The sequence below is a fragment of the Capricornis sumatraensis genome, chromosome X (assembly GCF_032405125.1).
Source record: "Capricornis sumatraensis isolate serow.1 chromosome X, serow.2, whole genome shotgun sequence".
Classification (NCBI taxonomy): domain Eukaryota; kingdom Metazoa; phylum Chordata; class Mammalia; order Artiodactyla; family Bovidae; genus Capricornis; species Capricornis sumatraensis.
The window spans coordinates 69,103,026-69,175,114 of NC_091092.1; the positions used below are offsets into that span (position 1 = coordinate 69,103,026).

Here is a 72,089-nt window from a genome sequence, read left to right on the forward strand (position 1 = left end):
GAACAATCACAAGCACCAAAATCAAAACTTAAAAAAAAAAATCTTACAACAACCAAAAGCCCAGAGCCAGATGGCTTCACTGGTAAATTCTATAAAATGTGTAGAGAAGAACCTAGACCTATCTTACTCAAACTCTTCCAAAAACTTGCAGTGGGAGGAACACTCTCAAATTTATTCTATGAGGCCACCATCACCCTGATACCAAAAAGAGACAAAAATATCATATAAAGCCAAATTATAGGCCAATATCACTGATAAACATAGATGCAAAAATCTTCAACAAAATTCTAACAAACTGAATTCAGTAAAACATTAAAAGGATCATATACTAGGTAGGTTTTATCCCACGGATGCAAGGAGTCCTCAATATATGCAAATCAATCAATCTGATACACCATATAAACAAATTGAAAGATATAAACTCTTCAGAAAGTAGGCATAGAAGGAAACCATCTCAACAAAATAAAGATCATAAATGAAAAACACAGAGTAAACATTATTTTCAATGGTGTAAAACTGAATGCATTTCCCCTAAAATCAGGAACAAGTCAAGGGTGCCCAGACTGTCCACTATAACTCAACATAACTTTAAAAATCCTAATCATAGCAATCAGAGAAGAAAAGGAAATGAATGGAATCCAGATTGTAAATGAAATAAAAATGCCATTATTTGCAGATGACATGATACTATACATAGAAAACCCTAAACACACCACCAGAAAATCCCTAGAGTTAATCAATGAATTTGTAAAGTTTCAGGATACAAAATTAATACATAGAAATCCCTTGTGTTCCTATACACCAAAAATTTATATATATATATAAATATATATATATAAAGGAAACAATCCCATTCACCATTGCAAATAAATGAACAATATACCTAGGAATTAACCTACCTAAGGAGAAAAAAAAAGATCTGTATACAAAAAGCTATAAGACACTGATGAAATAAATTCAAGATGATATGAATGGAGAGATGTATCATGTTCTTTGATTGGAAGAATAAATATTCTGAAAATGATGATACTACCCAAACAGTCTGACAGATTCAATGCAATCCCTATCAAATTACCAATGACGTTTTTCACAGAACTAGACAAAACATTTCACAACTTGTATGGAAGAACAAAAGACCCCAAATACTCAAAGCCATCTTGAATAAAAAAAAAAAAATGGAGCTAGAAGAATCAACCTTCCTGAATTAAGACTATACTACAAAGCCAGAGTCATGAAGATAGTATGGTACTGGTACAAGAAGAGAAATATAGCTCAGTGGAAGGAAATAGAAAACCCATAGATAAACACACCTATAGGAAACTTAATCTTTGACAAAATAGACAAGAATATATAGTAGAGAAAAGACAACCTCTTCAATAAGTGGTGCTGGGACAGTTATATGTAAAAGAATAAAATTATAACACTTTCCAACCCCATACATGAAAATGAAATAAAAATGTATTAAAGACCTAAGTGTAAGGCCAAAATGTATAAAGCTCTTAGAGGAAAAAATAAGTAAACCACTTGATATAAATAACCATGATATCCTCTTTGACCCAACTCTTAGAGTAATGGAAACAAAAATAAAAATAATCAAGTTAAGCCTAATTAAACTTATAAGCTTATACACAGCAAAAGAAACTGTAAGCAAGATGAAAAGACAATCCTCAGTGGGAGAAAATTGTTGCAAATGAAACAACTGGCAAAGGATTAATCTCTAAAATATACAAGCAACACATGTAGTTCTATACCAGAAAAACAGACAGCCCAACGAAAAATGGGCAGAAAACCTAAACACACATTTCTCAAAAGAACACAGAGATGGCCAACAAACACATGAAAAGATGCTCAATATTGCTCATTAGTATAGAATGTCCAATCAAACCACAATGAGGTTATCACCTCACACTGGTCAGAATGGCCACCATCAAAAAATCTACAAACAATAAATGCTGGAGAGAAAAGAAATTGGAGAAAAGGGAACACTCCTACCATGTTGCTAAGAATGTAAATTGATACAGCCACTATGGTGAACAGTATTTGTCGTTGTTGTTCAATCATGTCCTACTCTTTGTGACCCTGTGGACTTAAACTAGGAATAAAATTGACATATGACCCAGCAATCCCACCACTGGAAATACACCCTGAGAAAACCATAATTGAATAAACACATGTAGCCTATTATTCATTGCAGCACTGTTTACAATAGCTAGGACATGGAAGCAACTTAGATGTCCATCAATAGAAGAATGGATAAAGACATTGTTGTACATATATAAAATAGAATATTACTCTGCCATATAAAGGAATGCATCTGAGTCAGTTCTAATGAGGTGGATGAACTTAGAGCCTATTACACAGAGTGAAATAAGTCAGAAAGGGAAAGACATGTACTGTATATTAATGCCTATATATGGAATCTAGAAAAATGGTACTGATAAGCCTATTTGCAGGGCAGCAATGGAGATGCAGACATAGAGAACAGACTTTGCATACAATAATGGAAGGAGTGGATGGAGTGAATTGAGAGAGTAGTGTTGAAACATACACATTACCATATGTAAAATAGCTCATGGGGAATTGCTGTATAATACAGAGAGCTCAACATGGTATTCTGTGATAACCTAGAGGAGTGGAATGGAGTGGGGGGTTTGGGGGCAGGATTAAGAAGGTGGGAACATATTTATACTTATGCCTGATTCATGGTAATGTATGGCAGAAGCCAACACAACTTTATAAAACAATTGTCCTCCAACTAAAAATTGGAAACATGAAAAAAAGGATCTTATACCACAATGGATGCAAGAATTCTTTATTATATTCAAATCAGTCAAGGTGATATACCATATTAATTACTTGAAATAAAATCCATTTTATCATTTTAATAGATGTAGAAAAAAAAAACTTTCAACAATGTTCAAAATCATCTAAGATAAAAACTATCTAGAAACTGGGCATAGAGGGAAGCTATCTCAACATAAGAAAGGCCATATATCACAAATCCACACACACACAAAGCATTCTCAATGGTGAAAAACTGAAATAATTTCTGCTAAGATCAGGAAAAAAAGAATGTTCACCCTCACTATTACTATCTACATAATTTTGGAAATCCTAGCCATGACAATCAAAGAAAAAAAGAAAAAAAATAAGGAATCCAAATTAGAAAAGAAGTAAAACTTTCATTATTTTCAGGTGACATGAAAGTATACATTCAAAATCCTAAAGATTCTAATGGAAAATTGCTTTAGTTAATCAATGAATTTGGTAAATTCTCAGGATACAAAATTAATGCACAGAAATTTCTTGCATTCCTATATACTACAATGAAATTTCAATGAGAGAAATTTAGGAAACAAATCCCATTTACCACTGCAACAACAAAAAAAGAATAAAATACCTTGGCATAAACCTACCTAAGGAAGCAAAAGACCTTTAGGCAGGAAACTAATAGATACTGATGAGTTCAGTTACGTCCTGTTAATTTATTTTTTGTTTTTATTATCATTATTCTAGAAGGTGGGTCAAAAAGATCTTGCTGCAATTTATGTCAAACAGTATTCTGCCTATGCTTTCCTCTAAGACATTCATAGTATCTGGCCTTACATTTCAGGCTTCAGTCTGTTTTGAGTTTATTTTTGTGTATGCTTGTTAAGGAGAGTTCTAATTTCTTCTTCTATAGGTAGTTGCCCAGTTTTCACAGTACCACATATTGAAGATGCTGTCTTTGCTCAGTTGTATATTTTAGCCTCATTTGTGATAGATTAGGTGATCATAGATGCATGTGTTTATCTCTGGACTCTCTTTTGAATATACTTTGAATGTCTCTGCTTTTGAATATACTATCTAGGTTGGTTATAACTTTTCTTCCAAGGAGTAAGTGTCTTTTAATTTCATGGCTGCAGTCACCATCTGCAGTGATTTTGGAGCCCAAAAAAAATAAAGTCTGTCACTGTTTCCACTGTTTTCCCATCTATTTCCCATGAAGTGATGAGACCAGATGCCATGATCTTCGTTTTCTGAATGTTGAGCTTTAAGTCAACTTTTTCACTCTCCTCTTTCACTTTCATCAAGAGGCTTTTTAGTTCCTCTTCACTTTCTGCCATAAGGGTGGTGTCATCTGCATATCTGAGGTTATTGATATTTCTCCCGGCAATCTTGATTCCAGCTTGTGTTTCTTCCAGTCCAGCATTTCTCATGATGTACTCTGCCTATAAGTTAAATAAGCAGGGTGACAATATACAGCCTTGATATACTCCTTTTCCTATTTGGAACCAGTCTGTTGTTCCATGTCCAGTTCTAACTGTTGCTTCCTGACCTTCATACAGATTTCTCAAGAGGCAGGTTAGGTGGTCTGGGATTCCCATCTCTTTCAGAATTTTCCACAGTTTATTGTGATCCACACATTCAAAGGCTTTGGGATAGTCAAGCACGGCCAAGAGGAGCTACCCCACGTTCGAGGTCAGTGGTGGCTGGGAAGAGACACCCCACGTCCAAGGTCAGGGGTGGCTGGGAGAAGCCACCTCGCGCCTGAGGCTAGGGGTGGTGGCCCTGAGGAGCTACCCCGAGCCTGAGGCCAGGGGCGGCAGCTGAGAGGAGCCACGCATGCCTGAGGCCAGGGCCAGTGGCCAGGAGGAGCAACCCAAAGAGTGGAGGCTGTGCAGGCACAGAAGGGCCTAGAGGAGCTATCCCACATTGAAGGTCAGGAACGGCGGCCATAAGGAGATACCCCTCGTCCAAGGTTAGGAGCAGCGGCTGTGCTTTGCTGGGGCAACCATGAAGAGATACCCCACGCACAAGGTAAGAGAAACCTATGTACACTACTATGTATAAAATTGGTGACTAATGAGAACCTATTAAAAAGTTCAGGGAATTCTACTCATTGTACCTATCTGGCAAGGAAATACAAAGAGAGGTGATATACATATACATATACAAATACATATAGCTGATTCACCTTGAGATACAGTAGAAATTAACACAATATATTAAAATAAATATAATTAAAAAATCTTGATGAAAGAAATCAAAGATGCTACATTAGATGGAGAGATATACCATGTTCTTGGGTTGGAAAAATCAGTCTTGTTGAAATGACTATATTACCCAAAGCAATCTACAGATTCAGTGCAATCCCTATAAAATTACCAATGACACTTTTCACAGAAATAGAACAAAAATTTTACCATTTGTTTTCAATCATGAAAGACCTGAAATAACCTTATTTTTCTTTTCTTGTGATAGTAAAACAAATCTGGAGGAATCAGACTCCTTGACTTCAGACTATACTACAAAGCTAGATTAAGCAAGACAATATGGTAGTAGCACAAAAACAGAGATCAATAGAATATGATAGATGGCCTAGAGATAAAACTACACATATATGGCCAGCAAACTGGGAAAACAGCAATGGTCGCAGAACTGGGAGAGGTCAGTCTTCATTCCAATCCCAAAGAAAAGCAAAGCCAAAACTGTTCAAACTACTGCACAATTGCACTCATCTCATATGCTACCATAGTAAAGCTCAAAATTTTGCAAGTGAGGCTTCAGCAGTACATGCACTTAGAAATTCCAGATGTTCAAGCTGAATTTAGAAAAGGTAAAGGAACCAGAGATTAAAATATCAACATCCGTTGCAGCATAGAAATAGCAAGGGAGCTCCAGAAATACATCAACTATGCCAAATCCTCTCACTGTGTGGAACACAACAAACTTTGGAAAATTCTTAAAGAGATGGGAATACCAGATCACCTGACCTGCCTCCTGAGAAACCTGTTTACAGGTTAAGAAGCAATAGTTAAAACTGGATATGGAACAATAAACAGGTTCCAAATTGGGAAAGGGTGTGTATTGTCATCCTGCTTATTCAACTTATATGCAGAGTACATCATGTGACATACCAGGCTGGATGAAGCACAAGCTGGAATCAAGATTGCCAGGAGGAATATCATTAATCTTGCTATGAAATGTTAATATCAATATGAAAGGTTATTGAAATAGTTATTGAAAAGGTTATTGGAAATGTTATTCCAATATGAAAGGAAATTGAAATATTAATATGAAAAGTTAAATACCAATAACTCCTTTGCTATGTGCAGATGACACCACCTTTATGTCAGAAAGCAAAGAGGAGCTGAAGAGCCTCTAGGTGAAAGTCAAAGAGGTGAGTGAAAAATCTGGCTTAAAACTCAACATTAAAAATCTAGAATCATGGCATCCAGTTCCATCATTTTATAGCAAATAGATGGTAAAACAATGGAAACAATGACATAATTTGTTGTTGTTTTTTTTTTTTTTTTTTTGGCTCCAAAATCACTGCACATGATGACTGCAGCCATGAAATTAAAAGACACTTGCTCCTTGGAAGAAAAGTTGTGACCAACCTAGACAGCATATTGAAAAGCAGAGACATTATTTTGCCAACAAAGGCTCGTCTAGTCAAAGCTATGGTTTTACCAGGAGTCATGTATGGATGTAAGAGTTAGACCATAGGAAAGCTGAATACCAAAGAATGATGCTTTTGAACTGTGGTGTTGGAAAAAGCTCTTGAGAGTCCCTTGGACTGCAAGGAAATAAAGCCAATCAATCCTAAAGGAAATCAGTCTTGAATATTGATTGGAAGGACTGATGGTGAAGAAGAAGCTCCAAAATTTTGGCCCCTTGATGCAAAGAACTGACTCTCTGGAAAATACCCTGATGCTGGGAAAGATTGAAGGCAGCAGGACAAAGAGACAACAGATTACATGGTTGAATGGCATCAACGACTCAATGGGCATGAGTTTGAGCAAGCTCCAGGAGTTGGTGATGGACAGGGAAGCCTGGAGTGCTGCAGTCCATGGGGTCACAAAGAGCCAGACATGACTGAACAACTGAACTTGAAATGTGTTCATCTTTTATTGCCATGTGTTATTTAATCCACGTGTATCATAGTTCCTTTTCTCTATTTTGAATTTTGAGGTTGAGGTTGAGGTGAAGTTGCTCAGTCGTGTCTGACTCTTTGCAACCCCGTGGACTGTAATCTACTAGGCTTCTCCGTCCATGGGTTTCTCCAGGCAAGAATACTGGAGTGGGTTGCCATTTTCTTCTCCAGGGGATCTTCTCGACCCAGGGATCGAACCCAGGTCTCCCGCATTGGAGGCAGACGCTTTAACCTCTGAGCCACCAGCCACTCAATGCAGCAAACGGAAACTATTCCTCAGAGCCAATTCACATTTCTTGTCTTATTTTTTTGATATTTCTTTAATGATTTACTCTCCTCAATATCCCTCAAGTTGAGATAATTATGTTTCAGAGTCTATTGCTTTGCCACTTGTATAGTAAATATGATAGGTAGAGAGTAGATTCAGAGCCAGGTAACACTGTAAATGATATAAAGTGTAGATATGAACGGTCTGTGTGTGTGAGGGGCCAGAAACTCTAAAGTGATCCATTTCTAAACTGACAGACAAGGTCTGGCAAAATGCAGAGAAAGTTTGTTTCATGATTACCAAAAATAAATAAATAAATAATAATAATAGTGATAATAATAGTAAAATATTTTAAGTACATGAAACAAAGGAAGTTAGCAAAATCTAATTTTAATTACTTTTAATTAACTTCATTTTAATTGGTTTAATAAAATAGTATTTTTCAATTAATTCACTTATTTTCAAGCCATTTATTGAACTCAAAAAACTTTTTTCTTTATTGCTTAAGCAGAGAACATAGGTTTTCTTCTGAATTTTAGAGAGTTCTTTTTGCTAATCAACAAATGTACTTATTTTTTTACAAATAAACCCTTATTAATTGCAATAGATTTTATCTACTTCCTCAGTTCTACCCTCCTTTTATATAATTTTATAGAAATGGAAAAATTTATCTTACTAATGCAAAGTTATACACAGTAGTTATTTTTTTTTGTTGTTGTTATTTTTTTAAACAATAGCAATAATAGGGAGATCTGTGGTAAGTCGTCAGGTGGTGCTTATTATGGCACTTTCTTCATGCTTAAACTCTTCATGCTTAAAGAGGAGTTTTAAAAGTTATTTTGAAAATCTCCTGAACTATAGATCTTCAGTAAGGACATTGTGCTTTAAATATTGCTAAAATGTAGAATATAGTATTGTTTGAGGTTAACTTTATAGAGAGCTCTGGAAATTGAAGGAAATTAAAATATTAACAAAACTAAAAATTACACAGATCCTTGAAAAGGTAGAAATAAAGAGGACATGTCAGTAAGAAATTTCAACTTAATTTTACCTATATTTTAATGAAAATTATTCTATGTATATGCAATGCTTAGGAAAAAAAATAAATGGAAATAATTAGGAATCTGTTGTTTATTAGTAGTTAGGGTGACCACATGATGTTCTGTTCCTTTTTGGGACTGCTAAAAAAGAAACCTGTAGAAAGTTTTCTTTTAACCAGCCATTTTATTGACTACTCTTTTGTTATTGTTGAGAAAAGCTGATTCATTCATTCATTCATTTTGCTTTTACAAGTAGATTTTCTCCACTAATAGTACTGGAAACGAAGAAAGTGGGGGGAGAAGTAAGCCTTAAGCGTTATTTAAAATCCTCATTAGATGTTATATATATATATATATATATATATATATATATATATATATATATATATATATATGGAATTTCCAGCATATTACAGATTCTCCTATACTGTCTGCAAAATAGATACTTCAAATCTGATAAAATATCAGTCTGAAATTTAATGAGAAGCAGATGGATTTCAAGATATGGCTCTGAAAACAAGGGTTAAGTCAATTTGACTGACTATGGTTTTGTTTATTTGTATCCATGCCTTGTTAGGATAACCTAGAAATGTTTTATTCAGGAGATAATTATTTGAAGATCAAGATAGGTCCTCTTGATCCAAGCTGGTGATCTGACAAAGGAAGACCTTATTTACAAGTCTAGATGAGGCCATGAAGATGTTTTCCTACAAATCCATTGCTACTATTGGAGAAAAACAATTCAAAGCACATGTCATACTTTGGGTGGGCTAGTGTGTCAGCTTTGTGTGCAATGTCAGCATGTCATGATTCTAAACCATAAAATATGCCTGTAAAGATAATTTCCAGTGAAAATCATAGCACATGGCATATGTATATTTCTCATTTATAATAAGTAATAGCTAACCTTTACAGAACACTTTCTATGTGCTTGGTCCTATGCAAGGGATCTTAACACATATAAGTTATAATTTAAAAGTCTAAACCATATAAAGCAGATACTCATATGTCACCATTTTATAGATAAGCAAACCTGAGACGTAGAGAGATTAAAGAAATTGTCTAAGATTCTAGCTTTTGTGAATGGTGAGGCTAAGATTTCAATCAAGGAATGAGACTTTAGAACTCAGGTGTTTAATCACTATACCAGATCAATAAGGGATATTCCAACTGTAATATATCTAAGAATCTATAATTTATTATTATAAATCTAGCATTAACACAGATTTTCCTCATCCAATTTTCCATGCTTTCAGATTCAACTTGCTAGACTAAGTAACATTTATGTACTTCAGTTTCCTCATCTGAAACTGGCCTAATGGGGTTGTTTCAATTATTGAAAGAAATAACGAGGTTTGTGTCAAGTTATATGATATGAGCCAGATAATAAGATATGCCCCTGATAAAAATATCAATGTATTTCATCTTTTTAAGCAATAATTAAGATTACAATAGTAACAGTTCTTGGCATTTACTCATGGATTACAATGAATCCATCATTGAATTAAACACTTGTCATTGCTTAAAGTCGGAGAAGGCACTGGCACACCACTCCAGTACTCTTGCCTGGAAAATCCAATGGATAGAGGAGCCTGGTAGGCTGTAGTCCATGGGGTCACAAAGAGTCAGACACGACTAAGTGACTTCACTTTCAATTTTCACTTTCATGTATTGGAGAAAGAAATGGCAACCCACGCCAGTGTTCTTGCCTGGAGAATCCCAGGGATGGAGGAGCCTGGTAGGCTGCCGTCTATGGGGTTGCACAGAGTCAGACATGACTGAAGTGATTTAGTAACAGCAGCAGCAGCATTGCTTAAGTCTTATAATCCTTATGAAAATACGAGTCAAATACTATTTCCATTTTACTTATGAGGCCACTGAGACAGAATGAAATTAAATAAAATTCTGAATATTGCACAGCTGGCAAATTATACATCTACAGTAGAAATTCAGTCAGTCTAGTGCATTTTTGTTTTCTGGCAACCACTTTTATCCAATGATGAGGTAAGACTGACCAATAACTATGTCCTTACTGGCCTCTGTCTAAATACTCTGCTATTTGTAGCATCAAATTTTATCTATTCCTTTCTTGAGGGATGGTAAAAGAACCTTGCCTATTGAAGGAATAATGAGGAGACCAGTATGGGTAGACTATAGTGAGAAGTGGTGGGAGTGATAGGAACAAAGCAGGAGAATGGACTATAGGGGAAGAGGATGAAAACAGGGAGAGTCGTTAGGCCTTTAGGCAGCTAAAACAGTAATTGCTCCCTTTATCTCCCTTATGTGAAAATGATTGCATGACTTTTATTCCTCTTAAAATTTCCCTATATATAAATGAAAAGAATTGGTAAAGTTTTCAACTATCCAGTAAAGCCAATGACTTTCATACTGTATGGAAGAAATTATTTTTCAACTGTATAGTGGAAGTAGTTGAGTTTTTTCAGAATCACATGCTTTATCTTAAGTATTATTAATTTTCTAGGATATCATCACTTGAACCAGAAAAAATAGTTGTTAGATTATGCTCCTTTTCAGCCTCCACAGCATAACTTCAAGTGATATTTAAGGCCCAAGAAAAAGGTTATTAATGAATAATTGGCCTGTGTTTCAATTAGCAAAGAAACTTACCATAGAATTTTACCATCAGTAAATGAACCACTGATGTACTTACTTATATTGTCTGTGATATACTTATTTAGCCATCAATTACTGTGGGGTATGGGGGCAAGATATTTAACTTCTCTCTTTCAATGCTTTCAAATATTAAGCATCTATCTCCCAGTCATTTGTTTGTTTTATAAAAGGAATAAATAAGTTACTGCATGTACAGTGCCTACAACAGTGCCTGGTACTTAGTAAACACTCAATAAGTCCTCCTTTATTAGGTATTCTGGTGCTTAGCATTTTTATTAATGAATGATAATTCTGTTTATTTTAAAGAACTATTTATTAAGCACCTTTTATGTGATAAACAGTTTTATATGCATTGGAGGTAAAGAAAAAAAATATGGCACTTGCTCATTTTTTAAAAAGGACTCATGGATAATGGGGCTTCCCTGGTGGCTCAGCTGGTAAAGAATCTGCCTGAAATGTGGGAGACCTAGATTTGATCTCTGGGTTGGGAAGATTCCCTGGAGGAGGGAACAATTACACACTCCAGTGTTATGGCCTGAAGAATTCCATGGACTGCCCATGGGGTCACAGAGTTAGACATGACTGAGAGACTTTCACTTTCATGGATAATGATAGATATGAACATGTAAACTATATATTCTAAAAGTAGTGAACACTAGTGATGCATATATAAATTACAGAATGTGAAATAAACCTGAATTATTTATCCCATCCTAGAGCTGGTGTGTTTTATAGATAAGCAAGTCCTATCAGAGTCTGATTCCTCAATTTTTCAAGGAAAAGCCATGTTTCCTCAAAAATCTCTTGAGGTGCCAAGTGGCAGAGAAGCATCTTTGTTTCTTAATGCCAACAATCTGTGCAGTCCCATCATAATATTTATTAAATAGCACATTGTCGTAGTGTCTTGCACAATTTAAAAGGGTATTTTGATTTGTTCCATGACTCACAGCTGTGTAACATCAGCACAACCACTAATGGGTAACTCCCCCAAATGGATGAACAGAATCTATTATTAACATATAAAAACAGTTCAGCATGTATGCCACAACTCCATCTTCCAACATTTTTTGTTCTTTTGAAAGTTTCAATATGCACTTGAAAGTTCTTTCCCTGTCAGAAAAAATAAATAAATCAAAAAGAATGCTCTTCACTGAAAATTTAAAAGAGAATAAAATAGTAAATGACAGGATGCATATTTGTTAGGCATATTTTAACCAAGGGTAAATAAATAATGTCAATAAGGCTAAACTGAAAGATAATACGTAAGCATATAAGGCAGAAATCTGTGAGTGAGTACATTTTCTTCCTTTGTATATATGTAGCTCTCCTTTTCAAAAGGAAGCCATCTTATTGGTTGAGAATTAGGTAGATTCACTGTTAAGTTCTAGTCAATGTAGCCATAAAATATCACAGTGTAATTTTGTATAATAGAATACAATGTTATGGGATCATGTGACTGCAAGTGCTATGATTCAGAATGAATTTCTTCCCAGGCTAAAAGTATTATGTGTATATTTTTATACCAAATATATAATGATGTATAATAAAATATAGGTTTAATTTAGAAAATGGGCATGCTATTTTATATGCTTAAAATATTTTTTTTATTTTTTTTTAAATTTTAATTTTTACCTTATTTTAATTTACAATACTGTATTGTTTTTTCCATACATTGACTTGAATACACCACGGGTGTACATGTGTTCCCAAACATGAACCCCCCTCCCACCGCCCTCCCCATAACATTTCTCTGGGTCATCACCATGCACCAGCCCCAAGCATCTTGTATCCTGCGTCGGACATAGACTGGCGATTCGATTCTTGCTTGATAGTATACATGTTTCAATGCCATTCTCCCAAATCATACCACCCTCCCCTCTCCCTCTGAGTCCAAAAGTCCGTTATACACATCTGTGTCTTTTTTGTTGTCTTGCATACAGGGTCGTCATTGCCATCTTTCTAAATTCCATATATACGTGTTAGTATACTGTATTGGTGTTTTTCTTTCTGGCTTACTTCACTCTGTATAATCAGCTCCAGTTTCATCCATCTCATCAGAACTGATTCAAATGTATTCTTTTTAACAGCTGAGTAATACTCCATTGTGTATATGTACCACAGCTTTCTAATCCATTCATCTGCTGATGGACATCAAGGTTGTTTCCATGTCCTGGCTATTATAAACAGTGCTGCGATGAACATTGGGGTACATGTGTCTCTTTCACTTCTGGTTTCCTCGGTGTGTATGCCCAGCAGTGGGATTGCTGGGTCATAAGGCAGTTCTATTTGCAATTTTTTTAAGGAATCTCCACACTGTTTTCCATAGTGGCTGGACTAGTTTGCATTCCTGCCAACAGTGTAAGAGGGTTCCCTTTTCTCCGCACCCTCTCCAGCATTAATTGCTTGCAGATTTTTGGATCACAGACATTCTGACTGGTGTCAAGTGGTACCTCACTGTGGTTTTGATTTGCATTTCTCTAATAATGAGTGATGTTGAGCATCTTTTCATGTGTTTGTTAGCCATCCATATGTCTTCTTGGGAGAAATGTCTATTTAGTTCTTTGGCCCGTTTTTTTTTGATTGGGTCGTTTATTTTTCTGGAATTGAGCTGCATAAGTTGCTTGTATATTTTTGAAATTAGTTGTTTGTCAGTTGCTTCATTTGCTATTATTTTCTGCCATTCAGAAGGCTGTCTTTTCACCTTGCTTATAGTTTCCTTTGTTGTGCAGAAGCTTTTAATTTTAATTAGATCCCATTGTTCATTTTTGCTTTTATTTCCAGGATTCTGGGAGGTGGATCATAGAGGATCCTGCTGTGATTTATGTCGGAGAGTGTTTTGCCTATGTTCTTCTCTAGGAGGATTATAGTTTCTGGTCTTACATTTAGATCTTTAATCCATTTTGAATTTATTTTCGTGTGTGGTGTTAGAAAGTGATCTAGTTTCATTCTTTTACAAGTGGTTGACCAGTTTTCCCAGCATCACTTGTTAAATAAATTGTCTTTACTCCATTGTATATTCTTGCCTCCTTTGTCAAAGATAAGCTGTCTGTATGTGTGTGGATTTATCTCTGGGCTTTCTATTTTGTTCCATTGATCTATATGTCTGTCTTTGTGCCAGTACCATACTGTCTTGATGACTGTGGCTTTGTAGTAGAGCCTGAAGTCAGGCAAGTTGATTCCTCCAGTTCCATTCTTCTTTCTCAAGATTGCTTTGGCCATTCGAGGTTTTTTGCATTTCCATACAAATCTTGAAATTATTTGTTCTAGTTCTGTGAAAAATATGGCTGGTAGCTTGATAGGAATTGCATTGAATTTGTAAATTGCTTTGAGTAGTATACTCATTTTCACTATATTGATTCTTCCGATCCATGAACATGGTATATTTCTCCATCTATTAGTGTTCTCTTTGATTTCTTTCATCAGTGTTTTATAGTTTTCTATATATAGGTCTTTAGTTTCTTTAGGTAGATATATTCCTAAGTATTTTATTCTTTTCGTTGAAATGGTGAATGGAATTGTTTCCTTAATTTCTTTTTCTGCTTTCTCATTATTAGTGTATAGGAATGCAAGGGATTTCTCAATGTTGATTTTATATCCTGCAACTTTACTATATTCATTGATTAGCTCTAGTAATTTTCTGGTGGAGTCTTTAGGGTATTCTATGTAGAGGATCATGTCATCTGCAAACAGTGAGAGTTTTACTTCCTCTTTTCCAATTTGGATTCCTTTTATTTCTTTTTCTGCTCTGATTGCTGTGGCCAAAACTTCCAGAACTATGTTGAATAGTAGCGGTGAAAGTGGTCACCCTTGTCTTGTTCCTTACTTTAGGGGAAATGCTTTCAATTTTTTCACCATTGAGGATAATGTTTGCTGTGGGTTTGCCATATATAGCTTTTATTATGTTGAAATATGTTCCTTCTATTCCTGCTTTCTGGAGAGTTTTTATCATAAATGGATGTTGAAATTTGTCAAAGGCCTTCTCTGCATCTATTGAGATAATCATATGGCTTTTATTTTTCAATTTGTTAATGTGGTGAATTACATTGATTGATTTGAGGATATTGAAGAATCCTTGCATCCCTGGGATAAAGCCCACTTGGTCATGGTGTATGATCTTTTTAATGTGTTGTTGGATGCTGATTGCTAGAATTTTGTTGAGGATTTTAGCATCTATGTTCATCAGTGATATTGGCCTGTAGTTTTCTTTTCTTGTGGCATCTTTGTCAGGTTTTGGTATTAGGGTGATGGTGGCCTCATAGAATGAGTTTGGAAGTTTACCTTCCTCTGAGATTTTCTGGAAGAGTTTGAGTAGGATAGGTGTTAGCTCTTCTCGAAATTTTTTGTAGAATTCAGCTGTGAAGCAGTCTGGACCTGGGCTTTTGTTTGCTGGAAGATTTCTGATTACAGTTTCAATTTCTGTGCTTGTGATGGGTCTGTTAAGATTTTCTATTTCTTCCTGGTTCAATTTTGGAAAATTGTACTTTTCTAAGAATTTGTCCATTTCTTCCACATTGTCCATTTTATTGGCATATAATTACTGATAGTAGTCTCTTATGATCCTTTGTATTTCTGTGTTGTCTGTTGTGATCTCTCCATTTTCATTTCTTAATTTATTGATTTGATTTTTCTCTCTTTGCTTCTTGATGAGTCTGGCTGATGGTTTGTCAATTTTATTTATCCTTTCAAAGAACCAGCTTTTGGCTTTGTTGATTTTTGCTATGGTCTCTTTTGTTTCTTTTGCATTTATTTCTGCCCTAATTTTTAAGATTTATTTCCTTCTACTAACTCTGGGGTTCTCCAATTCTTCCTTTTCTAGTTGCTTTAGGTATACAGTTAGGTTATTTAGTTGACTTTTTCATGTTTCTTGAGGTATGCCTGTATTGCTATGAACTTTCCTCTTAGCACTGCTTTTATAGTGTCCCACAGGTTTTGGGTTGTTGTGTTTTCATTTTCATTAGTTTCTATGCATATTTTGATTTCTTTTTTGATTTCTTCTGTGATTTGTTGGTTATTCAGAAGTGTGTTGTTCAACCTCCATATGTTGGAATTTTTAATAGTTTTTCTCCTGTAATTGAGATCTAATCTTACTGCATTGTGGTCAGAAAAGATGCTTGGAATGATTTCGATTTTTTTGAATTTATCAAGTTTAGATTTATGGCCCAGGATGTAATCTATCCCAGAGAAGGTTCCATGAGCACTTGAGAAAAAGGTGAAATTCATTGTTTTGGAGTGAAATGTCCTATAGATATCAATTAGGTCTAACTGGTCTAATGTATCATTTAAAGTTTGTGTTTCTTTGCTAATTTTCTGTTTAGTTGATCTGTCCATAGGTGTGAGTGGGGTATTAAAGTCTCCCACTATTATTGTTATTGTTAATTTCCCCTTTCATACTTGTTAGCATTTGTCTTACATATTGCGGTGCTCCTATATTGGGTGCATGTATATTTATAATTGTTATATCTTCTTCATGGATTGATCCTTTGATCATTATGTAGTGGCTTTCTTTGTCTCTTTTCACAGCCTTTGTTTTAAAGTCTATTTTATCGGATATGAGTATTGCCACTCCTGCTTTCTTTGGGTCTCTATTTGCATGGTATATCTTTTTCCAGCCCTTCACTTTCAGTCTGTATGTGTCCCTTGTTTTGAGGTGGGTTTCTTGTAAGCAACATATAGAGGGGTCTTGTTTTTGTATCCATTCGGCCAGTCTTTGCCTTTTGGTTGGGGCATTCAACCTATTTACGTTTAAGGTAATTATTGATAAGTATGATCCCGTTACCATTTAATTTATTGTTTTGGGTTCAGGTTTATACACCCTTTTTGTGTTTTCTGTCTAGAGAATATCTTTTAGCATTTGTTGGAGAGCTGGTTTGGTGGTGCTGAATTCTCTCAGCTTTTGCTTGTCTGTAAAGCTTTTGATTTCTCCTTCGTATTTGAATGAGACCCTTGCTGGGTACAGTAATCTGGGCTGTAGGTTATTTTCTTTCATCACTTTAAGTATGTCTTGCCATTCCCTCCTGGCCTGAAGAGTTTCTATAGAAAGATCAGCTGTTATCCTTATGGGAATCCCCTTGTGTGGTATTTGTTGTTTTTCGCTTGCTGCTTTTAATATTTGTTCTTTGTGTTTGATCTTTGTTAATTTGATTAATATGTGTCTTGGGGTGTTTCGCCTTGGGTTTATCCTGTTTGGAACTCTCTGTGTTTCTTGGACTTGGGTGATTATTTCCTTCCCCATTTTAGGGAAGTTTTCAACTATTATCCCCTCAAGGATTTTCTCATGGTCTTTCTTTTTGTCTTCTTCTTCTGGGACTCCTATAATTCGAATGTTGGAGCATTTCATATTGTCCTGGAGGTCTCTGAGATTGTCCTCATTTCTTTTAATTTGTTTTTCTTTTTTCCTCTCTGATTCATTTATTTCTACCATTCTATCTTCTATTTCCCTAATCCTATCTTCTGCCTCCATTATTCTACTATTTGTTGCCTCCAGAGTGTTTCTAATCTCATTTATTGCGTTATTCATTATATATTGACTCTTTTTTTATTTCTTCTAGGTCCTTGTTAAACCTTTCTTGCATCTTCTCAATCCTTGTCTCCAGGCTATTTATCTGTGATTCCATTTTGATTTCAAGATTTTGGATCATTTTCACTATCAATATTTGGAATTCTTTCTCAGGTAGATTCCCTACCTCTTCCTCTTTTGTTTGATTTGGTAGGCAACTCTCCTGTTCCTTTACCTGCTGAGTATTCCTCTGTCTCTTCATCTTGGGTTTATTGCTGCATTTGGGGTGGCCTTTTTATATTCTGGTAATTTGTGGAGTTCTATTTATTGTGGAGCTTCCTCACTGTCGGTGGGGTTGTATCAGTGGCTTGTCAAGGTTTCTTGGTTAGGGAGGCTTGTGTTGGAGTTCTGGTGGGTGGAGCTGGGTTTCTTCTCTCTGGAGTGCAGTGGAGTGACCAGTAATGGGTTATGAGATGTCAAAGGTTTTGGAGTAACTTTGAGCTGCCTGTATATTGAAGCTCAGTGGTGTGTTCCTGTGTTGCTGGAGAATTTGTGTGGTATGTCTTGTTATGGAGCTTGTTGGCCCTTTGGGTGGAGCTTTGTTTCAGTGTAGGTATGGAGGCATTTGATGAGCTCCTATTGCTTAATGTTCCCTGAATTCAGGAGTTCTCTGATGTTTTCAGGCTTTGGACTTAAGCCTCCTGCTTCTGGTTTTCAGTTTTATTTTTACAGTAGCCTCTAGGATTCTCCATCTATACAGCACTGATGATAAAACATCTAGGTTAAAGATGAAAAGTTTCTCCACAGTGAGGGACACCCAGAGAGGTTCACTGAGTTACAAGGAGAAGAGAAAAGGGAAGGGGTATTTAGAGGTGACTGGAATGAGATGCGGTGAGATCAAAAGAGGAGAGAGCAAGCTAGCCAGTAGTCACTTCCTTATGTGCGCTCCATAGTCTGGACCACTCAGAGGTATTTATGGAGTTATACAGGGAAGAGGAGAGGGAGGAAGTAGACAGAGGTGGACAGGAGGATAAGCGAGAGGAATGAAAAGGAGAGAGACAAATCCTGCCAGTAACCAGTTCCTTAGGTGTTCTCCACCGTCTGGAACACACAGAGATTCACAGAGTTGGACAGTGAAGAGATGGGGGAGGAAAGAGACAGAGGCCACCTGGTGGAGAAAAAGGAGAGTCCAAAGGAGGAGAGAGTGGTCAAGCCAGTAATCTCGCTCTCAGGTAAAATTGGGTAGTGAAGTTTGGGTTTTTAAATGTACAAAATTGACAACAAAAACCAAAAAGCAAAATTAAAAATCTAGAGAAGAGGTTGGATTTTCAAAAATACAATATTAAAGAAAAGAAGCAGAAGGATAAAGGAAAAAAGAAGAAAAAAGCCACAAGAATTATTAAAAAAACAAAAACAAAAACAAAAACAAAAACTCCAACAACAATCACCTAAAGGCTATATATGGTGTTTGCCTTAAAAAAAAAAAAAAAAAAAAAAAGAGTCTTTTTTTTTTAATAGTATTAGTAGGTTATAGAAATAAAAATTAGAGGAGAAATAGAAGACTTAACAATTTTTTAAAAAAGTTAGAAAAAAAAAGAAAAAAAAGGAATGATTTTAAAAATAGTAAAAATATATCTGGCCCTTCTCTGATGTTGTGGGCAGTGTGTGAGGTCACTTCCAAGGCGGTTCCCTCTGTTTAACTTCTTCTGTTTGCTGGTTTTTTAGGCTCACCAGTTCAGTCACGCTGTGGGGAGGGGGGGATGCTGCAAACAGATAGCACTGTTGTGTGCACACAGTGTCTCAGCCCCTCTGGACCTGTCCCTTCTCGCAGCGCATAAACCGCTCCGGCTCTACGATGCTCAGCCAGGAACTGTCTGAGGCTGGCCCTAGGCTGCGTGCACTTCCCCAGTCTAAGCCGCTCAGGTTCGGCGCTCAGGTAGCCCTCAGAGGCACAGATTCGGTTGGGACTGTGTTTTGTGCCCTTCCCGGGTGCAAGTAGCTCAGGCGTTTGGCAAGTGCGATCGCTGCGACTTGTTGCTTTTTCTGCCTCTGCTGCTCAATTTTCTGGGTGGACTGCTGGTGCCCCTTGTGAGGCAGATGGTGACTGTCCTGCACCCCCAGAAGTCTTAGCAAAGAAGCCTGCTTGCAGTTTGGTAAGTAAAGTCTCTCCGGGTCTGCAATTGCCTCTTTCCAGCCCTTACGGCTCTGGCTGCCTGTCCCTGGCGGGGGATGGTCTGCAGCTGGCTTTTTCCGTTCTGTCCTTTGTTCTGTGCGCAGTCCTGGTGGTGTTTTATGTTCGAGCTTTTCGCGTGGTAGCTATCCCACAGTCTGGTTTGCTAGCCCAAGTTAGATCGTTCTGGTTGCCTGTCGGGTGTTCCTGCCCAATTCTTACAAAGATCTGCAGCCTGCGCCTCCCGTGCTTCCCTGCCCTGCCCCCACTTCCTAGTGGTGGATTCAGGTGTCTGTGCTGCTTTTCCGCTGGGGGAGTTACTGTTGGGTTTGTAATCTGTTGGTTTTAATTATTTATTTATTTTTCCTTCCTGTTATGTTGCCCTCTGTGTTTCCAACACTTGCCACAGACTCGGCAGGGAGAGTGTTTCCTGGTGTTTGGAAACCTCTCTTCTTAAAATTCCCATCCCAGGACGGTCTTCCCTTCCCAGGATGGAGCTCCCTCCCCACCTCCTTTGTCTCCTTTTTCATCTTTTATGTTTTTTCCTACCTGTTTTTGAAGACAATGGTCTGCTTTTCTGGTTGCCTGATGTCCTCTACCAGCCTACAGAAGTTGTTTTGTGGAGTTTACTCAGCGTTGAAATGTTTTTTTGAGGAATTTGTGAGGGAGAAAGTGGTCTTCCCGTCCTATTCCTCTGTCATACAGAAGCCCAGCTTCAATAATTTTAATAAAAAGAAGTTTTGTGGCAAATTTAAATTACTTAGAGAATAAAACTTCTAGCATGACAAGTGTGGACTTTTGCAAAGACACTCCTCCATGAAACTAATGAAAAACCAACTTCTGTAGAACTTCTATAAATAAGCAAGGCTTTCAAAAAATTGAGAGGCATTTGTTCAGGGGAAAATGCTGCTAAATATTGGTAACAAAATAGGATTTGTGATGTATTAACTTGCTCTACATTTATCCTCCTCTTCTCAGTTCCACAGTAGCATTGAAAATCAACAAGCTAGGAAATATAATGATGTTAAAATCAGTCTGTGCTAACTATAGGAAGCAGGCCAAGCTTGGAGCTCTTTAAAATGCCCCATAATGAAAGTTTTATCACTATTTGAACTGTCTTCAAGTGCCTTGGGAAAACCCTGATATTTGGATTGCTTTTGTATTCAAAGCTGTATCACCATAGTGTTTGTCAAAAGCAATCAGTAGAACTTGTTTGAGATTACATGTGCCAGAAGCTATGATATTTGTTTGTATTAACAAGTGCTTGGTCAAAAATTAAAACTTCTAGGAAACAAAATGTCCAAAGAGGGATGTGAAAAGCTCTAGAGAGCCAGAAGTTTACACACATTTGCAGGGCTACATGTAGTCCCAGGTAAGAAATATCTGTTCAGTTGTTATCTGACCAGTGAGTTAATTGTTCCAAAGATTTAGAAGCTCTATACAGTCAGCAAAAACAAGACCAGGAACTGACTGTGGCTCAGATCATGAACTCCTTATTGCCAAAATTAGACTTAAATTGAAGAAAGTGGAGAAAAGCACTAGACCATTCAGGTATGACCTAAATCAAACCCCTTATGATTATAAAGCAGAAGTGACAAACAGATCAAGGGATTAGATCTGATTGACAGGATGCCTGAAGATCTAAGGACAGAAGTTCATGACACTGTACACAATGCAGGGACCAAGACCATCCCCAAGAATAATAAATGCAAAGAGGAAAAATGGTTGTCTTAGGAGGGGTTACAAATAGCTGAGCAAAGAAGAGAGGCTAAAGGCAAAGGAGAAAAGGAAAGATATACCCGTTTGAATGCAGAGTTCCAAAGAATAGCAAGGAGAGAGAAGAAAGCCTTCCTTGGTGATCAATGCAAAGAAACAGAGGAAAACAACAGAATGGGGAATACTGGAGATCTCTTCAAGAAACTTATAGATACCAAGGGAACGTTTCATGCAAACATGGGCAAAATAAAGGACAGAAATGCTATGGACATAAAAGAAGCAGCAGATATTAAGAAGAGATGGCAAGAATACACAGAAGAACTATACAAAAAAAGAACTTAATGACCCAGATAACCACGATGGTGTGATCACTCACCTAGAGCGAGACATCCTGGAATGAGAAGTCAAATGGGCCTTATGAACAAAGCTAGTGGAGATGATGGAATTCCAGTTGAGCTATTTCAAATCCTAAAGGATGATGTTGTTAAAGTACTGCATTCAATATACCACAAATTTAGAAAACTTAGCAATGGCCACAGGATTGGAAAAGGTCAGTTTTCATTCCAATCCCAAAGAAAGGCAATACCAAAGAATGCTCAAACTACCACACAATAGAACTAATCTCACACACTAGCAAAGTAATCCTCAAAATTTCTCCAAGCCAAGCTTCAACAGTACGTGAAACATGAAATTCCAGACATTCAAGCTGGATTTAGAAAAGACAGAGGAACCAAAGATCAAATTGCCACAATTCATTAGATCATCAAAAAAGCAAGAGAGTCCCAGAAAAACATCTACTTCTGCTTTATTGACTATACTAAAGACTTTGACTGCGTGGATCACAATAAACTGTGGAAAATACTTCAAGAGATGGAAATACCAGACCATACCAGACCACCTAACTTGCTTCTTGAGAAATCTGTATGCAGGCCAGGAAGCAACAGTTAGAACTGGACATGGAACAACAGCCTGGTTCCAAATAGGAAAAGGAGTACGTCAAGGCTGTATATTGTCACCCTGAATACTTAACTTATATGCAGAGTACATCATGAGAAATGCTGGACTGGAAGAAACACAAGCTGGAATCAAGATTGCCGGGAGAAATATCAATAACCTCAGATATGCAGGTGATACCACCTTTATGGCAGAAAGTGAAGAGGAACTAAAAAGCTTCTTGATGAAAGTGAAAGAGGAGAGTGAAAAAGTTGGCTTAAAGCTCAACATTCAGAAAACAAAGATCATAGCATCTGGTCCCATCACTCCATAGGAAATAGATGGAGAAACTGTGGAAACAGTGACAGACTTTATTTTTTTTTTTTTGGGGGGGGGTCCAAAATCACTGCAGATGGTGACTTTAATCATGAAATTAAAAAATCGCTTACTCCTTGGAAGAAAAGTTATGACCAACCTAGATAGTATATTCAAAAGCAGAGATATTACTTTGCTGACTAAGGTCTGTCTAGTCAAGGCTATGGTTTTTCCAATAGTCATGTATGGATGTGAGAGTTGGACTTTGAAGAAGGCTGAGCACCGAATAATTGATGCTTTTGAACTGTGGTGTTGGAGAAGACTCTTGAGAGTCCCTTGGACTGCAAGGAGATCCAACCAGTCCATTCTGAAGGAGATCAACCCTGGGATTTCTTTGGAAGTAATGATGCTAAGGCTGAAACTCTAGTACTTTGGCCACCTTATGCGAAGAGTTGATTCATGGGAAAAGACTCTGATGCTGGGAAGGATTGGGGGCAGGAGGAGAAGGGGACGACTGAGGATGAGATGGCTGGATGGCATCATTGACTCGATGAACATGAGTCTGAGTGAACTCTGGGAGTTGGTGATGGACAGGGAGGCATGACATGCTGTGATTCATGGGGTTTCAAAGAGTCATACACGACTGAGTGACTGAACTGAACTGATCTGACATGATACCTGTTAAATCTCTATGTAGGGCAAGAAGCAACAGTCAGAACTGGACAAGGACCTGGTTACAAATAGGGAAAGGGATATGTCAAGGCTGCTTATTTTCGCATTGCTCAGTTAACTTACATGCAGAGCACATTATGAGAAACGTTGGGCTGGAAGAAGCACAAGATGGAATCAAGATTGCTGGGAGAAATATCAATAAGCTCAGATACGCAGATGACACCACCTTTATTGCAGAAAGTGAAGAAGTAAAGAACTTCTTGATGAAAGTGAAAGAGGAGAGTGATAAAGTTGGCTTAAAGCTCAACATTCAGAAAACTAAGATCATGCTATCTGGTCTCATAACTTCGCGGCAGATAGATGGGGGAACAGTGAAAGATTTCATTTTTGGGGGGCTCCAAAATCACCGCAAAAGGTGACTGCAGCAGTGAAATTAAGTTTCTTGCTCCTTGGAAGAAAAGCTATGATCAACCTAGACAGCATATTAAAAAGCAGAGACATTATTTTGCCAACAAATATTCATCTAGTCAAAACTATGGTTTTTCCGGTAGTCATGTATGGATATAAGAGTTGGTCCATAAAGAAAGCTGAGTGCCAAAGAACTGATGCTTTTGAACTGTGGTGTTGGAGAAGCCTCTTGAGAGTCTTTTGGAGTACAAGGAGATCAAAGCCGTCAATCCGAAAGAATTTCAGTCCTGAATATTCACTGGAAGGACTGATGTTGAAGCTGAAACTCCAATACTTTGGCCACCTGGTGTGAAGAGCTGAATCACTGGAAAAGACCCAGATACTGGGAAAGATTGGATGCAGGAGGAGAAGGGGATGACAGAGGGTGAGATGATTGGATGGCATCACAGACTCAAGGTACATGAGTTTCAGTAAACTCCAGGAGCTGGTGATGGACATGGAAGCGTGGCAGGCTGCAATCCATTGGGTCCAAAAGATTAGGACACTTCAGAGCAACTGAAACCATTCAATATCACAGTAATCCAAGTCTATGCCCCCAACCAGTAACACTGAAGAAGCTGAAGTTGAACGGTTCTATGAAGACATACAAGACCTTTGAGAACTAACACCCAAAGAAGATGTCCTATTCATTATAGGGGACTGGAATGCAAAGTAGGAAGTCAAGAAACACCTGGAGTAACAGGCAAATTTGTCCTTGGAATGCAGAATGAAGCAGGGCAAAGACTAATAGAGTTTTGCCAAGAAAATGCACTGGTCATAGCAAACACCCTCTTCCAACAACACAAGAGAAGAATATACACGTGGACATCACCAGATGGTCAACACCAAAATCAGATTGATTATATTCTTGCAGCCAAAGATGGAGAAGCTCTATACAGTCAACAAAAACAAGACCAGGAGCTGACTGTGCCTCAGATCACGAACTCCTTACAAATTCAGACTGAATTTGAAGAAAGTAGGGAAAACCGCTAGACCATTCAGGTATGACCTAAATCAAATACCTTATGATTATACAGTGGAAGTGAGAAATAGATTTAAGGGCCTAGATCTGATAGATAGAGTGCCTGATGAACTATGGAATGAGGTTCGTGACATTGTACAGCAGACAGGGATCAAGACCATCCCCATGGAAAAGAAATGCAAAAAATCAAAATGGCTGTCTGGGGAGGCCTTAAAAATAGCTGTGAAAAGAAGAGAATCAAAACGCAAAGGAGAAAAGGAAATATATAAGCATATGAATGCAGAGTTCCAAAGAATAGCAAGAAGATATAAGAAATAGAGGAAAACTACAGAGTAGGAAGAACTAGAGATCTCTTCAAGAAAATTAGAGATACCAAGGGAACATTTCATGCAAAGATGGGCTAAAGGACAGAAATGGTATGGACCTAACAGAAGCAAAATATATTAAGAAGAGTTGGCAAGAATACACAGAAGAACTGTACAAAAAATATCTTCATGACCAAGATAATCACGATGATGTGATCACTCAGCTAGTGCCAGACATCCTGGAATGTGAAGTCAAGTGGGCCATCACTACTAACAAAGCTAGTGGAGGTGATGGAATTCCAGTTGAGCTGTTTCAATCCTGAAAGATGATGCTGTGAAAATGCTGCACTCAATATGACGGCAAATTTGGAAAACTCAGAAGTGGCCACAAGACTGGAAAAGTTCAGCTTTCATTCTAATCCCAAAGAAGTGAAGTGAAGTCACTCAGTCATGTCCGACTCTTTGCAACCCCATGGACTGTAAGCTACCAGGCTCCTCCCTCCATGGGATTCTCCAAGCAAGAGCACTGGAATGGGTTGCCATTTCCTTCTTCAGAGGATCTTCCCTACCCAGGGATCTAACACTGGTCTCCAGCCAGATGTTTTAACGTCTGAGCCACCAGGGAAGCTGGCAAAGAAATCACAAAGAAAGGCAATGCCAAATAATTCTCAAACTACCACACAATTGCACTCATCTCACATGCTAGTAAAGGAATGCTCAAAATTCTCCAAGCCAGGATTCAGCATTATGTGAACTGTGAATTTCGAGATGTTCAAGCTGGTTTTAGAAAAGGCAGAGGGACCAGAGATCAGATTGCCTACATCTGGTGGATCATCAAAAAAGCAAGAGAGTTCCAGAAAAACATCCTTTTCTGCTTTATTGACTATGCCAAAGCCTTTAACTGTGTGGATCACAATAAACTGTGGAAAATTCTGAAAGAGATGGGAATACCAGACCACCTGACCCGCCTCTTGAGAAACCTATATGCAGGTCAGGAAGCAACAGTTAGAATTGGACATGGAACAACAGACTGGTTCCAAATAAGAAAAGGAGTATGTCAAGACTGTATATTGTCACCCTGATTATTTAACTTATATGCAGAGCACATCGTGAGAAACGCTGGGCTGGGAGAAGCACAAGGTGCAATCAAGATTTCCGGGAAAAATATCAATAACCTCAGATATGCAGATGACAGCACCCTTATGGCAGAAAGTGAAGAGGAGCTAAAAAGCCTCTTGATGAAAGTCAAAGAGGAGAGTGAGAAAGTTGGCTTAAAGCTCAACATTCAGAAAACAAAGATCATGGCATCTGGTCCCATCACTTCATGGGAAATAGATGGGGAAACAGTGGAAACAGTGACAGACTTTACTTTTTTGGGCTCCAAAATCTTGCAGATGGTGACTGCAGCCATGAAATTAAAAGACGCTTACTCCTTGGAAGGAAAGTTATGACCAACCTAGATAGCATCTTCAAATGCAGAGACATTACTTTGCCGACTAAGGTCCGTCTAGTCAAGGCTATGGTTTTTGCAGTAGTCATGTATGGATGTGAGAGTTGGACTGTGAAGAAAGCTGAGCATCACAATATTGATATTTTTGAACTGTGGTGTTGGAGAAGACTCTTGAGAGTCCCTAGGACTGCAAGGAGATCCAACCAGTCCACTCTGAAGGAGATCAGCCCTGGGATTTCTTTGGAAGGAATGATGCTAAAGCTGAAACTCCAATACTTTGGCCACCTCATGTGAAGTGTTGACTCATTGGAAAAGGCCCTGATGCTGGGAGGGATTGGGGGCAGGAGGAGAAGGGGACGACAGAGGATGATATGGCTCGATGGCATCACTGACTCGATGGACACGAGTCTGAGTGAACTCCGGGAGTTGGTGATGGACAGGGAGGCCTGGCATGCTGCGATTCCTGGGGTGGCAAAGAGTCGGACATGACTGAGCAACTGAACTGAACTCAACTGAGCAACTGAGCTAAACTGAGGAATTTAATTAAGCAATGATTGTAACAGGTAAGAAGGCTAGAGCTTCCCAAGCAACAGGAGGACATAAACTGCAACTGGCAGATTTTTTTTTTCTCCTTCTCTGTTGATGAAACAGGTTCTGCCTAATATTAACATTTATTTCTTTTCTCAAAACTTGTGATGATATGGCTCAACAAATCAGTATTCATATCATCTTCTTTATGGCTGGCGATGATACCGCTTGTGCCATTCTATCTCAAAAGTGTATATTGTGGTAAAGTGGCCTGGTGAAACTCCCTTAGCCCTGAGGTGTCTCTCTTATCTGATTAGAAGCTCCCCAACAGACTTAAAATGCCTTGCTAAAAGCTAGTAATCACACACTCTTTCTGTCCCCTTCTCCAGTCTGTGTCAGAAGTTTTAACTATCTCTATTATACTATAATGAAACTTTGCTACATGAAAAGCTCCATAGTCAAGCCTCATCTCTGATCCTAGATGGAAATCCTCTCCTCCAGAGGTCATGATCCCTGGCGTAACACACAGCTCACAGCAGCAACCTTCATCTTGGGGTTCATCTGGAATCTTCAAGACAAGATAAGGACGTTTGGCACTCTAGTTCTTTGTTTGCTAGTAAACACATTTTCTGCTGTACTTTACTAACAATATGGTGTGCCTGTGTGTATGAAAGTAGTATGAAAGAAACATGGAATTGGCCATGAAGTGAGCATTGAGCCCTGCTCTCCAGTTTCCTGGTGCCTTGTAATGACTGAAGGCAGCCCCAATGGGAGCCTCGTAGTGGGTGTATACAGACCTGCCAACGCCAAGAGGCACACAACATCCCTGTGGACCAAACTTTCCTTTCTCAGTTACTGTTTTCTGGTCTCTTCGACCATTTTGTAACTTTCTGAGGAATTAGAACTACTAATCAAACCTGTCAGATCACAGACTTTCAAGGGACTTGTGATTTATTGTTGGTTGTTTAATCGCACACTGCAGACAAGAACATGTTTGGTTGTTAGGTGGAGCTCTAGCTCTAAGAAAGCCTCTCAGGGTAAAAGGCGCTTCCTTAGCGGCCTGCTTCAGGGGCTAGTGACCTGAAAGTGAGTTTATCACAGCTGTGCCTCCGATCTGTGTGGATAGGAGCACTGCTAGTGGCCATGATGTTTTTGAGAACACAAACTGGGAATCCCAGGATCTGGTCAGATTGGAATTGGAATGGCTTTCTTCCTTTGGTAACACTAGCTGTTAGTGGACCAGAGGAGTCTCTCTGGTGGCTTTGGAAGAATTGGCCCTAACAGGTTGAGGACAGAAATCACTGGCCAGTGGTCATGAATCCCAGTGTAACACATGGATCACAGCTGCAATCTTTCAGTAGAGACTTCAGTGGACACAAACAATAAAGAATATAGACTTTATAGAAGTTGTCCCTAAAAGTCACTAAACAAACAGCAATGATAACTAAGAATTAAAATCAACAATAAGAAATCTTTGGGGGGGGTTATGATTTCCATAGTTGCCACATTATTTTGCCACATAATATTTAAAACATCCAGTTTTTATGAAAAAAGATTTGAGTTATATGCAAAAAAAACAGGAGATTAAAGCCCATATTCAGGATGAAAATAGAAACATTCTTTTAGGAAGTCCAGATTTTAAATTGACTAAAGACTTCAAATTATCTATTATAATATAATTAAAATTGAAAAGAAAACATGTACATTAAAATAAAGTATAAGAATGACATCACACCAAATAGAAAAGAATCAATGCAGAGAAAAGAACTTCCTTTTACAAGGAACAAAACCATCTCTGCTGTTGAAAAGCAAAATTAACTGAAATGAAAAATTATGATATAGCCTCAAGAGCAAATTTGACCTGGCTATAATAAAAACGATCAAACTTCTAGATAAGTCAATGAAGTTTCTCTAATTTGAGAAAAAAAGAAAAAGAAATGAAAAAGAGTCAACAAAAAGGAAAATATTCGCAAACCATTATCAGATAAACAATTAATATCCAAAACATAAAAATAATTCTTACAACTCAATGACTTAACAATCCAATCAGTTCAGTTCAGTTCAGTAGCTCAGTCGTGTCCGACTCTTTGAGACCCCATGAATCTCAGGAGGCCAGGCCTCCCTCTTCATCACCAACATCCGGAGTTCACGCAGACTCACGTCCATGAAGTCAGTGATGCCATCTAGCCATCTCATCCTCTGTCGTCCCCTTCTCCTCCTGGCCCCAATTCCTCCCAGAATCAGAGTCTTTTCCAATGAGTCAACTCTTTGCATGAGGTGGCCAAAGTACTGGAGCTTCAGCTTTAGCATCATCCTTCCAAAGAAATCCCAGGGCTGATCTTCAGAATGGACTGGTTGGATCTCCTTGGAGTCCAAGGGACTCTCAAGGGTCTTCTTTAACAACACAGTTCAAACGCATCAATCCTTCTGCACTCAGCCTTCTTCACAGTCCAACTCTCACATCCATACATGACCACAGGAAAAACGATAGCATTGACTAGACGGACCTTAGTGGGCAAATAAATATCTCTGCTTTTGAATACGCTATCTAAGGTGGTCATAACTTTTCTTCCAAGGAGTAAGCGTCTTTTAATTTCGTGGCCACAGTCACGATCTGCAGTGATCTTGGAGCCCCGCAAAATAAAGTCTGACACTGTTTCCAATGTTTTGCCATGTATTTCCCATGAAGTGATGGGACTGGATGCCATGATCTTCATTTTCTGAATGTTGGGCTTTAAGCCAACTTGTTCACTCTCCTCTTTCACTTTCATCAAGAGGCTTTTTAGCTGCTCTTCACTTTTTGCCATAAGGGTGGTGTCATCTGCATATCTGAGGTTGCTGATATTTCTCCCGGAAATCTTGATTCCAGCTTGTGTTTCTTCCAGTCCAGCGTTTCTCATGATATACTCTGCAAAAAAGTTAAATAAGCAGGGTGACAATATACAGCCTTGATGTACTCCTTTTCCTATTTGGAACCAGGCTGTTGTTCCATGTCCAGTTCTAACTGTTGCTTCCTGACTTGCATACAAATTTCTCAAGAGGCAGGTCAGGTGGTCTGGTATTCCCATCTCTTTCAGAATTTTCCACAGTTTACTGTGATCCACACAGTCAAAGGCTTTGGCATAGTCAATAAAGCAGAAAAGGATGTTTTTCTGGAACTCTCTTGCATTTTCCATGATCCAGCGGATGTTGGCAATTTGATCTCTGGTTTCTCTGCCTTTTCTAAAACTAGCTTGAACATCAGGGAGTTCACGGTTCACGTATTGCTGAAGCCTGGCTTGGAGAATTTTGAGCATTCCTTTACTAGCATGTGAGATGAGTGCAATTGTGTGATAGTTTAAGGATTCTTTGACATTGCCTTTCTTTGGGACTGGAATGAAAACTGACCTTTTGCAGTCCTGTGGCCACTGCTGAGTTTTCCAAACTTGCTGGCATATTGAGTGCAGCAGTTTCACAGCATCATCTTTCAGGATTTGAAACAGCTCAACTGGAGATCAGTGGAGAAATAACTCCAGAAAGAATGAAGGAATGGAGCCAAAGCAAAAACAATACCCAGTTGTGGATGTGACTGGTGATAGAAGCAAGTTCCAATGCTGTAAAGAGCAATATTGCATTGGAACCTGGAATGCCAGGTCCATGATCAAGGCAAGTTGGAAGTGGTAAAAGAAGAGATAGCAAGAGTGAACGTCCACATTCTAGGAATCAGCTAACTAAAATGAACTGGAATGGGTGAATTTAACTCAGATGACCATTATATCTACTATTGTGGGCAGGAATCCCTCAGAAGAAATGCAGTAGCTATCATCGTCAACAAAAGAGTCCAAAATGCAGTATTTGGGTGGAATCTCAAAAACAACAGAATGATTTCTCTTCATCTCCAAGGCAAACTATTCAATATCACAGTTACCCAAGTCTATGCCCCAACCAGTAACACTGAAGAAATTGAAGTTAAATGGTTTTATGAAGACCTACAAGATCTTTTAGAACTGACACCCAAAAAAGATGTCCTTTTCATTATAGGGGACTGGAATGCAAAAGTAGGAAGTCAAGAAACGCCTGGAGTAACAGGCAAATTTGGCCTTGGAATGCAGAATGAAGCTGGGCAAAGACTAACAGAGTTTTGCCAAGAAAATGCACTGGTCATAGCAAACACCCTCTTCCAACAACACAAGAGAAGACTCTACACATGGACATCACCAGATGCTCAACACCAAAATCAGATTGATGTTATTTTTTGCAGCCAAAGATGGACAAGCTTTATAAAGTCAACAAAAACAACACCAGGAGCTGACTATGGCTCAGATCATGAACTCCTTATTACCAAATTCAGACTTAAATTGAAGAATGTAAGGAAAAATGCAAGACCATTCAGGTATGACCTAAATCAAATCCCTTATGGTTATACAGTGGAAGTGAGAAATAGATTTAATCTGATAGATAGAGTGCCTGATGAACTATGGAATTAGGTTCGTGACATTGTACAGGAGACAGGGATCAAGACCTTCCCCATGGAAAAGAAATGCAAAAAAATCCAAATGGCTGTCTGGAGAGGCCTTACAAATAGCTGTGAAAAGAAGAGAGGCAAAAAGCAAAGGAGAAAAGGAAAGATATAAGCATCGGAATGCAGAGTTCCAAAGAATAGCAAGAAGAGATAAGAAAGCCTTCTTCAGTGATCAACACAAAGAAATAGAGGAAAGAACAGAATGGGAAAGACTAGAGATCTCTTCAAGAAAATTAGATACCAAGGGAACATTTCATGTAAAGATGGGCTTGATAAAGGACATAAATGGTATGGACCTAACAGAAGCAGAAGTTATTAAGAATAGGTGGCAAGAATACATGGAAGAACTGTACAAAAAAGATCTTCATGACCCAGATAATCATGATAATGTGATCACTAATCTAGAGCCAGACATCTTGGAATGTGAAGTCAAGTGGGCCTTAGAAAGCATCACTATGAACAAAACTAGTGGAGGTGATGAAATTCCAGTTGAGCTGTTTCAAATCCTGAAAGATTATACAGTAGAAGTGACAAATAGATTCAAGGGATTAGATTTGATAGAGTTCTGGGAAGACTATGGACAGAGGTCTGTAACACTGTACAAGAAGCAGTGACCAAAACAATTCTAAATAAAAAGATATGGGAGAAGGCAAAATGGTTGTCTGAAGACGCCTTATAAATAGCTGAGTAAAGAAAAGAAGTGAAAGGCAAGGGAGAAGGGAAATATATACTCAACTGAATGCAGTTTCAAAGAATAAGAATGAGAGATAAGAAAGCCTTCTTCAGTGAACAACTCAAAAAAAAAAAAAAGAGGAATACAATAAAATGGGAAAGACTAGATCTTTCTTAAAGAAAATTGGAGTTACCAAGAAAATATTTCATGCAAAGATGGGTTCACTAAAGTACAGAAATGACAAGAATCTGACATAAGCAAAGAATATTAAGAAGTGGCAAGAATATACAGAAGGACAGTATTAAAAAGATCTGCTGCTGCTGCTGCTAAGTCACTTCAGTCGGGTCTGACTCTGTGCGACCTCATAGATGGCAGCCCACCAGGCTCCCCCGTCCTTGGGATTCCAGAAGCAAGAACACTGGAGTGGGTTGCCATTTCTTTCTCCAGTGCATGAAAGTGAAAAGTGAAAAGTAAAAAGTGAAAGTGAAGTAGCTCAGTCGTTTCTGACTCTTAGCGACCCAATGGACTGCAGCCCACCAGGCTCCTCTGACCATGGGATTTTCCAGGCAAGAGTACTGGAGTGGGGTGACATTGACTTCTCCAAAAAAGGTCTCAATCACCCCAATAACCACAATGGTGAGGACACTCATCTAGAGCCAGACATCCTGGAGTGTGAAGTAAAGTGAACACTATGAACCATTGCTACAAACAAAGCTAGTGTAAGTGATGGGATTCCAGCTGAATTATTTAAAATTCTAAAAGATGATGCTGTTAAAATGCTATATTCAATATGCCAATACACATGAAAAAACTCAACTGTGGCCACAGGACTGGAAAAGGTCAGTTTTCATTTCAGTCCAAAAGATGAGCAATGCCAAAGAATGTTCAAACTACCATACAATTGCACACATTTCTCATAATACCAAGGTAATGCAGATGACACCACTCTTATGGCAGAAAGTGAAGAGGAATTAAAAAGCCTCTTGATGAAAGTGAAAATGGAGAGTGAAAAAGTTGGCTTAAAGCTCAACATTCAGAAAACGAAGATCATGGCATCCAGTCCCATCACTTCATGGGAAATAGATGGGCAAACAGTGTCAGACTATTTTGGGGGGCTCCCAAATCACTGCAGATGGTGATTGCAGCCATGAAATTAAAAGATGCTTACTCCTTGGAAGAAAAGTTATGACCAACCTAGATAGCATATTCAAAAGCAGAGACATTATTTTCCTGACTAAGGTCTGTCTAGTCAAGGCTGTGTTTTTTCCTGTGATCATGTATGGATGTTAGAGTTGGACTGTGAAGAAGGCTGAGCACCAAAGAATTGATGCTTTTGAACTGTGGTGTTGGAGAAGATTCTTGAGGGTCCCTTGGACTGCAAAGAGATCCAACCAGTCCATTCTGAAGGAGATCAGCCTTGGGATTTCTTTGGAAGGAATGATGCTAAAGCTGAAACTCTAGTACTTTGGCCACCTCATGCGAAGAGTTGACTCATTGGAAAAGATTCTGATGCTGGGAGAAATTGGGGGCAGGAGGAGAAGGGGACGACAGAGGATGAGATGGTTAGATGGCATCACTGACTTCATGGACGTGAGTCTGAGTGAATTCCGGAAGTTGGTGGTGGGCAGAGAGGCCTGGTGTGCTGCGATTCATGGGGTCACAAAGAGTCGAACACGACTGAGCAACTAAACTGAACTGAATGCTCAAAATCCTTCAAGCTAAGCTTGAGAACTTCCGGATGTACAAACTGAATTTAGAAATGGCATAGGAACAGTAGATCAAATTGCCAACATCCATTGAGTCATAGATAAAGCAAAATAATTTCATAAAAAGATGTACTTCTGATTCATTGACTATGCTAAAGCCTTTGATAGTGTGGACTACAACAAACTGCAAAATATTTAAATAGATGGGAGTACTAGATCACCTTATCTTTGTCCTGAGAAACCTTTATGTGAGTCAGAATTAACAGTTAGACCTGGACATGAAACAAAGTACCAGTTCAAAATGGGAAAGGAATATGTTAAGCCTATACAGTGTCACCCTGCTTATTTAACTTTTATGCAGAGTATATCATGCAAAATACCAGGCTGGATGAATCACAAGCTGGAATCAAGATTGCTGGCAGAAACCTCAATAAGCTCAGATATGCAGGCGATACCATTCTAATGGCAGAAAATAAAGAGGAAATTAAGAGCTTCTTGATGAAAGTGAAGGGGAAGAGAGTGAAAAGGCTGGCTGAAAAATCAATGTTCGAAAAAGTAAGATTAAAAAAAAAAACTAAGAATAGATAAGAAAGTTGTGGTACATATACACAATGGAGTACTACTAAGCCATTAAAATGAATATATTTGATTCAGTTCTACTGAGGTGTATGAAACTGGAGCTGATTATACAGAGTGACGTAAGCCAGAAAGCAAAACACCAATACTGTATACTAACACATACATATGGAATTTAGAATGATGATAATGATAACCCTGTATGCAAGACAGCAAAAGAGACACAGATGGGTAGAACAGACTTTTGGACTCTGTGGGAGAGGGAGAGGGTGGAATGATTTGGGAGAATGGCATTGAAACATGTATACTATCATGTAAGAAATGAATTGCCAGTCTAGGTTTGATACAGGATACAGGATGCTTGGGGCTGGTGCATCAGGATGACCCAGAGAGATGATATGGGGAGGGAGGTGGGAGGGGTGTTCAGGTATTTTATTATTTAATTTTTTTTTTTTTTAAAGCTAAGATCATTGCATCTGGTGCCATCACATCATGACAAATAGATGGAGCGAAAAAATAGAAACAATGGCAAGTTTTGTTTTCTTGGGCTCCAAAATCAATGTGGACGGTGACTGCATCCATGAAATTAAAAGACACTTTCTCCTTGGAAGGAAAGATATGACAAACTTAAATAGCATGTTAAACAGCAGAGACGTCACTTTGCTAACATAGCATCGTCTAGTCAAAGCTATGGTTTTCCACTGGTCATGTAAGTATGTAAGAGTTGGACCATAAAGAAGGCTGAGCACCCAAGAATTAATGTTTTTGAACTGTGGTTCTGGAGAAAACTCTTGAGAGTAACTTGGACAGGAAAGATGTCACACCAGTCAATCCTAAAGGTAATAAACCCTGAGTACTGGAAGAACTGATTGTGAAGCTGAATCTCCAACAGTTGGTCACCTGATGCAAAGAATAAACTCATTGGAAAAGACCTTAATGCTGAAAAGCATTGAGGGCAAGAACAGAAGCAGATGACAGAGAATGAGATGGTTGGATGGCATCACCAGCTCAATTGGCATGAGTTTGAGCAAACTCTGGTAGAATGTGAAGGACAGGGAAGCCTGGCATGGTGCATTTTATGGAGTTACAGAGAGTTGGATATGAATTAGCAACTGAACAACAACACATCTATGAGCTCTACAATAGACCCACTTTAGACCCAGGGGCACATACAGTTTTAAAATGAGGGGATGGAAAAAGATAATTCAAATGCAAATCAAAATAGCTTGAGTAACCATACTCCTATCTGATACAATAAAGTTTAAAATAAAGACTTTTGCAAGAGGTAATGAAGGTCACCTTCATTATGAACATGGAATAGAACCAAAAATAAGATTATAATATTTATTAATATTTATGCATGCAACATAGGAGCACCTCAATAAGTAAGGCAAATGCTTACAGCCATAAAATGGGAAGTCAATAGTAACACAATGATCATGGGGATTTAAGCACTTCATTTACACCAATGGATAGCTTCATCCAGGCAGAAATTTAATAAGTAAACCCAAGCTGTAATGACACAAGAGATCAGATAGACTTATTTGATACTTATATGATATTCCACCCCCAAACAGTTGAATGCACTTTTTAAAATTTCTTCTCATGTAACATTCTCCAGGATATATCACATCTTTGTTCAGAAATCAAGACTTGGAGACCTTAAATAAAATGTAATTGTATTATGTTTCATTTCTGAACAAAATACTGTGAGATTAGAAATCCATCAAAGGGAAAAAAAAAAAAAAACACTTCTAAAAACACTAATACATGAAGGCCAAACAATATACTACTAAATAACCAAGACATCACAGAAGACATCAAAGCTGTAATCAGAAAATACCTAGGGAAAAAAAAAAAAGTGAAAACAGTACAATCCCAAACTTGTGGGATGTATTGAAAGCAGTCAAAAAGAGGAATTTTATAGCAGTATAAACTTACTTCAAGAAACAAGCAAAATCTCAAATAAACAATCCAATATTACCTTTAAAACAACTAAAGAACAGCAACAAAAAATAGCAAAGTTAGTGAAAGGAAAGAAATCATAAGGATGAAAGCAAAAATAAATGAAATAAAAATGAGTTAAAAATAACAATGACATATAAAACTAAAAGCTAGTCCTTTAAGAAGACAAACAAAATTGATAAGCCTTTAGCCAGACTCACCAAGAAAAAAGTTAGAAAATGCAAATCAATAAAATTAGAAATGAAAAAGTAGAAAATACAACTGACACTGCAAAAATGCAAAGGATCATAAGAGAGTGCTACAAGCAACTATTTGTCAATAAAATAGATAACCTAGAAGAAATGGACAAATACTTAAAAAGATACAACCTTCCAAGACTGAACCAAGAAGAAATAGAAAATATAATGAGGCAAGTCACAAGAAATGAATTTGAAACTGTAATTAAAAATCTCCCAACAAACAAAAATTCAGACTTAGATGGTTTTACAGGATTATTCTATCAAACATTCAGTAAAGAGTCAACTTCTATCCTTCTCAAACTCTTTTAAAAAAGAACTGCAGAAGAAGAAACACCCCTACACTCATTCTATAAGCCTGAAACCAAAATCAGATGAAAATATCACAAAAATGAAAATTGCACTTCGATGTCATTGATGAACACAGACACAAAAATCCTAAACGAAATACTGGAAAGCAGAATCTAACAACATATTAAACAGATCACAAGTTGCAATCAAGTGGGATTTTTCCCAGGGATACAAGGATTCTTCAATATATGTAAACTGTTCAATGGGTTAGAACGTATTAACAAATTAAAGACTAAAAAATTATCATGATTTCAATATATGCAGAAAAACTTTTGAAAAAATTCAGTATTGATCTGTAATAAACACTCTCCAATTTTCCAGGAAGTGGCCAAAGAGAGATCCTGTTTCAACATTAAAATTGACATATATGAGAACCCAAAGGAAACATCATTCTCAATTGGGAAAACCTGAACACATTTCCTCTGTTATCAGGAACAAGATAAGGGTTTATTTATTTATTTATTTATTTTTATAAATTTATTTATTTTAATTGGAGACTAATTACTTTATAATATTATAGTGGTTTTGTCATACATTGACATGAATCTGCCATGGGTGTACATGTGTTCCCCATCCTGAACCCCACTCCCAAACCCCTCCCCATCCCATCCCTCAGCGTCATCCCAGTGCACCAGCCCCTAGCACCCTGTCTCATGCATCAAACCTGGACTGGCGATCCATTTAACATATGCTAATATACATGTTTCAGTGCCATTCTCCCAAATCATCCCACCCTCGTCCTCTCCCACAGAGTCCAAAAGACTGTTTTGTACATCTGTGTCTCTTTTGCTGTCTCTTATACAGGGTTATCATTACCATCTTTCTAAATTCCATATATATGCATTTCTATACTAAAAACCTGTCATCTGGTCCCATCACTTCATGGGAAATAGAAGGGAAAACAGTGGAAAAAGTGTCAGACTTTATTTTTTGGGGCTCCTAAATCACTGCAGATGGTGATTGCAGCCATGAAATTAAAAGACGTTTACTCCCTGGAAGGAAAGTTATGACCAAACTAGATAGCATATTCAAAAGCGGAGACATTACTTTGCCAACAAAGGTCCATCTAGTCAAGGCTATGTTTTTTCCAGTAATCATGTATGGATGTGAGAGTTGGACTGTGAAGAAAGCTGAACAATGAATAATTGATGTTTTGAACTGTGGTGTTGGAGAAGACTCTTGAGAGTCCCTTGGACTCCAAGGAGATCCAGCGAGTCCATTCTGAAGATCAGTCCTGGGATTTCTTTGGAAGGAATGATGCTAAAGCTGAACCTCCAGTACTTTGGCCACCTCATGCGAAGAGTTGACTCATTGGAAAAGACTCTGATGCTGGGAGGGACTGGGGGCAAGAGGAGAAGGGAATGACAGAGGATGAGATGGCTGGATGGCATCACTGACTCTATGGATGTGAATATGAGTGAACTCCGGTAGTTGGTGGACAGGGAGGCCTGGCATGCTGCAATTCAAGGGGTCGCAAAGAGTAGGACACGACTGAGAGACTGAACCGAACTGATACTGTATTGGTGTTTTCCTTTCTGGCTTACGTCACTCTGCATAATAGGCTCTAATTTCATCCACCTAATTAGAACTGATTCAAGTGTATTATTTTTAATGGCTGAGTAATATTCCATTGTGTATATGTATTACAGTTTTCTTATCCATTTGTCTGCTGAGGGACATCTAAGTTGCTTCCATGTCCTGGGTATTATAAACAGTGCTGTGGAGAACATTGGGGTACACGTGTCTCTTTCATTTCTGGTTTCCTCAGTGGGTATGCCCAGCAGTTGGATTGCTGGGTCATATGGCAGTTCTATTTCCACTTTTTTAAGGAATCCAACATTGTTCTCCATAGTGGTTGTACTAGTTTGCATTCCCACCAACAGTGTAAGAGGGTTCCCTTTTCTCCACACTCTCTCCAGCATTTATTGCTTGCAGACTTTTGGATAGCAGCCATTCTGACTGGTGTGAAATGATACATCATTGTGGTGTTGATTTGCATTTCTCTGATAATGAGTGATGTTGAGCATCTTTTCGTGTGTTTGTTAGCCATCCCTATATCTTCTTTGGAGAAATGTCTATTTAGTTCTTTGTCCCATTTTTTGATTGGGTCGTTTATTTTTCTGGAATTGAGCTGCAGGAGTTGCTTGTATATTTTTGAGATTAATTCTTTGTCAGTTGCTTCGTTGGCTATTATTTTCTCCCATTGTGAAGGCTGTCTTTTCACCTTGCTTATAATTTTCTTCATTGTGCAAAAGCTTTTGAGTTTAATTAGGCACCATTTATTTATTTTTGCTTTTATTTCCATTACTTTGGGTGTTGGGTCATGGAGGATCCTGCTGTGATTTATGTCAGAGAATGTTTTGCCTGTTTTCCTCTAGGAGTTTTATAGTTTCTGGTCTTATGTTTAGGTCTTTAATCCATTTTGAGTTTATTTTTGTGTGTGGTGTTAAAAAGTGTTTGAGTTTATTTCTTTTATAAGTGGTGGACCAGTTTTCCCAGCACCACTTGTTAAAGAGATTTTCTTTTCTCCATTGTATATTCTTGCTTCCTTTGTCAAATAGAAGGTGTCCATAGGAGCATGGATTTATCTCTGGGATTTCTATTTTTTTCCATTGATGTATATTTCTGTCTTTGTGCCAGTACCATACTGTCTTGATGACTGTGGCTTTTCAGTAGAGCCTGAAGTCAGGCAGGTTGACTCCTCCAATTCCATTCTTCTTTCTCAAGATTGCTTTGGCTATTCGAGTTTTTTTTTTGTATTTCCATACAAATTGTTAAATTATTTGTTCTCAGTTCAGTTCAGTTGCTCAGTCGTGTCCGACTCTTTGCTCTAGGTCTGTGAAAACTATCATTGGTAGCTTGATAGAAATTCGATTGAATCTATTGATTGCTTTGGGTAGTATCCTCATTTTCACTATATTGATTCTTCCAATCGATGAACATAGTATATTTCTCCATCTATTTGTGTCCTCTTTGACTTCTTTCTTCACTGTTTTATAGTTGTATAAATGTAGATATTTATATATATAATGTTTCTTTAGGTAGATATATTCCTTTGTATTTTATTCTTTTTGTTGCAGTGGTGAATGGAATTTTTTCCTTAATTTCTCTTTCTGTTTTATCATCTGTAGTGTATAGGAATGCAAGGGATTTCTGTGTGTTGAGTTTATATCTTTCAACTTTACTATATTCCTTTATTAGCTCTAGTAATTTTCTGGTGGAGTCTTTGTGTTTTCTATGTAGAGGATTATGTCATCTTTAAACATTCAGAGTTTTACATCTTCTTTTCCAATCTGGATTCCTTTTATTTCTTTTTCTGCTCTGATTCCTGTGGCCAAAACTTCCAAAACTATGTTGAATAGTACTGGTGATACTGGGCACCCTTGTCTTATTCCTGATTTTAGGGAAAATGCTTTCAATTTTTCACCATTGAGGATATTGTTTGCTTTGGGTTTGTCATATATAGCTTTTATTATGTTGAGATATATTCTTTCTATTCCTACTTTCTGGAGGGTTTTTTTCATAAATGGATGTTGAATTTCGTCAAAGGCTTTCTCGGCATCTATTGAAATAATCATATGGATTTTATCTTTCAATTTGTTAATGTGGTGTATTATGTTGACTGATTTGTGGACATTGAAGAATCCTTTCACCCCTGGGATAAAGCCCACTTGGTCACAATGTATGATCTTTTTAATATGTTCTTGGATTCTGTTTTCTAGAATTTTGTTAAGGATCTTTGCATCTATGTTCATCAGTGATATTGGCCTGTAGATTTCTTTATTTGTGGCATCTTTGTCTGGTTTTGGTATTAGGGTGATGGTGGCTTCATAGAATGAGTTTGGAAGTTTACCTTCATTGGCAAGTTTCTGGAAGAGTTTGAGTTGGATAGTTGTTAGCTCTTCTCTAAATTTTTAGTAGAATTCAGCTGTGAAGCCGTTTGGTCCTGGGCTTTTCTTTGCTGGAAGATTTCTGATTACAGTTTCAATTCCTCTGCTTGTGATGGGTCTGTTAAGATATTTCTTCCTGGTTCACGTTTGGAAAGTGTACTTTTCTAAAAATTTGTCTGCTTCTTCCAAGTTGTCCATTTTCTTGGCGTATAATTGCTGATAATAGTCTTTTATGATCCTTTGTATTTCTCTGTTGTCTGTTGTTATTTCTCTATTTTCATTTCTAATTTTGTTGATTTGATTCTTCTCCCTTTGTTTCATGATGAACCTGGCTAATGGTTTGTCAATTTTATTTATCTTCTCAAAGAACCAGTTCTTGGCTTTGTTGATTTTTGCTATGGTCTCTTTTGTTTCTTTTGCATTTATTTCTGCCCTAATTTTTAAGAGTTGTATTTCTGTCATAATTTTTAAGAGTTATTTTCTTCTACTAACCCTGTGGTTCTTCATTTCTTCCTTTTCTAGTTGCTTTAGGTGCAGAATTAGTTTATTTGACTACTTTCTTGTTTCTTGAGGTATGCCTGTATTGCTATGAACCTTACCCTTCGTACTGCTTTTACAGTGTCCCATAGGTTTTGGATCGTTTTGTTTTAGTTTTCAATAGTTTCTATGCATAATTTAATTTCTTTTTTGGTTTCTTCTGTGAATTTTGGTTATTCAGCAGCCTGTTGTTCAGTCTCCATATGTTGGAATTTTTAATAACTTTTATCCTGTAATTGATATTTAATCTTACTGCATTATGGTCAGAAAAGAGGCTTGAAAGATTTCATTTTTTTAAAAATTTACCAAGTCTAGATTTAGGGCCCAGGATGTGATCTATCCTGGAGAAGGTTCCATGTATCCTTGAGAAAAAGGTGAAATTCTTTGTTTTGGGGTGAAATGTTCTATAGATATCAATTAGGTCTAACTGTTATTTTGTATCATTTAAAGTTTGTGTTTCCTTGTTAATTTCCTGTTTAGTTGATCTATCCATAGGTGTGAATGGGGTATTAAAGTCTCCCACTATTATTGCGTTATTGTTAATTTCCCCTCCCATACTTGTTAGCATTTGCCTTACATATTGTGGTGCTCTTATGTTGAGTTCATATATATTTTTAGTTGTTATATCTTCTTCTTGGAATGATCCTTTGATCATTATGTAGTGTCCTTCTTTGTCTCTTCACAGCTTTCTTTTTAAAGTCTATTTCATCTGATATGAATACTTACTCTTGCTTTCTTTTGGTCTCTATCCATGTGGGATATCTTTTTCCAGCCCTTCACTTTCAGTCTGTATGTGTCCCTTGTTTTGAGGTGGGTCTCTTGTAGACAACATATATAGGAGCCTTGTTTTTGGATCCATTCAGCCAGTCTTTGTCTTTTGGTTGGGACATTCAACCCTTTTCACATTTAAGGTAATTATTGAAAAGTATGATACCATTGACATTCACTTTGTTGTTTTGAGTTCTAGTTTATACACCCTTTCTGCGCTTCCTGTCTGTGAAAGGTTGTTGTTGAATTACGATGCCGGGATTCTTGGCCCCCGGAGGAGAAGAATTCAATCTGGGGCCAAAGATGAGGCTTGATCACTCAGAGCTTTTGTGTAATAAAGTTCTATTAAAGTATAAAGGAGATAGAGAAATCTTCTGACATAGGCATCAGAAGGGGGCAGAAATATAATCCGCTTGTTAGTGTTAGCAATGAAGTTATATACTCTCCAATGAATCCAAAATATATCTGGAGGTTGTAAAGACCTCACCAGACCTACTCCCATAATTTACATTTTATGATAACAGAATTAGCCAGAAGGTTTAATACAGAAACTGTCCTCAGGCAGAATACATTGTTGTTATATAATTCTAAGGAATGTAGAGAAGGAAAAAAAGTTTGTCCTTTCTTCCTTCTTGAGAATTCCAGACCCCTCTCTCCTTGGGGACCCTAGACTTCTTATCAACCTGCCTAGGAAATGACTCTCTCATTCCCCCCTTTTCGTTTAGGAGAATTATGTTGCCTAGGGAAAAGGGGTGTCATTCTCATTCCATAACTGCTTCCGAGCTGAAAAGGGGCATTGTCCCTAAATTGGTGAGGCAACATATTCTCCTAATCCTCATATTGAGGATATCTGATCCAGGGGCCCCAAATAGTAGTTGGAGGAAGGTGCAGCAGTAGCAGGAGTTTGAGCAACCATTTGTAACTTGAAAGCTTTCATGCGGCTAGAAACAAATCCAGTTATACAGTTACAGATGCAGGGATCAAACAATAAAAACAAAACAATCAGAATTATTGTAATTAATATAGTTGTCCACCATGAGGAACTAGCTAACGTCTCCCAAAGTGAGGCAATTGAGGCTTCAGGAGTATCCATGGCCTCAATCATCTTGTTCATGTGTTTAGTAAAATGAGTAACATTCGTGCTCATATCAGGTATATATGTACAGCATTGGGTATGAATAATAGCACACGTTCCTCCTTGCACAGCTGTCAGAATATCTAAAGCCAATCTGTTTTGTAAAATCACCTTTCTAATTTGTGCTTGTTCAGCATTAAGAGCTGAAATAGCCTTTTGAGAATCTTGTAATGCCTGTTGAGTAAAATTAGTCAAAGTATTCACTCGTAACATAATATCTGTAGTTCCCAAAGAGGGAACAAAGGCTGAAGCCAAATAATCATACCAGCGAAATACAGACCTCGCCCACCAAATTTTAAGGTGGGGTAAATTAGCAAGCTTTTCTGGGAGCTCTGAAAATATAAAGCCATGAGTAAAGGCTGGACCCAGGGTGCATCTCCCTATCCAACCAGGGGGAAGCCATGCCCATAGGTAAGAGCCACATATCCAATAAGTCCCGTTTGGAGCAAGCCAGCATGACTGAGATATCCAGTCCCAATTAGTGCCTGGCCACACAAAGGGAGAACATGAACTGGGGTTGGAAAACATGGGAATGATTACGTTGCATATTTCCTGAGGCAAAAATCCCAATTGTTTCCAATCATTGTAATTAAGTTGTTGCCTATCTTTTGGGGATGGCTCTGTTTGTTCCCAGCATATAGGGGCAGTAGATATTAAACGTCCTTTTTCAGGAGTTAGCCACATAACGTCATCCCATATTTGATAAACGTCAGGAAAAAAAAAAAAACATTAGATCTAGACCTATTTGCTTTATATGCAGCAAAATAGTCATTGAACTGAGAAAATGTATAATCAAAATTAAAAGTCACATTATATCCATAGTTAAAGTACAAAGTGTTGCACCAGTCCATTTTAGGGTTGGTAGATGTCATCAGATGAAGGAGAGGCATCACATGTAATTGCTGTCAAAGGTATTTACACACTTGGAGAAAGTCTTTTTCTTGAAGTGGAGATGTCCACCATGGGAAGCCTTCCACTGATGAAGAGGGGAGTGCTCCACAGACCCAGCAGTTAGACCGATTGTGGAATGCAGCGTAGGAGTGAGCCCAGGACAGGAAGGCATTGTCTTGAGGATCAAACGGCAGACTCAGGATATTTGGAGTCAGCAGAAGTAAGCTCACATGGGTTATTAGGCCCATTTAAGAGACCCTCCAACCAGCCACTGTTCTCCATCCTCCAATGGATACCGTGGCCATGAAGTATCACATAGGAAGACCAGGTGTGCCTTCTTTAAGCCCTTGGGATCGAATCTATCCCAGTTTTTCAAGATACAGTTCAAAGGAGTGAGGCTGGAATTGTTAGCTCCCATCTGTAAGAGATAAAAAAAGTGACTAGGGCCATTTTTCTACAGGAGGCGTCCCTCCCTGCTCTAGATGGGGGTGTAGACAGACTTTACATCAAAAGCTTTTCCTTCCTGGTCAGACTTAGTCTGTCCCTTACTGACGCAGGTGCTGTCTCGACCCTCCCGGTTCTACCACCGAGATGGGGTGGGGATGTACCAGGGGTAGACCTGATAGCATCTCTACCTGATGTCCAGCTCTTCACCTTTAACCATGCTTAAGGTTAAAGAGATGCTTAACCTGGGGTGCAATCAGAGTAACCTCCCAGAATGCCTACCAAACTAAGTCCACTGGGGGAAACATTCATCACCTGAGTGCCTGTGCACGACCCTGAGTTTATTCCTGACCCCAATAAGACTGATAGGAACATAAAGCTGAGATATTCTTTTCAAGCATCACCACACCAGTATGAGAGCCTCGTCTGGTCCACTAAGATCCAGTCCTACCAAAGGAAAAAAAAAAAAAAAAAAACACTTCAGTCCCAATCTGAGTAACCTTTAACCTCCGAGATGTTCTTGGGGCTAAAGCTCCATCTAGCTTCCAAACTTTCGATTCCTAGCGAGGCTAGGCACTTTCTTGACTACCAATCCAAGTTTGCCACAGTACACAGTAACGGTATAGATCACAAGTCCCTTGAAAGTCTATGATCTGATAGATTAGGTTGGTACTTCTAATTCCCAAGGAGTTATTAAATGGTCAAAGAGACTGAAAAGTTTGACCGAGAAAGAAGAGTTCGGTCCACATGCTTTGCCCATTTCTGGTTGGTTCCCAAAAGAGACATTGGGTGCCTCTTGGCCTTGGCAGGTCAATAGAAACCCCCGACAGGTTTCTGCCATAAGCTGTATGAGATCACCGTGGAGTCGCAGAGCAGGGCTCCTCACTTGCTTCACACAAAGTTCATTCATTCACACAAAACAACGTAGAGTTAGTAAAGCACAACAGAAAACGTGTTCGGTAAGAGAACAAAGAACTAGAGCTCCAAGCATCCTTACCTTGTCCTGAAGAATCCCGGATGAGCCGCCAAGATGAAAGGTTGTTGTTGAATCACGATGCCGGGATTCTTGGACCCCGGAGGAGAAGAATTCAATCCGGGGCCAGAGACGAGGCTTGATCGCTCAGAGCTTTTGTGTAACAAAGTTTTATTAAAGTATAAAGGAGCTAGAGAAAGCTTCTGACATAGGCATCAGAAGAGGGAAGAAGACCATCCTCATGGAAAAGAAATGCAAAAAAGCAAAGTGGCTGTCTGGGGAGGTCTTACAAATAGCTGTGAAGAGAAGAGAGGTGAAAAGCAAAGGAAAAAAGGAAAGATATAGGGATTTAAATGCAGAATTCCAAAGAATAGCAAGAAGAGGAAAGAAAGCCTTCTTCTGCTATCAATGCAAAGAAATAGAGGAAAACAACAGATTGGGAGAGACTAGAGATCTCTTCAAGATAATTAGAGATACCAAATGAACATTTCATGCAAAGATGGGCTTGATAAAAGACAGCAATGATATGGACCTAACAGAAGCAGAAGATATTAAGAAGAGGTGGCAAGAATACACGGAAGAACTGTACAAAAAAGATTTTCATGACCCAGATAGTCACGATGATGTGATCACTAATCCAGAACCGGACATCTTGGAATGTGAAGTCAAGTGGGCCTTAGAAAGCATCACTACGAATAAAGCTAGTGGAGGTGATAGAATTCCAATTGAGCTGTTTCAAATCCTGAAAGGTGATGCTGTGAAATTGCTGCACTCAATATGCCAGCAAAGTTGGAAGACTCAGCAGTGGCCATAGGACTGGAAAAGGTCAGTTTTCATTCCAATCCCAAGGAAAGGCAATGCCAAAGAATGCTCAAACTACCGCACAATTGCACTCATCTCACATACTAGTAAAGTAATGCTCAAAATTCTCCAAGCCAGGCTTCAGCAATATATGAACCATGAACTCCTTGACGTTCAAGCTGGTTTTAGAAAAGGCAGAGAAACCAGAGATCAAATTGCCAACATCCACTGGATCATGGAAAATGCAAGAGAGTTCCAGAAAAACATCCATTTCTGGTTTATTGACTATGCCAAAGCCTTTGACTGTGTGTATCACAGTAAAGTGTGGAAAATTCTGAAAGAGATGGGAATACCAGACCACCTAACCTGCCTCTTGAGAATTCTGTATGTAGATCAGGAAGCAACAGTTAGAACTGGACATGGAACAACAGACTGGTTCCAAATAGGAAAAGGAGTATATCAAGGCTGTATATTGTCACCCTGCTTATTTAACTTATATGCAGGTACATCATGAGAAACACTGTACTGAAAGAAACAGAAGCTGGAATCAAGATTGCCGGGAGAAATATCAATAACCTCAGATATGCATATGACACCAACTTTTTTTTTTTTTTTTATGACACCACCCTTTTGGCAGAAAGTGAAGAGGAGCTAAAAAGCCTCTTGATGAAAGTGAAAGTGGAGAGTGAAAAAGTTGGCCTAAAGCTCAACATTCAGAAAACTAAGATCATGGCATCCGGTCCCATCACTTCATGGGAAATAGATGGGGAAACAGTGGAAACTGTGTCAGACTTTATTTTTTGGGGCTCCAAAATCACTAGAGATGGTGACTGCAGCCAAGAAATTAAAAGACGCTTACTCCTTGGAAGAAAAGTTATGACCAACCTAGATAGCATATTAAAAAGCAGAGACATTACTTTGCCGACTAAGGTCTGTCTAGTCAATGCTATCGTTTTTCCAATAGTCATGTATGGATGTGAGAGTTGGACTGTGAAGAAGGCTGAGTGCCAAATAATTGATGCTTTTGAACTGTGGTATTGGAGAAGACTCTTGAGAGTCCCTTGGACTGCAAAGAGATCCAACCAGTCCATTCTGAAGGAGATCAACCCTGGGATTTCTTTGGAAGGAATGATGCTAAAGTTGAAGCTCCAGTACTTTGGCCACTTCATGAGAAGATTTGACTCATTGGATAAAACTCTGATTCTGGGAGGGATTGGGGGCAGGAGGAGAAGGGGATGACCAAGGATGAGATGGCTAGATGGCATCACGGACTCAATGGACGTGAGTCTGAATGAACTCTGGGAGTTGGTGATGGACATAGAGGCCTGGCGTGCTGCGATTCATGGGGTCACAAAGAGTCGGATACGACTGAGCGACTGAACTGAACTGAACTGAACTGTGCTTCCTGTCTAGCTAATCCTTTAGCATTTGTTGGAAAGCTGGTTTGGTGGTGCTTATTTCCTTCAGCTTTTGCTTGTCTGTAAAACTCTTGATTTCTCCTTCATATTTGAATGAGATCCTTGCTGGTTATAGTAATCTTGATTTTAGGTTTTCCTCCTTCATCACTTTAAGAATGTCCTGCCATCCCCTTCTGGCCTGAAAAGTTTCTGTTGAAAGATCAGCTGTTATCCTTCTGGGAATCCCCTCATGTGTTATTTGTTGTTTTTCTCTTGCTGCTTTTAATATTTGTTCTTTGTGTTTGATCATTGTTAATTTTATTAATATTTGTCTTGGGGTGTTTCATCTTGGATTTATCTGGTTTGGGGCTCCCTCAGTTTCTTCCATTTGGGTTGATATTTCCTTCCCCATTTTAGGGAAGTCTTCAACCAAAATCTCCTCAAGTACTTTCTCATGGTCTTTCTTTTTGGCTTCTTCTGGGACTCCTGTGATTCGAATGTTGGGGCACATAACATTGTCCCAGAGGTCTCTGAAGTTGTCCTCATTTTCTAATTCTTTTTTTTTTTTCCTTTTTTCCTCTCTGCTTCATTTGTTGCTATCATTTTATCTGCTACTTCACTTACCATATCTTCTGCCTCCATTATTCAACTGTTGGTTCCCTCCAGAGTGGTTTTTTTTTTTTAATTTCATTTATTGCATTGTTCATTATTTATTGACTCTTTTTTTAAATTTGTTTCTAGGTTCTTGTTAAACATTTCTTGCATCTTCTCAGTCCTGGTCTCCAGGGTATTTATCTGGAACTGCATTTTGTTTTCAAGTTTTTGGATCAGGGTCACTATCATTATTCTGATTTTTTTTTTCCAGATAGATTCCCTATCTCTTCCTTTTTTATTTGGTTTGGTGGGCATTTATCCTGTTCATTTACCTGTTGAGTATTTATCTGCCTTTTCATCTTGTTTATATTGCTGTGTTTGGGGTGAACTTTCCATATTCTGGGAGTTTGTGGTTTCTCTTTATTGTGGAGGTTCCTCAGTGTGGGTGGCATTGGAAGGGTGTCTTGTCAAGGTTACCTGGTTAGGGAAGCTTGTGTCTGTGTTCTGCTGGGTGGAGCTGTATTTCCTCACTCTGGAGTGCAATGAATTGTCCAGTAGTGAATTTTGAGATGTCAGTGGGTTTGGTGTGACTTTGGGAAGCCTGTGTATTGAAGCTCAGGCACATGTTCTTGTGTTGCTGGAGAATATTTGTGGTATGTCTTGCTCTGGAACTTGTTGGCTCTTGGGTGATGTTTTGTTTCAGTGTAGGTATGGAGGCTTTTGAATGAACTCATGTTGCTTAATGTTCCCTGGAGTCAGGATTTCTCTGGTGTTCTCAGTTTTTGGACTTAAGCCTCCTGCCTCTGGTTTTCAGTTTTATTCTTACAGCAGCCTCAAAACTTCTCTATCTATACACCACAGATAATAAAACATCTAGGTTAATGAAGAAAAGTTTCTCCACAATGAGGGACACCCAGAGAGGTCCACAGAGTTACATGGAGAAGAGAAGAGGGAGGAGGGAGATAGAGGTAACCAGGAGGAGAAAAGGGAATCAAAAGGGGAGAGAGCAAGCTAGCCAGTAATCACTTCCCTATGTGTTCTCCACAATCTGGATCCTTCAGAGATGTTCACAGAATTACACAGAGAAGAGAAGAGGGAGGAAGGAGGCAGAGGTCGTTCGGAGGAGAAAAGGGAGAATCAAAAGGGGCGAGGGCAAGCTAGCCAGTAATCACTTCCCTATGTGTACTCCACAGTCTGGATCCTTCAGAGATGTTCACGGAGTTACACAGAGAAGAGAAGAGGAAGGAAGGAGGCAGAGGTGGTTCGGAGGAGAAAAGGGGGAATCAAAGGCGAGAGACAGATCCAGCCAGTAATCAGTTCCTTGTGTTCTCCACAGCCCAGAACACAGAAACAGGTTTACAGAGTTGGGTAGAGAAGAGAAGGAGGAGGGAGGGAATAGAGGTGAACTGGTAGAGAAAAAGGAGCATCAAATTGGGGAGAGAGCAATCAAGCCAGTAACCATACCCCCAGGTAAAAATGGGTAAATAAGATTGGGTTCTTAAAAGTACAAAATTTGATAACAAATACCAAAAAGCAAATATTAAAAATCTAGAGTAGAGGTTAGACTCTCAGAAATACAATATTAAAAAAAAGTCACAAACAGTCAAAAAAAGTCACAATATATAAATAAATATAAATATATATATATATAATATATTATATATATATATATATAATATATATTTTTAAAGTTTGCTTTAAAAATAGAGTCTTTTTTTTTGCAAGGTAGTAGTAGGTTACAAAAGTGAAAATTAAATGAGTAATGGAGGACATAAAAATTAAAAAGAAAAGAATCAGAAAATGATAATAGTAAAAATATATCTAGGAATTCTCTGGAGCTGTTGCAGACAATGTGGGGTCAGTTCATTTTCAGATAGTTCCTTGTTCCAGCTTATACTTTTCTCAAGGACTATAAGCCCCTTCCAATGTAGTCAGTGCTAACTAGAGGGTTTTAATCTGTGGCACCTGTCACTTCCAAACCAGTTCCTGCTGTTTATTTTAGCTTCGTCTTTTTGCTGGTCTCTTCAGTGTCTAATTTCCGCCCTGACATGAGAGGGCGATGATGGTCAGTTTTTTGGGCTCACTTGTTCAGTCCTGCTTTGGAGAGGGAGGAACATGCAAACAAACATCACTTGCATGTGTGGGGAGTGCTCAGTGTTTCAGCTGCACTGGGTTTGCCCCCACTCATGGCGTGTTTGCTTTCATGGTCTATACTTCTCAGGCTCTAGGTTGCTCTGCTGGGAACTGTCTGAGTTGGACCCTGGGTTGTGTGCATTTCCCAAGTCTAAGCCACTCAGGTTCAGGTACTCCACGAAGGTGCAAACTCGGTTGGGCCTGCGTTTTGTGCCCTTCCCGGGTCCGAACAGCTCATGTGACCAGGTGCTTGATGAGCACAGTCATCCCCAGGTGTGGGATGTGTCTTATCACCTCCCCTGTCCCAGCCGCTCAGTTTTCTCAGTGTACAATGGGTGCGCCTTCTCAGGTCTGCCATGTGTCTCTTCTGGGGAGCTGATCTCTTACTGCAACCCTTCTGGGAAATATCAACCATCCAAAATCCCAAGAAGTCTTGGTTAGCAATGAAGCTTGCTTGCAGTTTGGTAGAGGATACCTCTCTGTGGCTCTGATTGGCCCCTTCTGGCTCTGGCTGTCCCCGGCTGCCTGTCTCCAGTGGGGGATGGACCAGTCCACAGCTGGCTAGCTCTGTTCAGTCCTTTGTTCTGTGAGCGGGCCTAGCAGTGTCTTCAGTTCAGTTCAGTCGCTCACTCGTGTCCGACCTTCCTGTCCATCACCAACACCCGGAGTTTACTCAAACTCATGTCCATCAAGTAGGTGATGCCATCCAGCCATCTCATCCTCTGTCATCCCCTTCTCCTCTTGGCCCCAATCCCTCCCAGCATCAGAGTCTTTTCCAGTGAGTGAACTCTTCACATGAGGTGGCCAACGTATTGGTATTTCAGCTTTCCATCATTCCTTCCAAAGAACACTCAGGGCTGATATCCTTTAGAATGGACTGGTTGGATCTCCTTGCAGTCCAAGGGACTCTCAAGAGTCTTCTCCAACATCACAGTTCAAAAGCATCAATTCTTCAGTGCTCAGTTTTCTTCACAGTCCAACTCTCATATCCATACATGACCAATGGAAAAACCGTAGCTTTGACTAGACAGACCTTTGTTGGCAAAGTAATGTCTTTGCTTTTGAATTTGCTATCTAGGTTGGTCATAACTTTCCTTTCAAGGAGTAAGTGTCTTTTAATTTCATGGCTGCAATCACCATCTGAAGTGATTTTGGAGCCCCCCAAAATAAAGTCTGACACTGTTTCCACTGTTTCCCCATCTATTTGCCATGAAGTGTTGGGACCAGATGCCATGGGTTAGGGCTTTTCATGGAATAGTTCTCTCTCTCTCTCTCTCTCTCTCTCTCTCTCTCTCTCTCTCTCTCTCTCTCTCTTTTTCTCTCTCTAGCTATCCCACTGTCTGGGTTGCTATCTCATGTTAGTTCCCTCAGATTGCCCTCAGGGCATTCTGGCCGTTCCTTTCCATAAGGAATGCGGCTCACACCTCCCTGTTCAGCCCCTGCTTGCTGGTGGTTGCGAGTGCTGGGAGTTGCAGTTAGGCATGTAATCTGTGTGTTTTAATTATTTGTTTATTTATTTTTCCTCCCAGTTATTTTGTCCTCTGAGATTCCAAGACTCGCCACAGGCCCGCCTGTGACTTCTCTTTTGGAGTATTCTCTCTTTTTTAAGACTCCCTTTGTGGGATGGCTTATTGTCCCTACCTCTTTTGTTTCTCTTTTTATCTTTTATATTTTGTCCTACCTCTTTTCAAAGACAATGGGCTGCCTTTCTGGGTGCTTGATGTTCTCTGCCAGGATTCAGAAGTTGTTTTGTGGAATTTTCTCAGCATTCAGATGTTCTTTCAATGAATTTGTGGGGGAGAAAGTGGTCTCCCTGTCCTGTTCCTCTGCCTTCTTAGGACCGCCCCAAGACAAGGGTTTAAACTCGCACCATTTTTCAATATGGTCTTGGAAATAACAGTCACATAAATCAAAGTTTAAAATGAAATTAAAAGAATGTAGCTTGGTAAAAAGAAGTAAAATTTTCATTTTCTTGTAAATTACATGATACTATACATGTTTGTGTGTGTGTGTGTGTGTGTGTGTGTGTATGTATGCATGGTAAGTCTCTTCAGTCACGTCCAACTCTTTGCAACATTAGCTATAGCCTGACAGGCTCCTCTGTCCATGGGATTCTCTGGGCAGGAATACTAGAATCGATTGCCATGTCCTCCTCCAGGGTATCTTCCCAACCCAGGGATCGAATCCATGTCTCTTGGGTCTCCTGCATTGGCAGTAGGGTTCTTTACCACCAGCATCACTGAGAAGCCCAATACTATACATAGAAAATCCTAAGGAAGTCACTAGAAAACTACTAGAGCTAACCAATGAATTTAGTAAAGTCACAGTATACAAAATTAATATGGATAAATTTCTTGAATTCCTATACACTTACAATAAAAGGTCAGAAAGAGAAATTAAGGAAACATTCCCATTTAAAATTGCAACAAAATGAATAAAACATCTAGAAATAAAATCTACCTAAAGAGGAAAAACACCTTTATTCATAAAACAATAATATACTGTTGAAAGAAATCACAATGACACAAACAGATCAAGAAATATATTATGTTCTTGGATTATAAAAATCAATACTGTGAGAATGATTATACTACCCAAAGCAGTTGACACATTCAATGTAATGTCTATCAAATTACCAATGGCATTTTTTCATATAACTAGAATAAAATATTTCAAAAATTTTATAGAAACACAAAAAAACCAAAATTGCCAAACCCATTTTGAGAAGGAAAAACAGAATTTGGGGAATCGATCTTCCTGACTTCTGACTATACTACAAAGCTACTGTCAAGGCAGTATGGTACTGACACAGAAACAAAAATATAGATCAATATAATAAGATATAAAACCTATAACTCAACCCATGGACCCATGGACAACTTATATTTGACAAAGGAGACAAGAATAGTCAATGGAGAAAATATAGCCTCTTCAATAACTAGTGCTGGGAAAATTGCATAGCTATGTATAAAAGAAGGCAATTAAAACGCTTTGTAGCACCATACATAAAAATAATCTAAAAATGGATTAAAGACCTAAATATAAGGCCAGAAACTTTAAACCTCTTAGAGGAATACATAGGCAGAACATTCTTTGATATATATCTCAACAAGATTCTCTTTGACCCACCACATAGAGTAATGGAAATAAAAATAAACAAATAGGATGAAATTAAACTAAAAACTTTTGCACAGCAAAGAATCTATAAAAAATATCAAAGGACAACACTCAGAATCGGAGAAAATAATTGCAAATAATCAACTGACAAAGGATTAATCTCCAAAATATACAAGCAGCTCATGCAGCTCAATATCAGAAAAACAATTAATCCACTCAAAAAAATGGGCTGAAGACCTAAGGAGACATTTCTAGAGAAGACATACAGATGGCCAGTAAATACATGGAAAAAAAAAAAAAAAGAAAACCTCAACATTGCTCATTGTGAGAGTAATGCAAATCAAAACTACAATGAGGTATCCCCTTACTCTGGTCAGAATGTGAAGAATGAAGTCGCTCAGTCGTGTCCGACTCTTGGTGACCCCATGGACTGAAGCCTACCAGGCTCCTCCATCCATGGGATTTTCCAGGCAAGAGTACTGGAGTGGGTTGCCATTGCCTTCTCCAGGAGATCTTCCTGACCCAAGGAACCCAGGTCTCGCACATTGTAGGCAGACACTTTACCATCTGAGCCACCAGGGAAGTCCTGGTCATAATGGTTATCATCATAAGTCTACAAAGAGTAAATGTTGGAGAGGATGTGGAGTAAAGGGAACCCTCTGGCAGAGTTGGTGGGAATGTAGATTGATACAGCCGCTATGGAGAAGAGTATGGAGATTCCTTAATAAGAAAGGAATAAAAATACAATATGACCCAGAAATCCCACTGCTGGACATATATCCTGAGAAACCCAAAATTCGGAAAGACACATGTACCCAAATATAAATCGCAGCACTATTTACAATAGCCAGGACATGGAAGCAACCAAGATGTCCATCAATAGATGAAAAGGAAAAGATATTGTGGTACATATATGCAATACACTTATTATAAAAACGAATGGATTAGAGTCAGTTCTAATGACATGGATGAATTTAGAGCCTGTCATATAGAGTGAAGTCAGAAAGACAAAAACACATATTGTATATTATTAACACATATATATGGAATCTAAAAAAAATGGTACTGATGAACTTATTTGCAGGGTAGAAATAGAAATGTACACAAGAGAACAGACTTCTGGACACAGTGGGGAAGAAGAGTGTGGGACAAATTGAAAGAGTAGCACTGAAATAAATACATCACCATGCATAAAATATATAGCAACTGTGAAAATGCTGTATAACACAGGGAGCTCTGTATAACACAGGGGGTGGAGGTTAGGAAGAATGTTCAAGAGGGTGTGGACATATGTATATTTATGACTGATACAAGCTTTTTTATGTAGAAATCAATACAACTTTGTAAAGCAATTATCCTCCAATTAAAAAGGAATATAAAAAACTAAAAAAAAAATTACAGAAAACATGGCAACTACACGGAATATAAATTTGAGTTGAATTGGACATGTCATACATCCTAGAAACTTAAAATAAGATTTCATTTACTAGTAAATTTTGAAGTATTCAGTTCAGTTCAGTTCAGTTGCTCAGTCGTGTCCGACTCTTTGCGACCCCATGAATCGCAGCACGCCAGGCCTCCCTGTCCATCACCATCTCCCGGAGTTCACTCAGACTCACATCCATCGAGTCCGTGATGCCATCCAGACATCCCATCCTCGGTCATGCCCTTCTCCTCCTGCCCCCAATCCCTCCCAGAATCAGAGTCTTTTCCAATGAGTCTACTCCGCATGAGGTGGCCAAAGTACTGGAGTTTAAGCTTTAGCATCATTCCTTCCAAAGAAATCCCAGGGTTGATCTCCTTCAGGATGGACTGGTTGGATCTCCTTGCAGTCCAAGGGACTGTCAAGAGTCTTCTCCAACACCACAGTTCAAAAGCATCAATTCTTTGGTGCTCAGCCTTCTTCACAGTTCAACTCTCACATCCATATATGACCACTGGAAAAAGCATAGCCTTAACTAGACAGACCTTAGTCGGCAAAGTAATGGCTCTGCTTTTGAATATACTATCTAGGTTGGTCATAACTTTTCTTCCAAGGAGTGTCTTCTAATTTTATGGTTGCAATCACCATCTGCAGTGATCTTGGAGCCCAAAAAAATAAAGTCTGACACTGTTTCCACTGTTTCTCCATCTATTTCCCATGAAGTGATGGGACCAGATGCCATGATCTTCGTTTTCTGAATGTTGAGCTTTAAGCCAACTTTCTCGCTCTCCTCTTTGACTTTCATCAAGAGGATTTTTAGCTCCTCTTCACTTTCTGCCATAAGGGTGGTGTCATCTGCATATCTGAGCAGGCGGCTGCGAGAGACGGGCTGGCGAACTAAGCACAGCCAAGCGGAGCTACCCCAAGTCCGAGATCAGTGACGGCCGGGAGGAGACACCCCGGGTCCGAAGTCAGGGGCAGCGGCCAGGAGGAGACACCCGCGTCCGCGGTCAGGGCCACGGCCAGGAGGAGCTATCCTGCGTCCGAGGTCAGGGGCAGCCGGGAGAAGCCACCTCGCACCCGAGGCCAGGGGCGGTGACCCAGAGGAGTCACCCCGAGCCAGAGGCCCGGGGCAGCAGCTGGGAGGTGTCACCATGCCCGAGGCCAGGGCCGGCGGCCAGGAGGAGCAATGCGAGGAGCCGTGGCTGCGCAGGCACAGGTGGGCCTGGAGGAGCTATCCCACATTGAAGGTCAGGAACAGCGGCGGTAAGGAGATACCCCTTGTCCAAGGTAAGGCGCAGTGGCTGTGCTTTGCTGGGGCAGCTGTGAAGAGATATCCCATGCCCACGGTAAGAGAAACCCAAGTAAGATGGTAGGTGTTGCAAGAGGGCATCAGAGGACAGACACACTAAAACCATACTCACAGAAAACAAGTCAGTCTAATCACACTAGGACCACAGCCTTGTCTAACTCAATGAAACCAAGCCATGCCTGTGGGCCAACCCAAGATGGGTGGGTCATGGTGGAGAGGTCTGACAGACCGTGGTCAACTGGAGAGGGGAATGGCAAGCCACTTCAGTATTCTTGCCTTGAGAACCCCATGAACAGTATGAAAAGACAAAATTATAGAATACCAAAAGAAGAACTCCCCAGGTCATTAGGTGCCCAATATGCTACTGGAGATCAGTGGAGAAATAACTCCAGAAAGAATGAAGGGGTGCAGCCAAAGCAAAAACAATACCCAGTTGTGGATGTGACTGGTGATAGAAGCAAGATCTGATGCTGTAAAGAGCAATATTGCATAGGAAGCTGGAATGTCAGGTCCATGAATCAAGGCCAATTGGAAGTGGTCAAACAAGAGATGGCAAGGGTGAACGTAGACGTTCTAGGAATCAGCGAACTAAAATGGACTGGAAAGCGTGAATTTAACTCAGATGACCATTATATCTACTACTGAGGGTAGGAATCCCTCAGAAGAAATGGAGTAGCCATCATGGTCTACAAGAGACTCCGAAACGCAGTACTTGGATGCGATCTCAAAAACGACAGAATGATCTCTGTTTGTCTCCAAGGCAAACTATTCAATATCACAGTTATCCGAGTCTATGCCCCAACCAGTAACTCTGAAGAAGCTGAAGTTGAACGGTGCTATGAAGACCTACAAGACCTTTTAGAACTAACACCCAAAAAAGATGTCCTTTTCATTATAGGGGACTGGAATGCTAAAGTACCAAGTCAAGAAACACCTGGAGTAATACGCAAATTCGGCCTTGGAATGTGGAATGAAGCAGGGTAAAGACTAATAGAATTTTGCCAAGAAAATGCACTGGTCATAGCAAACACCCTCTTCCAACAACACAACAGAAGACTCTACACATGGACATCACCAGATGGTCAACATCAAAATCAGATTGATTATATTCTATGCAGCCAAAGATGGAGAAGCTCTATACAGTCAACAACAACAAAAAAAGACCAGGAACTGACTGTGGCTCAGATGATGAACTCCTTATTACCAAATTCAGACTTAAATTTAAGAAAGTAGGGAAAACCGCTTGTCCATTCAGGTATGACCTAAATTAAATCCTTTGAAGTGTTAGTTAATGAAAATTTTTGGTAAATTCTTATTATTAGACTTTACTATACTTCATTTTTAAAAGAATATGTGTGTGTATATGACAAAAAAAATCTACACAAAATAAATGCTGAAAAGAGTGTGGAGAAAATGGAACTCTCAGTGTTGGTGAGGATGTAAACTGATACAGCCACTATTGACTAAGAATCAGTTCAGTTCAGTTCTGTCGGTAAGTCCTGTCTGACTCTTTGTGACCCCGTGAATCACAGCACGCCAGGCCTCCCTGTCCACTACAAACTCCTGGAGTTCACTCAAACTCATGTCCATTGAGTCAGTGATGCCATCCAGCCATCTCATCCTCTGTCATCCCCTTCTCCTCCTGCCCCCAAACCCTCCCAGTATCAGAGTCTTTCCCAGTAAGTTAACTCTTCTCATGAGGTGGCCAAAGTATTGGAGTTTCAGCTTTAGCATCAGTCCTTCCAAAGAACACCCAGTACTGATCTCCTTTAGAATGGACAGGTCGGATCTCCTTGCAGTCCAAGGGACTCTCAAGAGTCTTCTCCAATACCACAGTTCAAAAGTATCAATTTTTTGGTGCTCAGCTTTCTTCACAGTCCAACTCTCACATCCATACATGACCACTGGAGAAACCATAGCCTTGACTAGACCGACCTTAGTCGGCAAAGTAATGTCTCTGCTTTTGAATATGCTATCTAGGTTGGTCATAAATTTCTTTCCAAGGAGTAAGCATCTTTTAATATAATGGCTGCAGTCACCATCTGCAGTGATTTTGGAGCCCCCCCAAAATAAAGACTGACACTATTTCCACTGTTTCCCCATCTATTTACCATAAAGTGATGGGACCAGATGCCATGATCTTTGTTTTCTTAATGTTGAGCTTTAAGCCAACTTTTTCACTCTCCAATTTCACTTTCATCAAGAGGCTTTTTAGCTCCTCTTCACTTTCTGCCATAAGGGTGGTGTCATCTGCATATCTGAGGTTATTGATATTTCTCCCAGCAATCTTGATTTCAGCTTGTGCTTCTTCCAGCCCAGCATTTCTCATGATGTACTCCACATAGAAGTTAAATAAGCAGGGTGACAATATACAGCCCTGATGTACTCCATTTCCTATTTGGAACTAGTCTGTTGTTCCATGTCTAGTTCTAACTGTTGCTTCCTGACCTGCATACAGGTTTCTCAAGAGGCAAATCAGGGGGTCTGTTATTCCCATCTTTTTCAGAATTTTCCACAGTCTATTGGGATCCAGAGTCAAAGGCTTTGGCATAGTCAATAAAGCAGAAGTAGATGTTTTTCTGGAACTCTCTTGCATTTTCCATGACCCAGCAAATGTTAGCAATTTGATCTCTGATTCCTCTGCCTTTTCGAAAACCAGCTTGAACATCTGGAAGTTCATGGTTCACGTACTGCTAAAGCCTGACTTGGAGAATTTTGAGCTTACTTTAGTAGCATGTGAGATGAGTGCAATTGTGTGGTAGTTTGAGCATTCTTTGGCATTGCCTTTCTTTGGGACTGGAATGAAAACTGACCTTTTGCAGTCCTGTGGCCACTGCTGAGTTTTCCAAATTTGGTAGCATATTGAGGGAAGCACTTTCACAGCATCATCTTTCAAGATTTGAAATAGCTCCACTGGTATTCCATCTCCTCCACTAGCTTTGTTCATAGTGATGCTTTCTGAGGCCCACTTGGCTTCACATTCCAGGATGTCTGGCTCTAGAAGAGTGATGACAGCATCGTGATTATCTGGGTCATGAAGATATTTTTGGAAATTTCTTCTGTGTATTCTTGCCACCTCTTCTTAATATCTTCTGCTTCTGTTAGGTCCATACCATTTATGTCCTTTATCAAGCCCATCTTTGCATGAAATATTCCCTTGATATCACTAATTTTCTTGAAGAGATCTCTAGTTTCTTCCATTCTGTTGTTTTCCTCTATTTCTTTGTGTTGATCACTGAGGAAGGTTTTCTTATCTCTCCTTGCTATTCTTTGGAACTCTGCATTCAGATGCTTATATCTTTCATTTTCTCCTTTGCTTTTCACTTCTCTTCTTTTCACAGCTATTTGTACGGCCTCCCCAGATGGCCATTTTGCTTTTTTGCATTTATTTTCCATGGAGATGGTCTTGATCCCTATCTCCTGTATAATGTCATGAAGCTCCATCCATAATTCATCAGGCACTCTATCAGATCTAGTCCCTTAAATTGATTTCTCACTTCCACTGTTTAATCATAAGGAATTTGTTATAGGTCATACCTGAATGGTCTAGCGGTTTTCCCTACTTTCTTCAATTTAAGTCTGAATTTGACAATAGGGATTTCATGATCTGAGCCGCAGTCATCTCCCGGTCTTGTTTTTGCTGACTGTATAGAGCTTCTCCATCTTTGGCTGCAGAGAATATAATCAATATGATTTCAGTGTTGAGCATTTGGTGATGTCCATGTGTAGAGTCTTCTCCTGTGTTGTTGGAAGAGGATGTTTGCTATGACCAGTGTGTTCTCTTGACAAAACTATTAGCCTTTTCCCTGCTTCATTCCATACTCTAAGGCCAAATTTGCCTGTTACTCCAGGTGTTTCTTGACTTCCTACTTTTGCATTCCAGTCCCCTATAAGCCTTTAGTGTAGCTGCCTCTCATATTGTGATTTTTTCCCCCTTTCATATAGATTCATGCCTCATTTATATTTAGATATGATCCTTCCAAATTTATTTTAGAGTGGTTTAGTACTGTTTAATTCTTTTAGTTTTTGCTTTCGGATAAATTCTTTATCTTTTCTTCTATTGCAAGTCATATTCTTGCTTCGTAGATTATCCTAATTTGCAGGTTTTTCCCTCTCAAGGCTTTGAAAATATCATGTCACTCCCTTCCGCTCTGCAAAGTTTTTGTAGTGAAATTAGCTGATAACCTTATGGGGATTCCGTTGTATCTAATTGCTTTCCTCTTGCTATTTATACAATCCTCTCTTTAAGTTTGCCATTTAACTATGATATGCCTTGCTGTTTATCTTCTTTTTTGTTGTTGTTATTTTTTTTTGTTTTTTCATCTTATTTGGGAGTCCTTTGTTTCTTGTACATAGATATCTGTTTTTTTTTTTTTTAAGCTTGGGGAAATTTTAACCATATTTTCTTCAAACATATTTAAGATTCATATTCTTTTATTCTCCTTCTGTGGCTCTCATTAAGCATCGGTTGGTATGGTTTATATTATCCCATACATCTCGTATATTCAGTTCAGTTCAGTTCAGTCTCTCAGTTGTGTCTGACTCTTTGCTACCCCATGAATCACAGCACACCAGGCCTCCCTGGCCATCACCAATTCACAGAGTTTACTCAAACTCATGTCCATCGAGTTGGTGATGCCATCCAACCACCTCATCCTCTGTTGTCCCCTTCTTGCTTTTATTAAAAAAAAAAAAGAAAAAGAAAAAGAAAAGAAAAAAACTTTCTGTATGCTACTCTGATTGAATGGTTTCCATTATTCTGTCTTCCAAAGCACTTATTTATCCTCCTGAATTATTTAGGCTGTTAATCATTGCTTCTTGATTAATTTTTATGTCAGCAATTGAGTTGACTAATTTTGATTGGCTTACCTTTATAGTTTCCAGTCCCTTGTTCCAGTGACCAGCATTTCTATCAATAATCTTTCTTAATTCCTTTAGCATTCTTATTACCATTTTTTTTGAACTTAGGAAGTAATAGAATGGTGAGCTCTGTTTAATTATTTGTTCTTTCAGAAGATTTCTCTTGTTCTTTTAATTGAAGTAGTTTCTCTGTACTTTCATTTACTTAACCTTATTTAGAAAATATAGTTGGACATTTTTGTCTTAAAGGGTTATTTTTATATGGGATCATCTCTGTGAAGACTGAGTCCAACATTTTTGACAGAAAGACTGGTTTTAGTGTGGATGTCAGTCACATCTTTCCTCAAAGTATGCTGACTCCTATCCCCTTGATATAGAGTTTGATTGATGTTGTGGTGCCCAGAGCCTGCTTTGGATGTTGGGTAGAGCCTCTTCTTAGCTTAGTAACTGTCATATTTCAGTTGGGGACAAAGTATTCTCTGCATTTGCTCCATTTATTTAGTTTAGAAGTCCCAAGGTTTGGGTTTGATCAAGCTCCATTGCCTTTGAGTTCATGCTGTGCCCCAAAGGAGCTGATTGCTGAAACATGTGAGAACAATATGGTTACAAAAAATCTATTTGCCAGTTGTGCAGGTGTCCACAGTTTCACTTAGAAGCAGCCCAAGTTTAAGTCCCTTTCTCTGTTGTGTTTGTACAGACCTACTGCAAGGTTATGGTGTGGAATAGGCTGGGACTTGGAGTTGAGGTATTGAGGCTGAAGGAATTGAAGTGGTTGCACTGCTACCTGTGACTTGAGCTGCCTCTACAGCAGTCTTATCCCATTACCTGTCTGCCCCAGGCGTAGTGCTAAACTGCAATGTGGAGTGTGCACATTACTATCCCTGAGAAATGAACCATAACTTCTAAGGTTATTGACAATGGCCATTGCTACCCCACTTGAACCACTCCACATGCCTTGCTAGTTATTTCTGCATAGATAGATGCATCCTTTCCTAAGGTCTGTCTGCCTAAGATTTAGCACTTAGCCACTATGTATTCTTGTGGCACCATTCTGTGTGTGTGCTGACAATGGTCTCTGTGACTCGCAGAGGCTTTTTAGTTCCTCTTCAACTTCTGCCATAAGGGTGGTGTCATATGCATATCTGAGGTTATTGATATTTCTCCCAGCAATCTTGATTCCAGCTTGTGTTTCTTCCAGTCCAGCGTTTCTCATGATGTACTCTGCATATCAGTTAAATAAGCAGGGTGACAACATTCAGCCTTGATGTACTCCTTTTCCTGTTTGGAACCAGCCTGTTGTTCCATGTCCAGTTCTAAGTGTTGCTTCCTGACCTGCATACAGGTTTCTCAAGAGGCAGGTAAGGTGGTCTGGTATCCTCATCTCTCTGAGAATTTTCAATAGTTTATTGTGATCCACACAGTCAAAATCTTTGGCATAGTCAATAAAGCAGAAGTAAATATTTTTCTGGAACTCTCTTGCTTTTTCCATGATCCAGCGGATATTGGCAATTTGATCTCTGGTTCCTCTGCCATTTATAAAACCAGACTGAACATCAGGAAGTTCATGTTTCACGTATTGATGAAGCCTGGCTTGGAGCATTTTGAGCATTACTTTACTAGCATGTGAGATGAGTGCAATTGTGCGGTAGTTTGAGCATTCTTTGGAATTGCCTTTCTTTGGGATTGGAATGAAAACTGACCTTTTCTAGTCCTGTGGCCACTGCTGAGTTTTCCAAATTTGCTGGCATATTGAGTGCAGCACTTTCACAGAATCCTCTTTCAGGATTTGAAATAGGTCAACTGAAATTCCATCACCTCCACTAGCTTTGTTCATAGTGATGCTTTCTATGCCCACTTAACTTCACATTCCAGGATGTCTGGCTGTAGCTGAGTGATGACACCATCGTGATTATCTGGGTCATGAAGCTCTTTTTTGAACAGTTCTTCTGTGTATTATTGCCACCTCTTCTTAATATCTTCTGCTTCTGTTAGGTCCATACCATTTCTTTCCTTTATCAAGCCCATCTTTGCATGAAATGTTCCCTTGTTATCTCTAATTTTCTTGAAAAGATCTCTAGTCTTTTCCATTCTGTTCTTTTCCTCTATTTCTTTCCATTGATTACTGAGGATGGCTTTCTTATCTCTTCTTGCTTTTTTTTTGGAACTTTGCATTCAGGTGCTTATATCATTCCTTTTCTCCTTTGCTTTTTGCCTCTCTTCTTTTCACAGGTATTTGTAAGCCCTCCCCAGACAGCTATTTTGCTTTTTTTGCATTTCTTTTCCATGGAAATGGTCTTGATCCCTGTCTCCTGTACAATGTCACGGACCTCATTCCATAATTCATCAGCCACTCTATCTATCAGATCTAGACCCTTGAATCTATATCTCACTTCCACTGTATAATCATAAGGGATTTGATTTAGCTCATACCTGAATGGTCTACTGATTTTCCCTTCTTTCTTCAATTTCTTTTTGAATTTGGTAATAAGGAGTTCATGATCTGAGCCACAGTCAGCTCCTAGTCTTTTTTTTTTTTTTTCCTTGACTGTATAAAGCTTCTCCATCTATGGCTGCAAGGAATAGAATCAATCTCATTTCAGTGTTGACCATCTGGTGCTGTCCATGTGTAGAGTCTTCTCTTGTATTGTTGGAAGAGGGTGTTTGCTATGACCAGTGCACTTTCTTGGCAAAACTCTATTAGTCTTTGTCCTGCTTCATTCTGTATTCCAAGGCCAAATTTGCCTGTTACTGCAGGTGTTTCTTGACTTCCTACTTTTGCATTCCTGTCCCCTATAATGAAAAGGACATCTTTTTTGGGTGTTAGTTCTAAAAGGTCTTGCAGTTCTTCATAGCACCATTTATCTTCAGCTTCTTCAGAGTTACTGGTTGGGGCATAGACTTGGATTACCTTGATAATGAATGGTTTTCCTTGGAAACAAACAGAGATCATTCTGTCATTTTTGGGTTTGTATCCATGTACTGCATTTCGGACTCTTTTTTGACCCTGATGGCCACTCTAAATCCAAAACTGGGTATCTCTGTTCTTGTCTAGTCATGTAAAACAAAAATTTTGTGATAAGGAAGACTAGTCTGAAGTGATATTCTTTGCTGCTGATATTAGTCCTGTCTCATATTTTTACTCAACAGTATTTTGCACAGGTTCTTGAGTTATTAGGCAGAGATAAAAATTCAAGTTGAATCAGTTTCTCTTATCATATATTGTCAAGGATGTGTTCAAATTGCAACTTAGACCAGCAAATTTTTTGACATGTCCAAAGGGGTTAGTGTTTTTGATGGCAAACAAAAAAACTATGAACATTTTTCCAGGTACAGACAGGATCTCCTAGCAGTTGTCAGGAAGAAAATATATGGTTTGCAGTTTCAGCCATTTCCTTTTGTTTTAACCCAAGAAGTTCCTGGAGTGACCTTCTCTACATTATTCTAAAACATGTGATGACTAAATATCCTTGACATAGTTGACTATGCCAAGAGTCTGTGCTTAGAATTGCTTACAGCTTTCTAAAGACTGATTCAATCCCAAAGATCTCCCAGAAAAGCTAGGCCACTTATTTTTCATTCATTATCGACTCTATAAGGCTAAAAAAACCCCAAGATTTTCTGGCCCATTCACCTATCTCTTGCTTTTTTAACCTGATATTTTTCACTCTTTTTCATTTGTTTGTCTATCTTTTTACTTTAATCTTTCCTGAGAAAAATAGTCTCTCTCTGCTCTTTATTTAAACTTCTCCATACTGTTGCTGCTTAATTGATTCAGTCATGTCTGACTGTGCGACCCGACAGACTTCAGCCTTCCAGGTTCCTCTGTCTATGGGATACTCTAGGCAAGAATACTAGAGTTGGTTGTCATGCCCTCCTTCAGGGGATCTTCCAGACTCAGGGACTGAACCTGGGTCTCCTGCAGATTCTTTTCCGCTGAGCCAGCAGGGAAGCCCAAACTTCTCCATGGGGCAGTGCTAATCTAAATATAGTTAGTATTTTTTTGAGTTCCTACAGTGTGCTCAGTAATGGGGAGCAGTGTTGTATTATTTTGGAATTGTGCTTCTCAGTGTCCAAGGAGATTCCAAGGCATCATTTCAGAATCAAGCTGAGAGTGAGTTACAGAGGCTGAGTAGAAAGGGAAACATGTGGCTAAGTAAATAGAGTCAGAACATCATTTCTGTTGAATTAGGGTAAGCCTATTCTTTGCTGTTTTATGTATTGATATTTTGTGCTAGATAATTTATTAAAGACAGATAGATATTCACTACTGAGGAAACAAGTGAAATTCACTGATATTGTGGAAGGAGCACTGCAGCCAGACAAACCTTAGATCAAATTTTAGTTTGAGGTTTCTGTGGCCTAGAGTCTTTCTGTATATCCTTAAGTGAATTTATTTGAACTTATTTAAACTTCATTTTTAAAGTCGGAAACAATAATATTTATCTCACATCATTTCTCATAGATTAAATGAAATAACATAAATAAAAGCATCTTATAACATCATCTGACACAAAGTAAGAAGTCAATACATATTAGTTATCTAAATGCTATGGTGGAGAGAGGAAAAAAATGTAAGCTAATATTCACATTAAGTTTATATTCTAAGTAGAACAAACGAATTAATATACATGATAAAATTAAAACCATTATTTTCACAGAGATTAGCCATGTGAATTTAAGTAATTAAATAAAACTTTATGGAGAAAACATGCCTTAAATAACTCAAGTCTGTGGTTCCAGCCATCAGTATGCAGCTGAATGAGTTAGGAAGTTTTGAAAATAACTAGGCCCCAACTCAGTTCCTAGTAAACTTTTAATAAATGGTAGTTGTTATTGTTTGATTAACATATCTTTGAATATGCTCAAAAGTAAAATCAGAGTACATGTGATTTGAGCAGGAGCAAAAGTACCTAGATAAAATCTTTTTTTTTTTTTAATGTCTAATTGGGCATTTGCAATTAAAAATTTGTTCAATGACAAAATAACTATTACTGAGAAGTAAATATACATGTGGATAATAATAATGTAGATGGTGTAAGTAGTAAGAAAACATGCTACTTAAATCTATTAAAAAAAATCTCTAATATACCAAAGTTTTTTTTTTTTTTTTTTTTTTAAACTTTGGTTATTGGACCATAGCTTGATTTCTAGAGTACCTTATGTTGTTGAATCTAAATTTAGGTTCCATTTAGCTTTCCCAGTTAATTCCAAGAAGTCAATATAGCTCATTATTTTTGAATTATAATACAAATATTAATGAACACTAAGTTGAGTAAATGCATTGTGAGAAAAGCATTTTGATCTTTAGTTTGGACAAGAAAAATAGCACAAACAGGAACTTCTTGCTTACTCCTCTTTTTTTCCTTTTGTCCTGTTAATTGTGAAGAATATCTTTGGGAGTTAGGAGAGAATAAAAGACAAAATCCTAGACATTAAACTTGGTAATTATTTATCACTGGCTCAGAGAAAGTAATTTTCAAGGTCAGTAATTCTTCACATTCTCTGGTTGAGGAACTGAGTTCATGTTGATATGGAAAAGTACAAGGGTAAAGGCTCTGAAAACATTTTCTCATTTCCTGTTCCATTGCAATGAGGTTGTCATCTAAATATCTGAACATTAATCCCAGTTCACTTTCATACAATATGGCTTTAAGCAATTTATAAATACCTTATGTCCCTGATCTTTTGCTTCATTATCTGTAAAACTAAGATAATAATACCAGGTTTTTGTGAAGATCAATCATTCAAATATAAGCTTTGAGAGATTATTAATTCTCTATTTTTATATAGGATTTACATATACTTTATATAAACTATAAAATGTTTGTATATATATTGCTATAGTAAGTGGATATATATCTCACAGAGAGCACTAACCTATATAAAATTCCATGACTAGTAGACCAATAAATAATCATTCACTGATGGTGGTAAGTTCAGGCAATAGATCCAGGGTGGAGAAGAATTTTTGCACAAAAAGAATCTTAATATTGACTTTTGTGTAGTACCCAAAACATACAGTGAGTGCCTACTGCTTACAAACCTTTGGCTGTCTGGAGCCAATGTGATTGGTAGGCAGTAATAAAGTCAAATCACTACGAATTTTGACCTTTTGCTTTAAGATCGAGCTTCACAGATGTGAGAGAACTCTGGCCCAAATAGTGTTTTTTTTTTTTTTTTTTTGTGGTTTCTTAGTTGATGCCATTAAGCTGGTTTACAATAAAGACTGCAAAGTGTAATTAATAAAGCATATGTCTGGATTTCCACACACACACACACACCCCATTGTCCATGGCAATGAATCCTTCATGATTAATTTAAGGACATATAACCTCTGCCTTCAGTCATAGATGCTAGAGACAAAAATGACACAGCATGAAATGTGCAACAAATTAGCCTATACCTATTTTGTCATTTGGTGTATAGTGGTGCTGGTAGGCACATTTCCATTTCCCATTAGAGAGAAAGTATGTGAAAGAACACTAACTCTTTCTGTTTGTATAACAGAGTTTTTGAAGGCCTTGACCAGGTTTTCTTACTTTTACAAAATATGTTTTGCAAATCTTGTGGGAAAAAATATGTTAAAACGGGAAAACTTATTTTGATTTTCAAAAAATATGCTGTGATTTTATTTAAAAGAAAAAATATCCTTAGGAACACGCTACAATAATCTGTAATACTTGAGAAAAGTTTATTGATATAAAATATTTTAATGAAATATAGTTAACATTTCAAAAATTCTTTAAATAATGTTAAGCATATAGTTACTGCATATCTTTCACTCAGCTTCTCTATGCTACAATCATCAAATCTAACAAATTAACATTGTTTCTATACTATTAAATAAATTATAGACTTTATTAGGATATTCAAGTTTTTCCATTTATACTATTTATTTGTTACAAGATCCTTTCTATAATGTACTTAGCTATCATGTTTCTTTAGTCTCCACTGGCCTATGACAATTTTTCCTTCTTTCCTTATTTTTCATAGCTTTGATGATTACCAGAAATACTAATCATGTATTTTGTAGAATATTCCTCAATCTGGGATTTTGTAATGTTTTCTTATAACTAGATTGAGGTTATGTATTTTGGGTAAGAATGCCATAGAAATATTGAGCCCTTCTCAGTGCATCATATCAGTAGGTATATAATTTTATTACATCTTATTAGGGGTGGTGTCGGAGAAGGCAATGGCACCCCACTCCAATACTCTTGCCTGGAAAATCCCATGGACGGAGGAGCCTCGTGGGCTGCAGTCCACCAGGTCACTGGGAGTCAGACACGACTGAGCGACTTCACTTTCACTTTTCAGTTTCATGCATTGGAGAAGGAAATGGCAACCCACTCCATTGTTCTTGCCTGGAGAATCCCAGGGACAGGGGAGCTTGTTGGGCTGCCGTCTATGGGGTTGCACAGACTCAGACACGACTGAATTGACTTAGCAGCAGCAGCAGCAGGGGTGGTGTAAACTTTAGTCACATGATTAAGGTGACGTCTGTTAGGTTTCTCCACAGTTAAGTGATTCTTCTTTTTAATTAATGCATATATTTGGAGAGATATTATGAGGCTGTGCTAATATCTTGTTTCTCTGAAATGTTTCTTCACCAACTTTTTTTTAGTATTTATTTACCCAGATATTCTGATGGTGATTTTACATTTCTCTTTCCACATTTACAAACTGAAGTACTTTTATTAAAAAAGCGCTGTATCTTTCATCCCTTTATTTATGTAATTACTTATATCATTGTGAAGTAAATAGATGCTTATTCTTTAGGTTGTAATCTAAGGTTATCATTATTTATTTTGTTGTTCAAACTGTTCCAATTTTGGTCACTGGGAGCTCTTTCAGATCAGCTTCTCTGTCCCTTTATTTTTGTGATTATCATTGTACTTGATCAGCATTTCCTTACCTTATAACACCACAAGATGCTCCAGGCTCATCTTGTATTTTCCTTTCTTTCAGTCCTGAAATAAACCACATAATCAAGGAGCCTTGGTTCCTTTAATTGATGAATTCTGTTTGGAAACAAAGATCTGGGTATTCATTGTGCTCATTGCTACTTTGACTGTCATTGACTCTAGATCCTCTTGGCTGATAGAGTTGGGAAATATAGATGTGCATAGCAACATATGTGTGAATACACAACTCTACATTTATCTCTATATACATCTGTCTGTATAGACACTAAAAAGCATGAAATCAAAGAAATACATCTTATACCAAGTCATTACCATATGTTTTTTTCTTCTTCCATTGAAATAAAAAAGTACTACAGATTTTGGAAGTTTTCACTCATTAAGTACCTCCAATGTATTGGAGACCTTGAAACTACTTTTGTCATTCTTAAAGTACAAGTATTATTCATTAATCTCTTATTTTCTAAATCTAGAAAGAAACGATAGCTGTTGCTTCATTTAATATATGACTCTAGAGAAATTATTTAGGTCCTTTGTTAGGCAAGGACCTAACGGAAGCAGAAGATATTAAGAAGAGTTGGCAAGAAAACACAGAACTGTACAGAAAAGCTCTTAATGACATAGATAACAACAATGATGTGGTCACTCACCTAAAGACAGACATTCTGGAGTCTGAAGACATGTGCGCCTTAATAAGCTTTACCACAAACAAAACTAGTGGTGGTGATGGAATTTCAGCTGAGCTATTTCCAATCCTAAAAGATGATGCTGGTAAAGTGTTTCATTAATTGTGCCAGCAAATTTTGTAAACTCATCAGTGGCCACAGGACTGGAAAAGGTGAGTTTTCATTTGAACCCTAAAGAAAAGCAATGGAAAATAATGTTCAAACTACTGCACAGTTTCATTCATTTCTTATGCTAGCAAGATAATGCTCAAAATCCTTCAAGCTAGGATTCAGCAATATGTGAACCGAGAACTTCCAAATGTGCAAGATGGGGTTAGAAAAGGCAGAGGAACCAGATATAAAGTTTCTAACATATTCTGGAAATAGAAAAAACAAGAGAATCCCCACAAAACTCTATTCCTGCTTCATTGACTACTCTAAAACCTTTGACTGTGTGTGCCACAACAAACTGTGAAATATTCTTAAAGAAATGGGAATAACAGACCACATTACCTGTTTCCTGAGAAACCTGAATGCAGGACAAGAGGAAACAGTTAGAACTGGACATGGAAAAATGGAACAGTTCTAAATTGGAAAAGGAGTAAGTCAAAGCTGTATATTGTCATCCTGCTTATTAAACTTATATGGAGTGTACACCATGCGAAATGCTGGGCTGGATGAAGCACAAGCAGGAATCAAGATTGCAGGGAGAAATAACAATAACCTCAGATATACAGATCACAGCACTCTTACAGTAAAAAGCAAAGAGCAACTAAAAGGCCTCTTGATGAAAATGAAAGAGGAAAGTGAAAAAGGTGGCCTAAATCTCAACATTGGAAAGACAAAGATCATGGCATCTGGTCTTATCACTTCATGGCAAATAGATGGGGAAAATGTGGAAACAGTGCCTGATTTCATTTTCATTGATTTCTCCAAAATCAACATGGACAGTGACTGCAGCCACGAAATTAAAAGACACTTGCTCCTTGGAAGGAAAGCTATGCCAAAACTAAACAGATACATCACTTTGCTGACAAAGGTTCATACAGTTAAAGCTATGGTTTTTCAAGTAGTCATGGACAGATTGTGAAAGTTGAACCATAAAGAATGCTGAGCACCAAAGAATCAATCCTTTTGAAATGTGGTGCTGGAGAAGACTCTTGACAGTCCCTTGGACAACAAAGAAATCAAACCAGTACATTTTAAAGGAAATCAACTCTGAATATTCATTAGAAGGACTAGTGCTGAAGCTCCCATACTTTGGCCATATGATGTGAAGAGCTGACTCATTGGATAAGACCCTGATGCTGGGAAAGGTTGAGGGCAGGAGCAGAAGGGGGTGACAGAGGATGAAATAGTTGGATGACATCACTGACTCAAAGTATATAAGTCTGAGAAAACTCAGGGAGATAGTGAAGGACGGGGAAGCCTGGCTTGATGCACTTACTTCATGGTGACGCAAAGAGTTGGACACAACTTAGTGACTGAACAACAATAACAACCCACAGAACCTTCCTAGTGAATAATGTAATTTGGAAGCAAAAACAGAAACATTGTAAAGTTGAATCTACATTTCTAAAATGTAAATGAAGGGGAAATTCTTCCATCTAATATTCAGGTAAAGATTTGATATCAATTTTATTCTAAATTTCTATCACAAAACGTTGATGGATAAATATTCAACAAGAATTAATTTCTTTTTCTTAAAAGCATAAAAGACATCGAGTCACCCAGGAAGCACTTTACAGTATTTCCCTGGGCCATTTGAAAGCAGCTAAGCAATCTTGAAAAGTAATAATAATTCCACTGAAGAGAAAAGACACTCCATTTTCAATTCAAACTGTTTGTGGAAAAAGAAACAAAGAAAGCCTGTTCCATTTAGAATCACAATCAATGAAGAAAAATTAATTAGAACAGTTTGCAATAACACTTTTACAAATGTATTATAAGTCAATTTGGAATATTGTGTTACTATATATATATATATATATATATATATGCGTGTGTGTGTGTGTATATATATATATATATATATATATATATATATATATATATGTATATTCACTTCCCTGATAGTTCAGTTGGTAAAGAGTCCACCTGCAATGCAGGACACCCTGGGTTGTTTCCTCGGTTGGGAAGATCTGCTGGAGAAGGGATAGGCTACCCACTCCATTATTCTTGGGTTTCCCTTGTGTCTCAGCTGGCAAACAATCCGTCTGCAATACGGGAGACCTAAGATGGCTACCTGGGTTGGGAATATCCCCTGTAGAAGGGAAAGGCTACCCACTTCAGTATCTGGCCTGGAGAATTCCATTGGCTGTATAGCCCATGAGTTCACAAAGAG

General features: G+C 38.4%; 1 pseudogene; it reads right to left on the bottom strand.

The window, feature by feature from the left end:
* Positions 1 to 42,913: 42,913 nt before the first annotated feature.
* Positions 42,914 to 44,352, bottom strand: LOC138070803 (endogenous retrovirus group PABLB member 1 Env polyprotein-like; annotated as a pseudogene).
* Between the last annotated feature and the right edge of the window lie 27,737 nt (positions 44,353 to 72,089).